At 35.1% G+C, this 72089-nt stretch overlaps 1 long non-coding RNA gene across 1 annotated transcript; it reads left to right on the plus strand.

The window, feature by feature from the left end:
- The first annotated feature begins 44646 nt into the window (after positions 1 to 44646).
- LOC128647797 (uncharacterized) lies at positions 44647 to 47860 on the plus strand. Its single transcript, XR_008400417.1, has 2 exons — positions 44647 to 44941; positions 47422 to 47860. It is a non-coding gene; the product is annotated as an uncharacterized LOC128647797 (long non-coding RNA).
- Positions 47861 to 72089: the final 24229 nt, after the last annotated feature.

Genomic DNA, 72089 nt, shown 5'->3' on the forward strand with positions numbered 1-72089 from the left:
GGTCTAAGAATATAGCCACTATGTATATATGCTTTTCTAAGTTAAGATTCAATCTTCCTATCTAAAGGATCCTTAAAGAAGTACTATCTTCCATAGGAATAGTAGTACATTTGGCCAAACTAGAAATATCCCCATCAACCTTAGGGACTTTTCCCCAAAACTCTAAATTAGCCACAGGTAAAGGATATAACTTTTTAAACTTTTTAAACCTAGAATACCTCAATACCCAAAATAAACAATACTGCCTTTAATAAAGAACGAATATATTGAATATTAAAAAGAAATGTTGATTTATCAATTTCAGACTCTGAAGTAGGATCCTCTGAGTCAGAGAAATCCTCATCAGCAGGTGATACTTCAGTATGCGGATGATAAATACAGGCTTCATCAGATTTATGAGAAGTAAGGAGAGACCTTTTACCTTTATTTGAAGGCGGAATAGCATAGCCCTCTCTATGGCTGCAGCAATATAATCTTTAATATCTACAGGAATATCATGTACATTAAACTCTAAAGGTTTAACAGTAGATGTATTTGTACTTATGGAAACATTATCAGCATGTAAAATAAATTCATAACAAGTGCCACATATTTGAGCTGAAGAAGAAAAATCAGCTAATTTACAACATACACACTTAGCTTTGGTAGAATTGTGTTCAGGCAGCTTAGTTCCTACAGTAACATCAGAGCCAGGATCAGTCTGAGACATCTTGGAAAATGTAACAAAAAAGAAAAAATATTATTTAAACAAAATATCCAATTTCCTCAAATAGCAGTTTCAGGAATGGGGAAAATGCTTATGATAAAATTTATATACAAAAGTAAAATCTAAAGCAAGCAACCTAGCCCTCTAAGATCAAATGAGAGCAGAGAGCAATAAGAGGGAGAGACTTATATAACAAATTTAAGGCGCCAAAAACAGCGCAAATGCAGAGGAATAAACATTTGGCGCCAAAGATAAATGACCCGACACGCGTCATAACAGGCGCGACTTCGTGCCAAAAAAACCTTGCGACAAGAAAGTTGCAAGAAATGACGTGACTCGCATCATGGCAGATGCTACTTCACACCAAAAATCTTTGCGCCAAATATGTCGCAATAAAAAGTAACATTCTGCGTCATCACGAGCCTAAGCCCGCAAAATTTTTAAAAAAAACAGACTTCAAGTATAATTAACTGAAACCTCAGGTAAGCCTAAAACTCCCATAAACATAATTCCCAAGCTGAAACTGTTTAGACTGCAAAGGGAAATACACAGACAGACCTGACTCATCGCAAATATATACAATATACATTTAAAACTTTATAACATAAAGTACCAAACATAGCAGAGAGTGTCTTAAAAAATGATTTATACTTACTGTGTAAGACACCCATCCACATAGAGCAGACAGCCAAACCAGTACTGAAACGTATCAGCAGAGGTAATGGTAGAGGAGTATAATGTCAATCTGTAAAGGGAGGCAGAGATGAATCCCTGCGACCGATTACAGAGAGCCTTAGAATTGATTTCCCATAGGTGAAAACATGACATCCGTTAGGCAATACTCCCTTCACATCCATCAGACAAACACTGTGCTTTGAAAAGGAACTGGGCTTCAATATGCTATGCCTATCACAGAAGAAAATCAAGCACAACTTGCTTCACCACCTCCACAAGGAGGCAAAGTTTGTAAAACTGGGGTATGAGTGAGGTGGGAGGTGTATTTGTAGGCATTTTGAGGTTTGGGAAGCTTTGCCCCCTCCTTGTAGGAATGTATATCCCATACGTCACTAGCTCATGGACTCTTGCCACTTACATGAAAGAAATTGTTTTGACTGAAGAGGGTTATGTAAAAACTGTTTAAAGAGAAACTAGTAGGGACTGCATGACTGCACGCAGCTAAATCCTGACAACCTTCTCTTCTCTGACAGGGATAACTCCAACAGAAAAATAGGTTTTTATGAAGAAAAGGAAAAACATTTGTAGGTGGAACAGATAACATTTTTGAGCAAAAATGTCATAAATCTGGTTACCTGGAATCTAATTTACAGATGCGTTAGACATAAAACTCAAAATATTTCTATTTTTATATGAAGTGGCTCCTTTTAAATGTGTTAAAATAGTTTGGTGCATGAAATGGGTTATGTTAAAGCTGGATATTTTTAAACTAACAAGGAAGGAATTCTTGTACACGTCTCTGGAACATGTTGCTCACTGGCTGATAGAGGCAATTCTTACTTTGATGGACAGTAGCACACCCACAAGCAGACAAACAAAAGTGCAGGAACATTTGCTTTTCAAAAAGCAAAAATAAACATGTAATGCCCTGTGTCCAATGCAACACAGAATAAATCATTTGAATAATCCTTATTAAAGTTGTAATTTTAATTTGCATGGTTCAGAAAAAGCATGTAATTCGAAGACACTTAAAATCACTTCCATTTTCAAATGTATGTTGCTCTCTCTTGAAAAAGAATATGTACATATACTACATTGCTGGAAGCCAGCTGGTGATTGGTGGCTATATACATTTGTCTCTTGTCATTGGCTCATCAGATGTGTTCAGCAATATCCTGATAGTGCCTTTCTGTTCCGGAGCTGACTTTAACTATGTAATATAACTCACAGTTATATACAAGTAATGGTGCAACAATAAAAAGCTCTGACATGTTTTATTTTTGTACTTTTTAAATCCATTTATATGAAAACCCCATACTATTTTAGCCTTTTCCTCTGTGACGCTGTGAAGTTACAAAATATTACAGGTTTACAAGCATTTTTAATGGGACCGAACCGACACATGCAATCATCAATAAATGCATTCACATAGGGGTCTGCCCTGTAAAAGACACCTTTATTGATGACATTTTGTTTGGAAACAATAAACTGAAGTTGGTCTCACTCAGCTGTTTGAATCTTGCTTTACATTGTTATTTGACTGTTTTCAGAACTGAGCTAACACTACCTGAGTTATAAAATAGCCGAGTTTGACTCATTTTAAGGGAGTCGTACAAATTGGAATCTAATTGTTTTGTTTGGGTTTTAAACCTACTTTTTCCTGAGTGCAAAGCCAGCACAAAGTAAGTTGTTTTAAAAAAAATAAAAAATCTGGTTTCATTTATCACCTTTTCCATTAGCAGCCAAAGGTTTCATTTTACGGCAGACCTATTACTGTTAAACAACAGTGAGTCTGCCTTAAAATTAACACTTTGGCTGCCAGTGGCATGAGTTATAAATATACCGTAAGATGTTTTTTTCTTCTAAAGCTTTTGCTTGTCATCTACTAACTTGCTATACCTGGCAACTAAAATTCTAATTTTACAGCAAGTCACAGGTGTAAAATGGTTAGAAACAGTTATTTGCCATAATTAGGTTAATACTACAATACAGTAGTATAATTATTAGGTGAATAGTACATGACTTGGCATTAAAGTCGGATGATTTGGAAAAATCACTTATTTATTGCCCATTTGTTCTATTTCAAAAAGGCAGTCTGCTTTTTGTTTAAGAAGTGTCCTGGACCAACTTGGTTTATGCAAATTGCTTTTGAAGAGCAAGACCCTCAACTGAATTGTATTTACAGAATAGCCATCTTGCATATTTATCTCCAAGTTGGCTATTTTTTAAATACAGTAGATTTGCACAATGAACAATTACATGATAACAAGACAATGCAATAGCACTTAGACAGAACTTCAAATAAAAAGTAGATTTTTTTTCTATCAAATTTCAAAGTTATATGTATTTCCACTCCCCCTGTATCATGTGATAGCCATCAGCCAATCACAAATACATATATGTATAATTTGTGAATTCCTGCACATGCTCAGTAGGAGCTGGTGACTCAAAATGTGTAACTATAAAAAGACTGAACACATTTTGTTAATGGAAGTACATTGGAAAGTTGTTTAAAATTGCTGCTCTGTCTGATTCATGAAAGTTTAATTTTGACTTGAGTGTCCCTTTAAAGGGATATGAAACAAATAGTTTCCTTGTTATTCTTTGTTGAAGAGATACCCAAGCAGGTGTTTGGGGCAGTGCATGGCAGGAAAAAGTGCTGCCATCTAGTGCTCTTGCAAAGGAATAACAAATTAATAACATTCTTGCAAAACTTCTGGCATATAGTGTTCCAGACACTACTATGCAACAAAAGATAAAAAGAGAATAAAGAAATTTTTATAATAGACGTAAATTAGAAAGTTGTTTAAAATGAGATGCTCTATCCGAATCATTAAAAATGTTGGGTTTCAAATCCCTTTAACTCAATTCATAGTTGTTGAATACTTGTAGCACAAAAAAATAGATTCTGTAATGTAAACTATATGAGCTGAAATTACACAAATGTTTTAATAATATAACTTCAACAATCTGTAACAAAAACTTAAAGGGACAGTCTACACTAACATTTTTATTGTTTAAAAAGATAGATAAAGCCTTTACTACCCATTCCCCAGCTTTGCACAACTAACATTGTTATATTAATATACTTTATAACATTTAAACCTCTAAATTTCTGCCTATTTCTAAGCTACTATAGAAAGCCTCTTAATCACATGCTTTTTTATTTGCTTTTTACAACAGGAGACTGCTAGTTCATGTGGGCCATATAGTAGTTATTTAAGATTTAGCACAACACAGTACTAAATGCAAGTCAATAGATAATAAACAAAATGTCATGTGATCAGGGGGCAGTCTGCAGATGCTTAGATACAAGGTAATCACAAAGGTAAAAAGCATATTAAAAGTATATTAATATAACTGTGTTGGTTGTGCAAAACTGGGGAATGGGTAATAAAGGGATTATCTATCTTTTAAAACTATAAAAATTATATTGTAGACTGTCCCTTTAAGAGAAACAATTTTAGTTGTCAGTACTCCTGTATTCTGAAACAAACATTTAAAACATCATTTAAATTCGTAATCTAAATTATTAAAAATAATTTGAAACAAACATTTAGTTTTTTTGTATCTTGACAAATGTATATGCTTCTATAAACAAGAACAAAATTACATGGGTCAGATATTTTTTTTCTTCTGTTTGCAAATATTTATTATAATTACTTTTTTATAGCACATTTCAATACTACATTTTACCTGTCACGTTACATCAATTTAATATATTTTATGCAACTTTATCAGTCACCTTTCACTGTGGCATTTTCCACAATGGTACACTTTCTCTTACTGTGGTATAATGATGACTGTATGCATCTTATATATAAACCGAGTGAATGCTACACTAGGATATGAACCATGTAGATTAGTCCTAAATATTCATGTTATAAGGGTAAATATACTGAATTTCATCAAAACACTGTCTGGTATTGTTTATGGACCAAAAGAAAATGCACCAACCTTTTAAGTTTATCTTGCTCCTGAGACAAGACTGTTTTTTTTTTAAATAGATCCATAGTTTAGATTAAAAAATTAAGCACTGAATTGCAAAAGATACATACAAAATATGCTGTATACACATGGCTAGATTATGAGTGGCGTGCTAACTGTTGCGCGCAAGCGAAAAGTGGTTTATTGTGGCTCTTTGCGCGTGTCGGAAGTAGCGTGCGTATTACAAGTTTAAAGTAAATGCGTCCACTTGAGCGCAAATTAATTTAACACTTGTTAAGATAGCACAGAGCTCTGCTTAACTGTTACGCGAGATTAAATATTTGCACAAAACATATCAAAATCATATTTAAAAGTACAGTTACACTCATAAAAAGACTATCTGATAAAATTATTTAAAAAGAATTGCAATAAAAAGTTATAAGCGTTCAAAGATTTGAGGTCTCAGGTGCTAGGAAAAGAGCTTTAACATAGAGATACATACATATATGTGTATATATAACAAGTTTTTATATTATGGGGATGTGAAAAGTGAGTTTAAAATCCTTAATATTTGTTAAATGTATTACATAAGTTATTTTCTTTAATATGTGTATATATATATATATATATGACAAGGTCTAGCGGAGTTAATGCACAAGCAGAGTGATAAATAGTTCTCCACTCATAATCTAGCAAAGAAACTGTTAGTTGGTGCATCATTTTGCAAAATAAGAAAAAAAAACTGAAAACCCAGGAAAGTAGATTTATTTAATCTAACCTGATTGTGACCAGATTGACTGTAAATAACTGTATTTACTGCTCTAAACAACCACTGGGTAGTGTGTAACCAGGTCAGGCAAAATGTAGCTTGCTTAAAGAGACAATTTAATTTACAAATAAAGAATGCTCTGTTTCATTAGCTCATATTATTTTCAAGCAAATTCCTTTCTTTTTATTATGTGTTTAATCACTGCAAAGGATTAAATGAAAAGTAAAAGTTGTGCTTTTGTGGCTCTACAGATGAAGATATAGCTGGTGAGTAAATAAGAAACAGGCATATACAGGGAGTGCAGAATTATTAGGCAAATGAGTATTATGACCACATCATCCTCTTTATGCATGTTGTCTTACTCCAAGCTGTATAGGCTCGAAAGCTACTACCAATTAAGCATATTAGGTGATGTGCATCTCTGTAATGAGAAGGGGTGTGGTCTAATGACATCAACACCCTATATCAGGGGCGCGATCCGATATCGATCGCAGTTTGCGGCGCAAGCGAGGGAACCGGCGTCGCCCGCAGTTTCAGCTCGCAACTCGAGCTATCCCATATAGGTCGCCGTCAGATGCTAACGTGCCGTAAGTCTCACAAACCAGCGATGTCCAGAAATCTGCGTAAGTACAAATTTCTGGCGTCGCCAGTGACTTGCGCCACGTTAGAAACTGCCGGCGCCTATAAAACCTGACTAAAGTCTAAAACACCCGCACTGTCTAACACGCCTCCCTAACATAGCCCGCACTGTCTAACCCTCTATCCGCTATCCCCCCTCACTAGCCTAACAATAAAAATGCTATTAACCCCTAAACCGCCGCTCCTTTACCCCGCCGCAACCTAATAAAATTATTAACCCCTAAACCGCCGCTCCCGTACCCCGCCGCCAGCTATATTATATCTATAACCCCCTAAAGTGAGCCCCTAACACCGCCGCCATCTCTATTAAAATGATTAACCCCTAATTTAATCTACCTACCCTGCCGCCAGCTATATTATCTATATTAACCCTAAGTATATTATAGTTAATATAGTTATTACATTATATATATTAACTATATTAACCCTAATTATATTAGGGTTAATATAGTTAATATAGTTACTATAGTATTTATATTAACTATATTAACTCTATCTAACCCTAACACCCCTAATTAAATTTATATTAAATTAATCTAATTAATTTATAAACTAAAATATTCCTATTTAAATCTAAATACTTACCTATAAAATAAACCCTAAGATAGCTACAATATAATTAATAATTACATTGTAGCTATGTTAGGGTTAATATTTATTTTACAGGTAAATAGTTAATTATTTTAACTAGGTATAATAGATATTAAATAGTTATTAACTATTTAATATCTACCTAGTTAAAATAATTACCCAATTACCTGTAAAATAAATCCTAACCTAAGTTACAAATATACCTACACTATCAATAAATGTAATAAACTACAAACATCTATCTAAAAATACAATTAAATTAACTAAACTAAATTACAAAAAAAAACAAACACTAAATTACAAAAAATAAAAAAAAGATTAAAAGATTTTTAAGCTAATTACACCTATTCTAAGCCCCCTAATAAAATAATAAACCCCCAAAATAACAAAAATTCCCTGCCCTATTCTAAATTAAACAAATTTCAAAGCTCTTTACCTTACCAGCCCTTAAAAGGGCCTTTTGTGGGGCATGCCCCAAAGAATTCAGCTCTTTTGCATTCAATAAATACAATCCCCCCCCCCCATTACAACCCACCACCCACATACCCCTATTCTAAACCCACCCAAACCCCCCTTAATAAATCCTAACACTACCCCCCTGAAGATCTCCCTACCTTGTCTTCACCACACCGGGCCGAACTCCTGATCCGATCCGGGCGATGTCGTCCTCCAAGCGGCAAAGAAGAAATCTTCCTCCGGCGACGTCTTCCTCCAAGCGGCAGCAAAGTCTTCAGTCTTCCGGCGGCATCTTCAATCTTCTTTCTTCGCTCCGCCGCCGCGGAGCATCCATCCCGGCCGATCGCTAAACTTGGAATGAGGTACCTTTAAATGACGTCATCCAAGATGGCGTCCGCCGAATTCCGATTGGCTGATAGGATTCTATCAGCCAATCGGAATTAAGTTACAAAAATCTGATTGGCTGATTGAATCAGCCAATCAGATTCAGGTTCAATCCGATTGGCTGATCCAATCAGCCAATCAGATTGAGCTCGCATTCTATTGGCTGATCGGAACAGCCAATAGAATGCGAGCTCAATCTGATTGGCTGATGGGATCAGCCAATCGGATTGAACCTGAATCTGATTGGCTGATTCAATCAGCCAATCCGATTTTTGTAACTTAATTCCGATTGGCTGATAGAATCCTATCAGCCACTCGGAATTCGGCGGACGCCATCTTGGATGACGTCATTTAAAGGTACCTCATTCCAAGTTTAGCGATCGGCCGGGATGGATGCTCCGCGGCGGCGGAGCGAAGAAAGAAGATTGAAGATGCCGCCGGAAGACTGAAGACTTTGCTGCCGCTTGGAGGAAGACGTCGCCGGAGGAAGATTTCTTCTTTGCCGCTTGGAGGACGACATCGCCCGGATCGGATCAGGAGTTCGGCCCGGTGTGGTGAAGACAAGGTAGGGAGATCTTCAGGGGGGTAGTGTTAGGATTTATTAAGGGGGGTTTGGGTGGGTTTAGAATAGGGGTATGTGGGTGGTGGGTTGTAATGGGGGGGGGATTGTATTTATTGAATGCAAAAGAGCTGAATTCTTTGGGGCATGCCCCACAAAAGGCCCTTTTAAGGGCTGGTAAGGTAAAGAGCTTTGAAATTTGTTTAATTTAGAATAGGGCAGGGAATTTTTGTTATTTTGGGGGTTTATTATTTTATTAGGGGGCTTAGAATAGGTGTAATTAGCTTAAAAATCTTTTAATCTTTTTTTTATTTTTTGTAATTTAGTGTTTGTTTTTTTTTGTAATTTAGTTTAGTTAATTTAATTGTATTTTTAGATAGATGTTTGTAGTTTATTACATTTATTGATAGTGTAGGTGTATTTATTTTACAGGTAATTGGGTAATTATTTTAACTAGGTAGATATTAAATAGTTAATAACTATTTAATATCTATTATACCTAGTTAAAATAATTAACTATTTACCTGTAAAATAAATATTAACCCTAACATAGCTACAATGTAATTATTAATTATATTGTAGCTATCTTAGGGTTTATTTTATAGGTAAGTATTTAGATTTAAATAGGAATATTTTAGTTTATAAATTAATTAGATTAATTTAATATAAATTTAGTTAGGGGTGTTAGGGTTAGATAGAGTTAATATAGTTAATATAAATACTATAGTAACTATATTAACCCTAATATAATTAGGGTTAATATAGTTAATATATATAATGTAATAACTATATTAACTATAATATACTTAGGGTTAATATAGATAACATAGCTGGCGGCGGGGTAGGTAGATTAAATTAGGGGTTAATCATTTTTATATAGGTGGCGGCGGTGTAAGGGGTCAGATTACGGGATAGATAAGGTAGATGGCGGCGGTTTTAGGGGCTCACAGTAGGGGGTTAGTTTATGTAGATGGCGGCGGGGTCGGGGAGCGGCGTTTTAGGGGGTAATAACTTTATTAGGGATTTCGGGGGGGGGGGGATCGCGGTTGACAGGGAGATAGACATTGCGCATGCGTTAGGTGTTAGGTTTATTTTAGCAGATCGCGGTTGACAGGGAGATAGACATTGCGCATGCGTTAGGTGTTAGGTTTATTTTAGCAGATCGCGGTTGACAGGGAGATAGACATTGCGCATGCGTTAGGTGTTAGGTTTATTTTAGCAGATCGCGGTTGACAGGGAGATAGACATTGCGCATGCGTTAGGTGTTAGGTTTATTTTAGTAGCTAGTTTAGGGAGTTACGGGGCTCCAATAGTCAGCGTAAGGCTTCTTACGGCTGCTTTTTGTGGCGAGGTGAAAATGGAGTAAGTTTTCTCCATTTTCGCCACGTAAGTCCTTACGCTGCATATTGGATACCAAATTGCGCGGGTTTGGTATACCTGCCTATGGCCCAAAAAACTGCGGGCGACGGCAGAAATATACGGGTGTAACTTCTAGCTTACGCCGTATATAGGATACCAAATCCGCGCAATTATTGGCGTCGCCGGCTTTTGCGGGCGACGCTTTATATCGGATCGACCCCCTGGTGTGCATAATTATTAGGCAACTTCCTTTCCTTTGGCAAAATGGGTCAAAAGAAGGACTTGACAGGCTCAGAAAAGTAAAAAATAGTGAGATATCTTGCAGAGGGATGCAGCACTCTTAAAATTGCAAAGCTTCTGAAGCGTGATCATCGAACAATCAAGCGTTTCATTCAAAATAGTCAACAGGGTCACAAGAAGCGTGTGGAAAAACCAAGGCGCAAAATATCTGCCCATGAACTGAGAAAAGTCAAGCGTGCAGCTGCCAAGATGCCACTTGCCACCAGTTTGGCCATATTTCAGAGCTGCAACATCACTGGAGTGCCCAAAAGCACAAGGTGTGCAATACTCAGAGACATGGCCAAGGTAAGAAAGGCTGAAAGACGACCACCACTGAACAAGACACACAAGCTGAAACGTCAAGACTGGGCCAAGAAATATCTCAAGACTGATTTTTCTAAGGTTTTATGGACTGATGAAATGAGAGTGAGTCTTGATGGGCCAGATGGATGGGCCCGTGGCTGGATTGGTAAAGGGCAGAGAGCTCCAGTCCGACTCAGACGCAGCAAGGTGGAGGTGGAGTACTGGTTTGGGCTGGTATCATCAAAGATGAGCTTGTGGGGCCTTTTCGGGTTGAGGATGGAGTCAAGCTCAACTCCCAGTCCTACTGCCAGTTTCTGGAAGACACCTTCTTCAAGCAGTGGTACAGGAAGAAGTCTGCATCCTTCAAGAAAAACATGATTTTCATGCAGGACAATGCTCCATCACACGCATCCAAGTACTCCACAGCGTGGCTGGCAAGAAAGGGTATAAAAGAAGAAAATCTAATGACATGGCCTCCTTGTTCACCTGATCTGAACCCCATTGAGAACCTGTGGTCCATCATCAAATGTGAGATTTACAAGGAGGGAAAACCGTACACCTCTCTGAACAGTGTCTGGGAGGCTGTGGTTGCTGATGCACGCAATGTTGATGGTGAACATATCAAAACACTGACAGAATCCATGGATGACAGGCTTTTGAGTGTCCTTGCAAAGAAAGGTGGCTATATTGGTCACTGATTTGTTTTTGTTTTGTTTTTGAATGTCAGAAATGTATATTTGTGAATGTTGAGATGTTATATTGGTTTCACTGGTAAAAATAAATAATTGAAATGGGTATATATTTGTTTTTTGTTAAGTTGCCTAATAATTATGCACAGTAATAGTCACCTGCACACACAGATATCCCCCTAAAATAGCTATAACTAAAAACAAACTAAAAACTACTTCCAAAACTATTCAGCTTTGATATTAATGAGTTTTTTGGGTTCATTGAGAACATGGTTGTTGTTCAATAATAAAATGAATCCTCAAAAATACAACTTGCCTAATAATTCTGCACTCCCTGTATGGATATGCTCCAATCTCTAGTCATATGCTGGTGATTGAGTTAAATACATAATAAAAGACTGGATTTGTTTAAACCTAAAATACTCTATTGAATGGAGCATTTAATCTTTGCAATTGAATATTTAAGTTAATTAAAGGGAAATCAAAGTAAACATAAAAAAACTAATTGTATTGAAAATCAGCAAACAGCTAACTTATTTTCTTACAAAATGAGCACTTAGAAAGTCTAGCCACTGCACGCAGGGAGATAAAGGAGAGGACATTACGGAACTTAAGTTCTACGGTCACTTGACTTTTACAGCAACAGTCCTCTACTAAACATAGGCAAGAAACTGACTAGAATTAGCATAGGAGTCTCATAGCAACCTCTTAAGAGGTTAAAGGGACAGTCAAGTAAAAAAAAAACTTTCATTATCCAAATAGGGCGTGTCATTTTAAACAACTTTTCAATTTACTTTTATCACCAATTTTGCTTTGCTCGCTTGGTATTCTTAGTTGAAAGCTAAACCTAGGAGGTTTATATGCTAATTTCTTAGCCCTTGAAGGCCGCCTCTAATATAAATGCATTTTGACAGTTTTTCGCCACTAGAGGGTGTTAGTTCATGTGTTTCATATAGATAACATTGAGCTCATGCACATGAATTTACCGAGGAGTGAGCACTAATTGGCTAAAATGCAAGTCTGTCAAAAGAACTGAAATAAGGGGGCAGTCTGCAGAGGCTTAGATACAAGGTAATCACAGAGGTAAAATGTGTATTCTTCTAACTGTGTTGGTTATGCAAAACTGGGGAATGGGTAATTAAGGGATTATCTATCTTTTAAAACAATAAAAATTCTGGTGTTGACTGTCCCTTTAAGCTACTCCTTTGCCTTCATGTAGAGCAACAACCCCCTTGTGGGCATGTGACAGGATGTACTGCACCAAGCACCAATGAAGTTAAAGAGACAGTAAATTCAAAATTAAACATGTATTGTTCAGATAAAGCATGACATTTTAAACAATTTTTTAAACAATTTCCCAACATACCTCTTTTGTCAAAATTTGCATTGTCCTCTAGGTATCATTTGTTGAAGAGTACACCTATAGAGGTTATTAGGATCTTAGCAGCGTGCATGTGTCTTTAGCAGTCTATGGCAGCAGTATTTGCAACAATGTATAACACGGCTATAAACATTGTTGCACACACTGCTGCCAAATGGCTAAAGACATTTGCACACTCAGGAGTTCAACTATAATTACTCTAACAAAGCAAAATTGATAATAGAAGTCAATTGGAAAGTTGTTTAAAATGTAATGTTCTATTTAATCAATTTAAGTTTAATTTTGACTTTACTGTTCCTTTAAAAAAAATTAAAAAAAGTTAAAATTATTTTAAAATGATGAATAATACTTAAGGCAGCTATATGTTTCCTTTTATTATGTCTTTTGAAGACATAGAGTAAAGCATTTAGACAAAAAAGAGGGGAAGTAAGGGCGCTAAAAAGCTTAAGATACCTCTTATAAGATGACAAATATTTTAAATAAAGATGACCAGGAACATTAGATAAAATGTATATACATATTTAATACAATGATAAATATTAAAATCAAACAAACATATCTCTAAAATTTGGGACGTCTCCCTATATATCTATTGAAAGTGCACTTGTATCTAAAGGACAATCTAAAAATATATTTCAACATGAAAAGTTCTGAATCCAAATGCCAGAGTTCAATAAAGTGGTAGATACTGTATAACAGAGAAAGTTCACTCCTTAGAATAATGCCGTTATAGGAATATACGTCTGTACCTTATCTCAGATGTCTGGTATATAATTTTACCGGTAGCCGGTTTGTGTCAGGTAGCCTTCGTGTGTGTTCCTCGAGGTTTCGGCGTCTGACGTCACTACTTCCGGCTCGGGGGCTCGTCTCTATTCAACCAACCAGAAACCACTGTGGATTCCTGTCAGTTACTCCGCTGTTGTCCGATTCAGCTCTCAGTAATCACAGTTACAGTTGGAGATTGCTCTTAGTGCTGTGCACGCAACCTCTTTCCTACTATCCGCCAGGGGATATAAAAGTCAAAATACAACCCGGGTTGATAAAGCTCTGAAAGGAGTGAAACGCGTTGAAACGAAACTAGTACCATATACTATACTCTGAGAATCAACCATCAGTATACAGAAGATTAATTATCAACCCGGGTTGTATTTTGACTTTTATATCCCCTGGCGGATAGTAGGAAAGAGGTTGCGTGCACAGCACTAAGAGCAATCTCCAACTGTAACTGTGATTACTGAGAGCTGAATTGGACAACAGCGGAGTAACTGACAGGAATCTACAGTGGTTTCTGGTTGGTTGGATAGAGACAAGCCCCCGAGCCGGAAGTAGTGACGTCAGACGCCGAAACCTCGAGGAACACACACGAAGGCTACCTGACACAGACCGGCTACCGGTAAAATTATATACCAGACATCTGAGATAAGGTACAGACGTATATTCCTATAACGGCATTATTCTAAGGAGTGAACTTTCTCTATTATACAGTATCTACCACTTTATTGAACTCTGGCATTTGGATTCAGAACTTTTCATGTTGAAATATATTTTTAGATTGTCCTTTTGATACAAGTGCACTTTCAATAGATATATAGGGAGACGTCCCAAATTTTAGAGATATGTTTGTTTGATTTTAATATTTATCATTGTATTAAATATGTATATACATTTTATCTAATGTTCCTGGTCATCTTTATTTAAAATATTTGTCAGCTTATAAGAGGTATCTTAAGCTTTTTAGCGCCCTTACTTCCCCTCTTTTTTGTCTAAACGTTTTTTATTTAACAGAACGAAGGATCTGTTATCTAGTAAGGTGTTTGATACCCTTCACTTAGCGCACTACAACCTCACACCGCCATAAAGTAAAGCATATTGTGTAAAGGTTTCATTTATTGGGCAATTTCTTATGTGCTAGAGTCTGAATTTTCTTTAATTTAATTAAATAAGCATTAGTTTCTGCCTTTAAATAAACTTTAGCAGCCTCCCAAAAATTGTAATATTATCCCTATATTCTTTATTGGAAGTACAATATTCTTTCCACTTTTCAACTAAAAAAAATGTTGACAGATAAATAAGAGGGGAAAAGAAGTTGTATTTAAATATTATCACTTCTTTCAACTGTAACAAAACAGGAGTGTGATCTGAGAGGGTGTATTCCAATATTTTACAATTTATAATTTTGGGAGCTAAATATTATGAGATGAGAAAAATATCTAATCTCGATAATGTATTATGGGTCTTGGAGAGGTACGTAAATTCCAAATTATTCAGAAGTCTCCAGATATCTAATATCTCCAATGAATAAGAAAGATTTAAAACAAATATGTTTTTTCGTAATTTAGTTGTGATTTTTTTTATAAGTTGTTCTCATTTTACTTAAATCCAATTTTTTTTACCCATGAAGGAATTAGGTTACATTAAAAAAAGGGAAAGAGAATATAACTTAAATCATAACACACCTAAGTATATCAATTAGATCAATATACATTTCATATCACTATTCAAGACAAGTGAATTTTATAGAATTTAAATTATTACCCTTAGATCCCTGCTTTCCCTCATCCAAACTCAGACCCTAAAATGATGAATAATACACATTGCAATCATTTCTATTAAGTATAACCCACTGCTTAGTGTTTTTTTTTACTACAACAAGAAAACAGACTGTTTAATTTCCATTCAATTAAATTTGTTGTGTTAAAAATAATGAACATTTGGATTTAATGTCCCTTTAATATGTGATATGCTAAGCAATACCTTTTCAGTGATGTGAAATTATGTAGGATCTCTTGGGAAATTACTGTAAAGACATTAATAGCTGAAATAGGATACTCAGTGTCTATGTATTGACATTTATTGACATGTTTATGAAATGTTAATGTTTAAACTTTTCAAAAGTTTAACTCACGCCTCACCATTATGCTGAAACAAATATCCTCCCCCTCACAGATGAAATGTACACTAGATAACTATCTGTAGAGACAAAAAACCCTACCTCACTAGGATAAATAATAAAAAAAGGGAAAGAAAAATAAGGATTTAAAATATATTGAAAAAAAAGTTCCATATGTTTTTTTTTTTTTACTTTTTCCCCAAACTATAAAAAAAAGTATATATATATAGTGCAACTTGAGTTAATTTTTTCACATAAACTTAAAATACTATGACATTTTTAAGTTTATATTAAGGATATGCCAAAACAATAAAGTAATACTGCATTACACACACACATATATATATATATATATATATATATATATATATATATATATATAGTATCATTTACACAATATGCTTTACTTTTAAGTCAGATTTATTGTAGAACATTATATTGTATTGTGAATTATAAGAATGTTTATAAACATATCAAATAAATGTGTAATGAAAGTAAGCAGACGTATACCTAACCTATATGTTAAATACATTTCCTTTCTTCAGTCTTTTTCTCATATGGTACTCAGTATCAGTTATAGGGGTTGCTATTCCCTTCATTTCATTACTGTAGCCCCTCAAACTCCAAGGTGCCAGCTGCTTAGAATTACCGAGGTAATTACTTTTTTACATGTCCATTGCTATTCGCAGAACAAGGAAAGAAGTAAAATAAGAACAGGGATTTAATAAAGATAGGAACAAAGATCATTCACTAATACAGCTGCACCAATTATATTGAGCTTTGTGCTCATCTTTTTGCTCCCTCAAATTTCATGAGCTAGAATTAACCCTGACTATACTGTACTTTTAAAGGAACAGTAAATACTTTCAGTTTGTTATATAAAATGTTTAATTAAAACAACTTTCATTATTTATTTTGGCCCCTTTTTATTATTGGAAATGCACCCTGCGCACTTTTTAAAGGGACAGGAAACCCCAAAATGTTCTTGATTTGGATAGAACATACAATATTAAACAACTTTCCAATTTACTTCCATTATCAAATTTGTTTCATTCTCTTTATATCCTTTGCTGAAGGAACAGCATTGCACTACTGGCAGCTAGCTGAACATATCTAGTCAGCCAATTACAAAAGACTAATGTGTGCAGGCACCAATTAGCAGCAGCTCCCACTAGTGTAGGCTATGTGTGTATTTTTTTTTCAACAAGGGATACCAAAAGAACAAAGCACATTTGAAAATAGAAGTGAATTTAAAAGGGCCTTAAAATGACATGCTCTATTGGAATAATGCAAGTTTAATTTTTACATTCCTATCACTTTAAGGATAACCCTGCTACATATATTTCTCTAATTAGCTTTGGCAGATAACAACTGAAAAACAATTATGCAAATAAGCCAAATGATGGGTGGAGGATCAAGGTGTTATTTTGTTTATAAAAGGCTGATATTTTATGTTGTAGTAAAACAATAGAAATGACATGTAACTAGGCATGTGTATTCAGATGCAACACATACATTTCTGGGCAATTCCAGATCTTAGTGTGTTGCACTTTCAGCCGCTGTCTTCTGCATTAACAGGCATCTGAAACCTCAGAATGCACATGCCTACTAGTATCTACAAGGTGTCTAGTGCTCCATAACCTGTCCGCCTGCTCTGAGGACGTGGACAGAATTCAACCCGATCGAATACAATCGAGTTGATTGACACCCCCTGCTAGCGGCCGATTGGTCGCGAATTTGCAGGGGGCGGTATTGCACCAGCATTTCACAAGAACTGCTGGTGGAATGATAAATGCCGACAGCATCCGCTGTCGTCATTTATTGATGTGCAGCAGACATGATACGCTACATCGTATCATGTCCGCTCGCACTATGGTAAATCTACCCCTAAGTGTTCATTCACAAAACTAAAATAATAACAATGATGCTGTAATCAAAATTAGATTCTCTGAAACTACCATAGGGTAGTACTAAAACAAAGTGCTTCAGTAGAAGCAGGCAAAAACATTAAAGTGTTTTTGAAACAATTGTTTGATGTAGGAGAGTGCATTTTAAAGTGTATTACATTTTCTGTAAAAAAGGAAATGTGTGTCCTGAGATTTTTTGTTTTATATTTGTGAGGAGTGGCACTGTCCACCAATAGAACATTGGGAAGTGGGAGTTCTGCTTATCAACCAATCAATCGTTAGACCCAGGTGTGAACAGACTTCCTTCTGCTTCAACACCAATATAAACAGCTCTAACGTAACCTTTTATTTTTTTTTTAAATGCCAACAATATTTTATATGTTTAAATAATACCATTCCATATTCATGATAGGTATTTTTATTTTAGCTTCATGCCTCTTTAACAAAAACATTACAAAAGTAATTTTAAATTTTGAAACAAACAACTAATATGTTATTTTTGTAATAACTTGTATGTATTGTAGCTTACTGTAATGAATGTCTCTTTAATATTCCATAGGGCAGTGATTCTCAAACAGGATTTTACACATAAATAGGGCTGAGGTTGAAAATATACCAAAATTGTTCATGCTATCTTTTGTTAGTGTAAACTTTCTAAATCTTGAAAATATTCAATGGTACTAATTGTATAATGTTGCCTTAATATACTACTCATAGTACAGTATCTTATTATTTATTTATTTTTGTCTAATTCATTGTATTACAATAATAGAGTCATCAGTGTGTAACTGGTTTTATAAAAAACAATGTAGGGATGGAAGATGAATTTTAAAAGCATATGGCAGGAGTGTTTTAAGGCAAAAGGTTGGGAAGCCATTGGTTTAGTATAGATCAACAGGGATTCTGTCATAGAATGTAACTTTGAATTACTAAAAAAACTAAACCTGCTATAAAGAGACTTTGACTAAAACATAGAAAATATATTTTACTCACATTATATCTTTCTACAAATGACCACTCATTTTGTAGTTTGTTTATATTTAGCAATCAAAACAGCAGAGTTAAGCAATAAAATGTTATTTTGATATTTATGTTTACAAAAGGGGTGGTTCTAGACCATAAATTGTGGGGTGTGTGCAGCCAAAAGTGACCACAAAGCTAGGGTGAATGACTCTAATACTGGTGCATACAATTTTTCTACTAATTACTACTCTCTCAGATAAAAAAAAAGTCTCCCTCCTTTAAAGGGACACTGAACGCAAATGTTTTCTTTCGCGATTCAGATAGAGCATGCAATTTTAAGAAACTTTCTAATTTATTCCTATTATCAATTTTTCTTCATTCTCTTGCTATCTTTATTTTAAAAAGAAGGCATCTAAGCTATTTTTTAGTTCAGACGCTGGACAACACTTGTTTATTGGTCGGTTAAATGAATTCAACAATCAGCAAGAACAACACAGGTTGTTCACCAAAAATGGGCCGGCATCTAAACTTACATTCTTGCATTTCAAATAAAGATACCAAGAGAATGAAGAAAATTTGATAATAGAAGTAAATTAGAAAGTTGCTTAAAACTGTTTGCTCTATCTGATTCGCGAAAGAAGAAATTTGGGTTGTGTCCCTTTAATGATCTCCTTGCCCTAGGTAGAGGTGTGAAAAATTGACTTCTCTGGCACAATCAATGTCCTAACATAAAGAATGTAGATGTTTACTACCCCTAGTACCCCACTAAATGGGCCATTAGTTACTTTAAACTGGTCAATCAAAGCTCAGTCAACTCCCTTCATACAATCAGAGCAGATTCCTACGATAAATAATTGCCTCTGAACTTCAGATCTGCACACAAATAATGCTGCTCACACTGTCCTTCAGCAAAACAAAATGATGACTCATTTGTGGAAAGAGCTACATATATGAGTCAGTCAAGTCTTATGTTCTTCCAGTCTTCTAATTACATATTCAAGTTGTACAAGATTCAACATTTAATAAGCAGCTAATCAATGTTTATTTCAGTGGCATTGTTAAATTATGCAAAGCACGTACCTTTCTAGAGAAATAAACAAAAACTTTTTTTTCTCTCCATTATTAAACCTTTGTTTCATAAGTATTAAAGCGATAGGAAAGTCAAAATGAAACTTGCACGATTCAGATAGAGCATGCAATTTTAAGACACTTTTAAATTCACTTCTATTTTCAAAAGTGCTTCGTTCTCTTAGTATCCCTTGTTAAAAATGAATACGCACATATCATACACCAGTGGGAGCTGCTGCTGATTGGTGCCTGCACACATTTGCCTCTTGTGATTGGATAACTAGATGTGTTCAGCTAGCTGCCAGTAGTGAAATGCTGTCCCTTCAGCAATGGATAACAAGAGAATGAAGCAAATTTGATAATAGAAGTAAATTGCAAATTTGTTTAAAATCGTATGTTCTATCTGAATCATAAAAGAACATTTTGTGGTTTACTATCCCTTTAAGTTTGAATGTAACTTGTATCTCCTATTTCCATATTTTCATGTGTTTTGTTATGCAAAGTAGATCTCAAAGTTCAATAAATTTTACAACTGTATTTTGGATTTCGCTTAAGTGTCATACAAGTGCAAAGAGTGCACTATTAGCGCACTTTTTTTGGAATCAAGTAAAAGTAAAGGGCACGCTAAAAGAGTTTTGGCTGTGTTAAGATGCTATGGTTAAAATATTTAATCATCCACTTGTGAGTTTTTCTTTTCTAGAGACTGAGCTCAAGAAAACTCACCCTGTGCTCCACTTGTAATCCATAGTGAGAAAAGAGAATTTGTTTAAAAATAAAATGATTTAATACAGCAGGTTTCTCTATGATTACATTATAATGTTCCTGCAAAATAATTTTTCAAATTTACAAATGCATAATTTTTTAAAACCCAATTTTTTTTCTCTTTTAGGTACATTGAAATGTTTGCATAAATTTCATGTTGATTTAACCTCTTTGCTGCCAGAGACTACCTTTAATTGGATTGAATATGGTAGCTAAAGGATTAACAAATATTGCAGTTTTGATAAGAAACCAAAAAAACAAAACAGTTATACTTGCTATGATATTGTTTCAAATAGAGTTGATAAAATAAAAACAAGATAGTAAATTCAATCTTAAAGGGACAGTCTACACCTTAGTCATCTTAACCCCTTAATGACCACAGCACTTTTCCATTTTCTGACCGTTTGGGACCAAGGCTATTTTTACATTTCTGCAGTGTTTGTGTTTAGATGTAATTTTCCTCTTACTCATTTACTGTACCCACACATATTATATACAGTTTTTCTCGCCATTAAATGGACTTTCTAAAGATACCATTATTTTCATCATATCTTATAATTTACTATAAAAAAAAAATATAAAATGAGGAAAAAATGGAAAAAAACATACTTTTTCTAACTTTGACCCCCAAAATCTGTTACACATCTACAACCACCAAAAAACACCCATGCTAAATAGTTTCCAAATTTTGTCCTGAGTTTAGAAATACCCAATGTTTACATGTTCTTTGCTTTTTTTGCAAGTTATAGGGCAATAAATACAAGTAGCACTTTGCTATTTCCAAACCACTTTTTTTCAAACTTAGCGCTAGTTACATTGGAACACTGATATCTTCCAGGAATCCCTGAATATCCCTTGACATGTATATATTTTTTTTTAGAAGACATCCCAAAGTATTGAACTAGGCCCATTTTGGTATATTTCATGCCACCATTTCACCACCAAATGCGATCAAATAAAAAAAATTGTTCACTTTTTCACACATTTTGTTACAAACTTTAGGTTTCTCACTGAATTTATTTACAAACAGCTTGTGCAATTATGGCACAAATGGTTGTAAATGCTTCTCTGTGATCCCCTTTTTTCATAAATAGCAGACATATATGGATTTGGTGTTGCTTTTTGGTAATTAGAAGGCCGCTAAATGCCACTGCGCACCACACGTGTATTATGCCCAGCAATGAAGGGGTTAACTAGGGAGCATGTAGGGAGCTTGTAGGGTTAATTTTAGCTTTATTGTAGTGTAGTAGACAACCCTAAGTATTGATCTAGGCCCATTTTGGTATATTTCATGCAACCATTTCACCGCCAAATGCGAATAATTAAAAAAAAAAGTTAAATTTTTCACAATTTTAGGTTTCTCACGGAAATCATTTACAAACAGCTTGTGCAATTATGGCACAAATGGTTGTAAATGCTTCTCTGGGATCCCCTTTCTTCAGAAATAGCAGACTTATATGGCTTTGGCGTTGCTTTTTGGTAATTAGAAGGCCGCTAAATGCCGCTGCGCATCACACGTGTATTATGGCTAGCAGTGAAGGGGTTAATTAGGTAGCATGTAGGGAGCTTGCAGGGTTAATTTTAGCTTTAGTGTAGAGATCAGCCTCCCACCTGACACATTACACCCCCTGATCCCTCCCAAACAGCTCTCTTCCCTCCCCCACCCCACAATTGTCCCTGCCATGTTAAGTACTGACAGAAAGTCTGCCAGTACTAAAAAAAAAAGCTATCCTTGATAAAAAAAATTTTTTAAAAGGCATATTTACATATGCTGCTCTGGAGGATCCCCCCTTAGCCCCCAACCTCCCTGATACCCCCCAGACAGCTCTTTAACCATCCCCTCTAACTTATTAGTAGCCATCTTTGGTACTGGCAGCTGTCTGCCAGTACCCAGTTTATAGTAAAATATTTGTTTTTTTTTATTTTTATAAATATTGTTCTGTAGTGTAGCTTGCCCCCCCCAAAAGACCAACCCCCCACCCCCAGATCTCTTAGATCGAAAATACTTTCGATCTTTTTGCCCCTCACTGCAACTTTTTTCACATACTTTTTCTGTAGTGTAGCGGTTCCCACCCGCTTCCTACGCGCGCGCACCCGGCGTTCCCGCCCACGATCCCGCCCCCCTCCACATCATACGGCCCATCGATGGCCGCCCACCCGCCTCCCAGACTGGCACCCACCAACGAAACCGGCCATCGATGTCCGGTGCAGAGAGGGCCACAGAGTGGCTCTCTCTGCATCGGATGGCCAAGGGGGGTTATTGCAGGATGCCTCGATGTTGAGGCATCACTGCAATAACCGGAAAGCAGCTGGAAGCGAGCAGGATCGCTTCCAGCTGCTTTCCAGACCGAGGACGTACGCCATACGTCCTCAGGCGTTAAGTGTATTTTTTTTGAGGACGTATGGCGTACATCCTTGGTCGTTAAGGGGTTAAAGTCTTGCCTTAAATTAAGCTGCAAATAGACTCCTGCACCCCTTTCTATATCATGCAGCAGGAACAGTCAAAAAGTTATTTTAATATGAACATTGTTTCTGGCGGCAAAACTCCGCCCACTGATGATATCACGATTTGGGCTGCATTAAAGGCTTCATTAGTTACAAAAGACTCACTAGTTCGATTCAACAGACTGTCAATGCTATTCAGCAGAGAGCAAAGATGCAGCCCAGATCGTGATGTCATCAGTGGGCAGAGCTTGGCAGTCATTTCAAAGTAGCCAGAAACAATATTCATTTTAAAATAATTTTGTACGGTTACTGCTGCATGACATTGCTGCATGACATAGAAAGGGTGCGGGAGGCTATTTGCAGCTTTAATCTAAGGTAAGACTTTAAATTGACTAAAGTGTAGACTGTTCCTTTAACCCCTTAATGACCATAGCACTTTTCCATTTTCTGTCCGTTTGGGACCAAGGCTACTTTTACATTTTTGCGGTGTTTGTGTTTAGCTGTAATTTTCCTCTTACTCATTTACTGTACCCACACATATTATATACCGTTTTTCTCGCCATTAAATGGACTTTCTAAAGATACCATTATTTTCATCATATCTTATAATTTACTATAAAAAAATTATAAAATATGAGGAAAAATTGAAAAAAACCCCACTTTTTCTAACTTTGACCCCCAAAATCTGTTACATATCTACAACCACCAAAAAACATCTATGCTAAATAGTTTCTAAATATTGTCTGAGTTTAGATATACCCAATGTTTACATGTTCTTTTCTTTTTTTGCAAGTTATAGGGCAATAAATACAAGTAGCACTTTGTTATTTCCAAACCATTTTTTTTTCAAAATTAGCGCTAGTTACATTAGAACACTGATATCTTTCAGGAATCTCTGAATATTCATTGACATGTATATATATTTTTTTAGTAGACAACCCAAAGTATTGATCTAGGCCCATTTTGGTATATTTCATGCCACCATTTCACCGCCAAATGCGATTAAATACAAAAAATCGTTCACTTTTTCACCATTTTTTTCACAAACTTTAGGTTTCTCACTGAAATTATTTACAAACAGCTTGTGCAATTATGGCACAAATGGTTGTAAATGCTTCTCTGGGATCCCCTTTGTTCAGAAATAGCAGACATATATGGCTTTGGCGTTGCTTTTTGGTATTTTGAAGGCCGCTAAATGCCGCTGCGCATCACACGTGTATTATGGCTAGCAGTGAAGGGGTTAATTAGGTAGCTTGTAGGGAGCTTGCAGGGTTAATATTAGATTTAGTGTAGAGCTCAGCCTCCCACCTGAAACATCAGACCCCCTGATGCCTCCCAAACAGCTCTCTTCCCTCCCCCACCCCACAATTGTCCCCGCCATCTTAAGTACTGGCAGAAAGTCCCCGGCGGTCCCGCCCCCGATCCCGCGCCCCCGGCGGGCCCGCCCCCGATCCCGCCCCCTCAACGTCACACGGCACACCGATGGCTGCCCACCCGCCTCCCAAGTCGGCTCCCACCCACCAACGATACCGGCCATCGATGTCCGGTGCAGAGAGGGCCACAGAGTGGCTCTCTCTGCATCGGATGGCCATGTAAGGTTATTGCAGGATGCCTCCATATCGAGGCATCACTGCAATAACCGGAAAGCAGCTGGAAGCGAGCAGGATCGCTTCCAGCTGCTTTCCACACCGAGGACGTGCAGGGTACGTCCTCAGGCGTTAACTGCCTTTTTTTTGAGGACGTACCCTGCACGTCCTCGGTCATTAAGGGGTTAAGGAGATATGGTATATGACAAGGGCAGGACTGTGTGTGTGTGCATATATATATATATGTGTGTATATATATATATATATATATATATATATGTGTGTGTGTGTGTGTGTGTGTGTGTATATATATATATATATATATATATATATATATATATATATATATATGTGTGTGTATATATATATATATATATATATATGTGTGTGTGTGTGTGTGTGTGAGAAGTATCTTATGCTTAGATTTCATTGAAATACTATAGCAAAGAAGTAAATAAGGAACGCCAGTTCTTGAGCAGATTTTTATGCTCCATTGGCCTAGAGTGTGAGTGTTATCTAACATTAATTATTTTACTGCATGCCCCCATAAAAATCTATTATGTGATGGATTTAATTCACCCAAACTATCTGCTAGTACACACAAGACTATCACTTTAGCTACAAAGAAAGAATAACCGTGGACATGTAATATGAGCTCAAAAAGTAGAAGCTGAATTGGTTGCATGTGAATCATATTAACGCACAGTAGTGCTAATATTTTTGCGCTCCACTTGTAATCTAGACCTGTGTTTAGTAACCCTTCAGGTATTGCCACTCGAGATAAGAACTTTTTTAAACTGACCCGTATAATGCAAGAAATGTACACTCCTCTGTTCCTAGACATGGAGCATTGTGAGTGAATTTGAATATTATTGTACTAAAACTAATCTGCTAATCAGATGCTATAAATAATTTCATATTCTCTTAATACACCTTTTTGGAGGGACAGTTCATTTTTTAGGAAAAAACATTAGTGTCTCTCCTAACCCCCCCATGTTTGTATTTTAAGTGACAATGAGAGACACTGAAGGTTTCTATGATCTACTATAGAGTATTAAAATGTATACAAATATAGTATTCAGCACTACCTGTAGAGCTATGCCATCTGGAGCAATAAGTGGCAAATTAGCATGAATTACACCTTGAACTCTTCCTATCGCAGCCAGGGGCATATTTAGGTTTTGTGCTGCCCTAGGCACTCAAAATTCTGCTAACCACCCCCCATCCCACCCCAGGTTTAAGGCCTTTTTTTAGACATAATATTTTTGGGGCAGGGTGTAAAAAATTTAAAAAATTATGTATTTTTAAGTAGATGTTCATCAGGGCTTGCATTCACTCTGGTCACACACACACACACACACACACACACACACATATATATATATATATAAAGACATTATTTTGCAAGTCAGATGATTAAAGTGTTTATATCAGAAAGAAATATCCTTCACTGTTTGATAGTTTGTCAGTAGGTAGTTGTTTAACCTTAAACATCTTCTTTGGTGATTGACAGTTATTTAAGCAAAATATCTTCTTGTATAAATATGTGATGAATATACAAACTGGCCTTTAAAAGTACTTAAAAAATACAACAGTAGTTATGATAGGTTTAGGAATTGTATCCTAGGGGATAAAGTCACATGATACAATCATAATAAAGTATATACTTGTATTGTTTCTGAATGTATTAAATGCATACAACATATTTTCAGTTGTGTTTTAAGTCACATAGTTGTATAGATTCAGCAATAAATATTTATTCTTTGCATGTATGACAGATAGACTAACAGTAAATGTACAAGTAAATAGTGACTAATCCGTTTAAGTATTTTAATGCCTAATGAAGATGTATTGAAGGGAGAAAGGCATATGCTGTTTCACAGTGGTCACGTTGTAGTGCACACTGCACTGTGTAGTCTGTGTGAGTCTCAATCACGCGGTGGAGCCAGGAAGAATACTGCATTCCCTCTCAGTCCAGGCGAGGCTGCGCAAGTGAGCTCCGCCTCCACTGTCACCACGTCATGCGCACCCACATACAATCCCATAGGATAGCAATAGCCAGGCCAGCCATTTAAGTCATTTGTAATTGGTTGATTTAGCCACCCGGCCCTGAGTTCAGTAGAGTGGCCCTAGGGACTCAAAATTCTGCTGCCCTAGGCACCGGCCTTGTTGGCCTATGCCTTAATACACCCCTGATCGCAGCACAAGTCAGGTGGCACAATCCTATTGTACAGTGGGTATTGAAAAGAATCACCCCTCTTGAAAATAATCACATTTTTGTTGCTTTGAAATAATGAAAGACAGACACAGTTTTTGTTTATCCAGTTGTAATTACTCAGTGCAACTTATAACATCCAAGTGAAAGATATAACACCAACATGTCAGGCAAAAATAAAGACAATTCAAAAACAGAATCACTGTGTTGGAAAAAGGATCATTCACCTCCTCCTAAAATTGCTTGTAAACACAATCAGGTTTAGCTAATCACCTTCTCAACAGCACACACAAAGCCATTTGACCTTCAACTGTGATCAGCTGTGGGCATATTGATTAGCTCAGCATGAAAAGAGCTTTTCTGAAGCATCTCAGTCCCTGGTAGTGCAACTGAAGCAAACAATCAACTAGGGGTGGCAAACCACTGTCAAAAGATATCCGGGATAATGTTGTGGACAGGCACAAGTCAGAAGATGGATACAAGAAAATATCAAAGGCTTTATCAATGCCTAGAAGCACAGTGAAGTCTATTATTAAGAAGTGGAAGGTATTTGGTACAACACAGACCCTCTATGGATCAGGATGTTGCTCTAAACTGGATGAAAGAGCCAGGAGGAAACTGGTCAAAGAGGCTACCAAGAGGCCCACAGCAACTCTGAAACAGTTGCAGGAATTTATGATAGAGTGGTCATTGTATGCACGTGACAACAATATCATGAATTCTCCACAAATGTGGCTTGTATGGGAAGGTTGCAAGAAAAAAATCCACTCCTCAAGAAAGGCCACATGCAGTCAAGACTGAACTTTGCCATAACACACCTAGGAGATTCTGAGGCCACGCAGAAAAAGGTGTTATGGTCAGATAAGACTAAAATTTAATTATTTGGCCTCAACAACAAACAATATACCTGGAGGAAATCCAATACAAATCACCATCAAAATAACACCATACCTACAGTAAAGCATGGAGGTGGTAATATCCTGTTATGGGGGTGTTTCTCTGCAGCAGGCACTGGAGCACTTGTCAGGATAGAAGGAATAATGAATGGGGCAAAATACCATCAAATTCTTGAGGAAAATCTGCTGCCCTCTGCCAGGAAGTTTTCAATGGAAAGAAGGCTTATGTTCCAACATGACAATGACCCAAAGCACACAGCAAAAATGACCAAACACTGTTTGAAGGAGAAAAAGGTGAATGTCCTTGCATGGCCTAGTCAGAGCCCAGACTTAAACCCCATTGAATATCTGTGGCATGACTTGAAGACTGCAGTCCACAAACAGTCACCATCAAATGTAACGGAACTGGAGCAGTTCTGTAAAGAAAAATTGGCAAATATTATACAGTCTAGATGTGCAAAGTTAGTAGAGAGATATCCCAACAGACTAAAGGCTGTATAGTTAAAGCAAAAGGTGGTTCAACAAAATACTGACACAAGGAGGTAATCCTTTTTCCAACTCAGTGATTCTGTTTTTGAATTGTCTTTATTTTTGCCTGACATGTTGGTGTTATATATTTCACTTGGATTTATAAGTAATTACAACTGGATAAACAAAAAATGTGTCTGTCTTTATTTCAGGCTGCAAAGCAACAAAATGTGATTATTTTCAAGGGGGGGGGGGTGATTATTTTCAATACCCACTGTAAATAGCTCTTCCTAGCAATGCATTGTACTGCTGTTTCCTAAAGCATGTGCTATCGCTTGTTTTTCCATTGGTAGATTGAGGACCAATACAACTACTTTTAAAATTGGATGAGTTGGAGGCTTCATTTTAAAAAAGTATTTTTTGTTATTTTTATTAACAAATGTAAGCGTATAAATGTTTTAAAATTAGGATTTAGAATTGAATAATTTAAATAAAATGTAAATATGTTGTTAAATATTAATAAAATAGTGCTAATGTAACTTTTAGAATTAATATAATGTGTTAAATAATTATTATAATATAAAAATATTGCAATTTTAATCCACCCAAAAATTGGGATTTATGGGGAAGAGAAACAGAAGAAGCAAAGATATTAAGATTAAAATGAGGGCAATTTGTTTTTTCCCTCCTTTTGCATATGCTGTTTGAACATATATTTTTTCATTTTTTTTAGTTTTTATTATTTCTCTTTTTGTTGTAAAAACTTTAATGCTATATGGATTCTCTAGAATTATTGTAATGCAATTGTATAAAAAATAATAAAGTAAAGAGGGGAAATATTTAATCTCCAACAAAATTAAAAAAAAAAGTAAAAAAAAAGTTTTATACTATTTGGACATTGTACATTTAAAGTCATATTTAGTTTTTTAATAGTAACAGATATAAATAAAAAACTTAACTTTAATTTATGCAATAAAAGCTTATCTGTATATCTTATAAGTGTCTAATAACATATTAGTCTTTTATTATATTAATAAGTGGTGAATACTGTATAATGTTTCAAAAGATTAATTAAATTAAAATTAATCAGACTAATAGCCTGATTACTTGCAATTGATCATTTGAAACCATATACGGCAGTTAGAGTTGTTAAGGTGATAATAGGCTCATTAGTTCAGACTGACCAATTTTAACCATATATGTTACTAGACTCTTGTAAAATATGCTTGGATTACATAAATTAGATATAATCAGGGTATTAAAATATAAATTAACTAATAAATAATAAATTAACTAATAATTACTGTACATTTGTCTCCTTAGTGAGGAAATGAATACCAAAAATGCCCACTGTAAATGCTGGTGGCAGCCATTTTTGACATTCATTTTCTCATGAATGAGACAGTCATATGCCTAATAAATACCATATTTGGCTTTGTTTTAACCTTTAAAAGTCTTTATTCCATTTGATTTAAAATTTATAGTAATACCGTATTTGTTTATATATAGTCAAGATTTAAACATTTATTCTCAAGTTAAAATATCCCTTAAAATGTATATTTTTAAATAAGTTTTTATTAGACATTTCTAGTGTTTATTTTTATTAATAATTTTGTTTTATTCAAATCTAATATTAATCCTTTGTCAGCATTTTGCTGACAAAAGATCATGTTTAATTCACTCCCCACAGGATTGACAATTTGTCTTTTTTTTTATGACAGAACTAATTTTTTTTTTATATAATGTAAATCTAAAAGCAGCAGTTAAGAATTATATATTTTTTCCTGTAATGAAAAAAGATTAAGCAAATTATGTTTGAATTCAAAGTGTAAGTGTGTGTGCAACTGATACCTAGATATATGTTATTCATTGGCTTATATGGACAACTAGCATATAAAATGTTGGTTTATTCATATTTCTTTAAAACTATAGTGTTTTGGATATTGTTGTGATGTGGGGGGAAACATCTTATGAAATCTAAGCTACTTTTACTTAAATGCAAGTAGTGATATCTCCCTTCTTCACCTATGAGTGTGGCACCCAGGGTAAAATGGATGCATTATCGTAAAAATGGAAGTGCATTATTAGAATAATATGTAAAAGGAGATATACTTAAAATTGATCAAATATAATACATTATGATAATGTAATAATAATGTATTAGAAATACAATAACAAATAATTAAGATCACTTGAAACCACAAATTTAAAATTATAGGTTGTATTTCATATTATTATTTAATGTAAAAAAAAAATTTCTTCTTATTATTATTATTATGATTTAATTAATGTATTTGGGGTTCAGCTGTGTGATGGTCACAAAACTTGTTTACAATTAGGTCTCAAATGACTTTGCAAAAGTTTAAATTTCTTTAAAATAGAGCAAATGTTCAACAGCCAATCAAAAAACAGTTAAGCAAGTCGAATGTAAAATCGTTTAAATGTGGTTCCTTTTTAACTATTACTATTACTGACTTTTCAGCTTCAGCTATCAATTTCCAAAACACTTGTCAGTAGGAAAGTCCCAATTTTGTGAACAGACCTTTAAATGACCAGTAAATACAATAGATTTGCATAATCAACACATGCATGATAAAAAGTTGATGCAATAGTACTTAGTTTAAACTTCAAATAAGTAGTAGATTTTTTTTTCTGACAAATTTTAAAGTTGTCTATTTCCACTCCTCCTGCATCATGTGACAGCCATCAGCCAATCATGAATGCACATACGTATGTTCTGTGAAGTCTTGCACATGCTCAGTAGAAGCTGGTGACTCAAAAAGTGTAAATATAAAAAGACTACACATTTTGTTAATGAAAGTAAATTGGAAAGTTATGTAAAATTGCATGCTCTATCTGAATCATTAAAGTTTGATTTAGACTTGAGTGTCCCTTTAAGTATCTAAGCCACTACTTGAATAACTCGGAAAACTCCCTTGCCCTCAAGGATAAACACTGGACAAACATTACCATACAGATATTGAATGTTTTAAGAGTGTTTAATTGGTAGCATGTAAAATAATATCAGCAACATTGAATATATAGCAGACTTTAAAAATAATAATTTTAAGGTAAAATGGACATTTCATTTTTATTTGTCTTTGTTCAATATAAAAGATGGAAACTATTTATGTTTTTTATGGGAAATTAATGTTCCTGTTCTTACAAATGACTGTTGCCCTTGCTTGTGGGATGTCCTTACTTGTTAGTTTTACATACATTTGCTTGATATTAGTTTAAAGGGACATTGAACTCACAATTTTTCAATCATGTTTATGAAAGAGCAGAAGTTAAATAAATCTTGTTTTTTTTTGGGGGGGGGGGGGGGTTTATGAAAAAACTGTTGAGTAAAAGCTGTTTAAAGGGATACTAAACCCAAATGTTTTCTTTCATGATTCAGATAGAGCATGCAATTTTAAGCAATTTTCTAATTTACTCCTATTATTACATTTTCTTCGTTCTCTGGCTATCTTTATTTGAAATACAGGAATGTAAGGTTAGGAGCCAGTCAATTTTTGGTTCAAGACACTGGTTAGCACTTGCTGTTTTGGTGGCTACATTTAGTATAGAAGGAACCAATCTAACTTTAATACTAAGATTTGGGATTTCAAGTTACCCGTCTCCTGCTGATTTGCTTTATTAAAGGTCCATTAAGCTCAAAATGTAACAATACATAAATGTAATTATTAAAAGTATAACTTTATTTCAATATATTTAGTAAATATTACTTTTGCTGCCTTTTGTTCTAAAATAATCTGAAAACTGTGCTTGTTTCACCTTATCCTAGTTAGGCTTGGGTTGATACTGTTATCTACTAGTGTTTCCCTCACATTTTCTCTCTAGTCATTTGCTCTTTTCTTAAAATGGATTAACAATAATGGTAGGAAAAGCATTCTTTTGCAATAGCAGTGGGCATAATAGGTAGTGTTTGTATCGTGTATATATATATATATATATATATATATATATATATGTATGTGTGTGTGTGTGTGTGTGTGTGTGTGTGTGTGTGTGTGTGTGTATAGTTAGCTATTAAATTAAGATTAGAAAGGAATATATGTTTGTTTTGTTTAAATACCTGTTTTATAAATTATCATTAACGACTCCTAAACCAACCTAATGGAAAACATGAGGGCACGGTTTACCAAATGTCTTTCTTTGAATGCACATGTGCAAATTGCAAATAGTGAGTCATATTCCAATCCTATATATGTGTATTAGTTCCTTTAAATGGACAGTAAACACCTTGGCATTTTTATATAAAATGTTTTGTTATGTGTAATAAAACAACTTTGCAATATATGTTTATTATTAATTTTGCCCCATTTTCATGTGATTTAACTCTAAGAACTTGGAATGCATCCTGCTGACTTCTCTAGGCAAAGTCTGCAACATGCATGTCCCTAATTGTTTTTATTGGATAACAACTGCAAGACAATTCACTTTATCCTAACTTTATGACAGTGGCTAGCCTTCTTGTCTTTGGACAGATTGGCTCCTCCAAATAAGGCAATTGTGGGTGGAGTTTAGCTATTAAAATAATTGCAGTAAAAATTAGGTATCTTTATTTAAAAAAATGTTAAGACTTTTATTGTCCCTTTAAGGCTAATTAAATCAAGTCTCAGGTGTAAGTCTACATTAGACACACCTGTCAGGCATTGATTATGGCAATTTACATAGATTTAATACAATTATTTAAAGGGACATTGTACACTAATTTTTCTTGCATAAATGTTTTGTAGATGATCCATTTATATAGCCCATCTGTGAGTGTTTTTGTAAAAATGTTTAGTTTTGCTTATTGTAAAATAACATTGTGCTCATTTTCAGACTCCTAACCAAGCCCCAACGTTTTAGATGTATACTGGTGTATACAGACTCCTGCTTGTTCCTGTTTGCATAATGGGTGTTTTCATATGCAGGGGAGTGGGGAAGGGTGAAGGGTCTGCTATCAGCCCCTTTCAATGGGTATCCCAGTCCAACCTAATCAACAGTGCTAAATTGTGAGCTTCTAAGTAAGTTTTTAAAAGGTTTTATACTATATTTTTAGATCAGTATCTGTGCATATTCTTCTTTATAGTAGTGTCTATTACATACAGTTATATGAAAATTGGTGTATACTGTCCCTCCTTTTATACCCTAATTTAAATATATTAATACTGACTAGAGATTCACAAATACAAATAGATATACATTTTAAACACACTTACCTTGAAATAATTATGTGTTAAGAAGTTTAAAAAATAAACCAGTCAGCCAGATTACGGTTTTAACCATGGGAGAATAGTTCTATGTAAATACAAGCACATGGGATAGAGCATGGCTGACATCTCTTGACTGTCTTTAACTGTCTTGTTAAGAAAAGTCAGCTGCACATTCAGAATTCATAAATAAACCCCTATAGTGACAAATATACCCATCAGTATGGAGAAACTTGTAAATCCAATACTAGTGGCAGATTCCTGTATAAAGTTGCACAATAGCGTAAAAGTATATAGCAGGTGCACAGACAAATCACCAAACGAGTAACTTTTGTCCCCTAGACTTTTTATCTATATAATCATGTTATTCTAGTTAGTAAGCATATGGATAATGTATAATAGATATAATATATATAGAAAATGTTTGGATTTTGGAATAGTTGTATATTTCCTTCTCTAAAGTGTGACAGCTTGAAGAGAGTAGCTTACATATGCTACCTTAAAGGGATGTGCTCCAGATGCCCACCTAGGCATCTCTTGAACAAAGAATACCATGGGAATGAAGCAAATTTGCCGATTGAAGTAAATTGGAAAAGTTTTTAAAATTGTATGCTCTATCTGAACCACAAAATATTTTGGGGGTTTCATATCCCTTAAAGGTAGTTTTATATAATTGTACTACGTTTGTATACAAAGTACTAGAATAAAGATAGTACAGTATTTCACTTGAGTTAGAGAATCAATGTTCATATGTTACTGAAAATGCATTATTGTCATTCTTTTGATATATTTTCTATACAGTTTGTGACAGTTTTGTTTCCCAGTATTGGAACTTGGAACATTGACCTGAAATCAACAGCAGTAATATCTTCCATGTCTATAAGAAAATGCACTTATGCAATAATTTAATAATCCTCTCCACAAAATCAGATAATATGATAAGGTTGTACAGCCAGAAAGTCCCAACTAATGCAGCAATAATATAATAAAGCAATGATATTTACATGAAAAAGAAGAAAGGGGACTATATGATTTTGATTCAACTGTGATTTTATCTATTTAAATAATTAAAATATAACTTTTCCTCTTTAAAATCAAAATAACAGCTTAATTAATTCATTTATAAATTCCCTTTCTTTCAAATGATCATGGAGAAGAACTAAATTCATGATGAAGTGGTTAAGTTACTTAAAAACATATAAAATACAAATTTTATATGTTTGTGTAATTTATCTTACAAAAAAACAATGAAAACTCTTAGGGGAATATAACTTATAGGAAAAGTGCATATATATATATATATATATATATATATATATATATATATATATATATATATACACATACATACATACATACATACACACAGTGTTTTTTTGTAATAAAAACAAAAAGTTACCGTCATTCATTGACTCATAGATTATTGATTGATATATTTTGCTCAAAAACTTTGAGAACAGCAAATGGACAAAGTTTTTTTTACAATGCTTTATATATTTGCAGTATCTGTTGTGAAAACTAGAGTATTTATAAGATGATTACAAATATTACCTGTTAGAAGATGGCAGAGGTGGTGGAACTCAGTACTGGTGAATAACCCCACAAAAAGATATATATATATGTTATCAGCTGTTCTGCTTACCTGAAAATATCAGTTTCAAATGGGATTGTTCACAAGGTGTATTAAAAGAAATCTAATTTCATAGTTGTTGAAAAAAAAGGCCTAATGAGAAAGTAAAAACTTGCATTGCATCTAATTCTGACGCATTTCAGCAAACTTCCTTTCTTTTTCAGAAAAGCAGTTTGTTGAAAGGAGGAATGTTAAAGATTTTTTTTTATTTTGCTTTATTTCAAAATTTGTTATTTTACCACATAGAAAAGTAATTTACCAAAGTACAGCAGCATGAGAAATATTTTCCTCTAATTAACATATTTTTTATTAATGCATCCAGATATATGACCATATAAATAAGGATGGTGATGATTACACCTGTAGCTTACACAGGATTGAAATAATGGCAAAATAAATCCCCAAAATGCATTGTTTGAATCTTAAATTAAGTATATGTATAATATACAGTGTTTTGAGCATTGAAGTTAGGCATATTTAGACTGTAATCTATCAAAATTAGCTACTTACATCTTTGTTCACCTTATATGCTGTCAACATGGCAAATCCAGAGGCACATTAAATGAAAAACATTTATATCATGTATTTGATACATGCAACTATTAAACAGGCTAAAAAATGCTAAAAAGTTAAAGTTAAATAATCAGGAAAACTAACAGGAAATGTATGTTTGTGCACAACTGATCATTAGGGATACATTGTACAATGACGTTAATGGGAACTATAAAGTATGAAAAAAGTACATTTATTTTGAGCAGAAACATCCATTTTTTTTCATTAACCACCCCACACACACACACACACATTATTATATGCAGCAGTTATCCATTTGCATTAATGTCCTTTTAAGAGATAACTTCATACTAAAGTAATGTAGTTACGGTAAAGTATAAAGAACAGTGTGTAAAAAAAATAAAAAAAATCTAAAATTACTTTATTATTCTGTTCCTCGGTACAGCCTATCACAATAACGGCAATATGTCTTTTGTATTGTTTGATATACAATACAATGAATGGTGAGAAAATTAAAATAACTTTCTTTTGAATACTTGAAAACTAATAGCTGAAATTATTGAAAACAAAAACTAAACACAAAGCTGAACACAATAGGTTTTATTTGTACTTAATCTTTAATATCTCACACCAAAATCTATGTAAAATGGAGCAAAATAAACACAAATTTATTGTAATACTTTGTTACAAATTCAAATCCAAACTGAAAGAGTTTGCAATAAAAACTATAAAAATCAATTTTATTTTACATCTCAAAACATATTTTGGTGTTGATTTTTTGTTGTTAATATCTTCAACAACAGCTTGTCTGGGAGATTAAATCCTCACTAAAGATGATTTAGGACTGCTATTTACTCTGTTAGGAAGTAATATAAACGAATATATCCAAAAGAGTGTGGGACATTTCTTTCTAATTAGCCTGGGATCCAGCAATTAGTGACAATGTCTTAAGCATTCAAACAGTGATCATTTTAATTTTTTTGTTGTCGAACTGACATGACATCCTTGAATATGTTAAAAGAAAATGCAATACTATAATCTGTTACTAAACCAACAACTAAAGCACTATAATTAGCTTTTTTATTGGACTAAGATTACATAATAAAGGACAAGCTTTCAAGAGATTATATATATATATATATATATATATATATATATATATATATATATATATATATATATATATATATATATATATATGTGTATATATATATATATATATATATATATGTATATATATATATATATATATATATATAAAATGGATGTTTTTTATTTCACTTGTCAGACTTCTTGATGATATACATAGACTGTTATAAACCCAAACCAGTTTGTTAAATTCCATCACAAAGACCTTCTGTCTCCCTGAGGCAGCCATTTTGTACTCATACCTTAGTATATATAGCTCTGATTGGCCAGTGCAATTGGTGATGTCACTTGAGTGTATCAAGCAATCATTTCTGGTTCTAGCCAATTTGTTACAGTGTATTCTAAAGTTTGAAAAAAGAGGACAATCTGGAAGTGATTACATATTTATTTCTAATGAAATTTGAAGGTATTTGCTTTTAGGAGAGTAGTGATATATTAATTAAATAAACAATCACAACAGATCTCTTTTGTAAAATGTGGAGCAAATTCGCCATATTTTCACCATAATTAGAAATACATTGGATAAATATAAGAAATTTAAATAAATGTGTAAGAAAGATTATTTAAAATATTGATAGAATAGTTATTATTTTAACTACATTACATTAAATAGCTGCCACAAATGTATTGCTACATAAAAGTATTGCAGGGGGGCAAGATGTAGATTATATTCAATAGAAGTTTATGAACATTTTTTTCTAAATTTTGGTTTTAATTTGCATTAAATTTAAAGTTTTTAACTTATCATATGTTTGAAGATGGAGTGTTTATTGGTTTAAACATATTTCCTTTACATATTATTGTTCTATTTAACATGATTGTGTGTAACAATGTTATTTTATTTGACAACAGTTGTTTCTAAAAGATTAAAATAACACAGATTATAATACTGTTTATCTGTTCATCAACTCTGATAGAAAATACACACATAACACATATTCAATAACACAAGATATACTTATTTACATTTAATACAAGTAAACAGAATAAAACCTATTTATACAGATAATTAAATTTGGAGTTTAAAACTTTGTTGATAGGACTATATAAATGTAGGCATAGTGTTTGCTACATTTATTTGATTTTCAGAAAACATTTGTAATATACATGAATTTAGCAAGAAAAATATAATATATGAAATAATTTGATGCATTTGTGAACTAGACATGTAAAATAGTAAATTTATAAGCTGATTTGTTTTAATTATAACTTTATGTGAACTTAGTTTTAAAGTCAGGTCTGGTATTTTTTAATTTTTAATTTTGTTTTACACTGGTGTAGAACCTATTTTGTTAGAAAAAAATGAAAGAAGATGAAATAAAGACAATATATGCAATTTAAAGACATATTAAAGATATCAGGTCATATTTTAACATAACACCATCATTTATTTTTATTTACTGTTTTAAAATTTAACCAATTTAAGGTGCTTGTAGATATAATTCCTATATTAACTTTTTGCAAGTTATGTGAAAATATATGGTATAAAATTTCAGTGCATACAATCACTTCACAAGTTGGTATGTAGACTTGTTTATATAGACATTATGATTGTTAAGTCACTTGTTCATTAAATCATTCAAGTTCTGATTGCATTTGACTATAAGAATTTTGTCTTTTTTATTAAACATATATAAACTAGTTGTACTGCCTTAGAGAAATACCAACTTGAAATAACTCACTAAAAAATATAAATTAAATCTGGAAACAAGATAAGAATAATTTGAACATGAAAAATAGATTACAGCTAATTGTAGCACACTGTCTTGTGTAAAAATACATTTAAATTCATTAAACTAAATTAGTTTATTGTTAAAATAAAGAAATTAATATATTTTGGATGATACTTTGGAGACTTTAAAACAGTTAATGTTAAATTAGAGGAAACTTTTTACCTTTTTTTTTATTCATTTAAGCATTGTCCCTTAATAACCCCTCCAAATATTTATTAAAGAATTTTTTAGAAAAGTTAAGGTGCATGATGAAACTTATTTGTTTTTTATTTAAATATAAAATTTCAGAATGTTTGAATACAAACACAAGGTAGCCTGTGGGTTAATTTACCAAATTGCAAACACTTTAGCAAAGGAAAGGGGATCATTCAGAAAAGAAAAAAGTTAGAAAATATTTTGCTCTTCCTTTAAGTTCTACTAACATAGCTTAAACATTAGTTTATTTCAAAGCAATAGATGTGATGCTGAGGGTTAACTCTTTGCATACAAATGTATAAAATGATAATGTAAGTAAAATGTACAAATTTAAATAGATAATGTGTATTAAAAATGAAATTATTAAATATTATTAAGTATTTTAATTACAGACTATCTGTTAAGGAATATATTGAAAGCACCATAGTGTTTTATTTTAAAATATTACTACAATTTCAAGTGCAGTAACTTGCCTGGGATTATAGAAATGTGAAAATATTTACAAACACATACACACAATATATATATATATATATATATATATATATATATATATATATATATATATATATATATATATATATATATATATAAAACGTATAATATATATATATATATATATATATATATACATATATATACATACAGACACACAATTTTTAATTTAAATGTACTTTCTCAGTTTGTTGAATCAATTTATTGAGAATAATCAATACTCATAAATGTGAAGATTAGTGTACCAATATGATTATCACTAATATGATTTCCATAACTATTTCAAATATACAGGTACACACATATTGATATTTAGAAAAAGTGACACAATATGTGTTTCCCCTTACAATGAAATCATTAAGACAACAGATGATACAAAAAAATGAAGATTTTGTAAAATCTCAAGAATTCTGTGCTAATGAAACAAATTGGTTTAGAGTTTATAGCAATATAAAGAAATTCGTCACTCTTAGTTCTTTATGCACTAATCTTATAAAACATGTAAGTCTAAGATTTTTTTAATTAGTTCAATAACTTTTTGAACTGGTTTACTGTGAAACAATGTTATGGTGTTATTAATATTTAAAATATAGGCACAGGAAAGGCAAAACAATATGAAGCACTCCAGGATTATATGCAAATTAAATATACTGGCTGACACTTTATTCTAATATTTACATATATCTATTTTAGTTCTGTATTTAGGTCTGTGACAGACAGTGTCAATTTGAGCTGTTTCATTAAGTAGTATTAATACTACTTAAAATTAAGTGGTGAAATGGTGTGGAAGAATATAGTTTTATTTCCTTAATACTTAATTATTAGAAAAAAATGTCCTGTTGATCTGTCCCAAACTTTACTAGATTTATTTTCAAAGAGCTAGGGTGACCTTAAATAACCTTGTAAATCATAGACTTAAAGACTTATAAACTGAAGTGGAAGGGAATTTAACTATTTAACTTTATCTTTTTAGAACAAAGCTGGTGACATCTGCTAAATATTAGCACACATAAATATGAATAAATATTAATATTAATAAATTGAAAATCACCTGCAACTATGGTGGGAACTATGATCATTCAAGAAAAGGGTTTCTATTTGTGCTGGTGATATAAATGACTTTAAATTAAATCAGCAATAAAGTTTTGACATAAAACTAATTAGTTTGTTGGTAACTGGAAGCCTGCAGAACAACACAAGCAACAATGTATCTGAACAGCTTTCAAACCACTTAACATTATATCTGTGGTAAATTCATTTAACTAGCTCCTCAGTTAGTGAACTAATAAGACACCCATTAAAATAACACAATGCTAAATGAAAATAATGGCTGTCACATTTGTTTTTATTTGTACCTTTAAAAAGCAGATGGTACTATACACAGGGAACATGTCTTTCTGTGTGTGTGTGTGTATATATATATATATATATATATATATATATATATATATATATATACACATATACATATAGTGTGTGTGTGTGTGAGTGAGTGTGTGCCCTATTGCTCTGTTGTTTCTTTATATTGGTCTCATTTTTTAGCACACTGACATGTCCTGTCTATTGATTTCTTTTTCGGAGACATGAAAGGGATTTTTTTACAGGCCTTCCCTGTGGAAAGCACCAGCATTAAAAGGTGATACCACCCACTCAGTAGGAATGGCATGCATGCAATTAGGAGCAAGCTCCCAGCTCGAGGGGGGTGGGGGTGGTAAGAATTCAAAGTAGAGGGAAAAAAAGCAGAGATCCCCCACCTCCCACAAACAACAAATCCATTTAGACTTCCAGAGCCATCAATATTGATCAGTGCTCTCACAGACTGATTAACCCCATCTACACTGGGAATTTAGGCAGACCTGGAAAATGTGAATTGGGGAATTTGCACAAATAAAATAATTTACAGAGTTTTTTTTTCTTTTGTATATATTCCAGGTTTTCACGGTGAGATAGATAGAGAGCAATCTGTAATCAATATTGTATTAGCAAATTGATCCTACTTTTATTTTGTTTTAGAATATTCTGTTTTTTGTTTAATATATGAGTCCTTAAAAGGAAATAAAATGGAATAATAAAACTTAATTTCAGTAACTCATCATGAGATCTTGGACAAAAACTTGAGGGAGATATAAAATGAGAAATCACAGCTATTACCAATCAACACAATTATCCTGATATGGAAAATGTCACTGTATGAGTCACTGTAAAATCTGAATTTTGTGGATATTTATATACTTACAATGTAGTTACATTGTGGGATTTTAATGTAATTCTCTGCCACAAGTAATAATTGTTATCTTTTGTATATTCAGATTTTCTATTTTGTACAGAAATTGTTGTTAAATTAGTAAGGGGGACACTAGCTTGTGCTTTTTTAGAATAAACTTGAAATAAAGTTTTTCTCAGAAAATATTTCAGACACACAAGCTGTGTTTGTATACAGACATTTTGACAGTCACATTGTTTTTTTTTATACAATTTTAGGCTGTACTTTGTTATAGGGCAGAATTATGTATATGCTATTAGTTATTGTAATTAAAATGTACTTCTTCCATGTACAAATTAAGTTAATATGAACAATAAAAGTATAGATACACTTTGTGGGCATTATAAAACTTTTTGAACAAATGTATATTTATTTACATTTTTTTATTTTGTTTTCTGGTTTATTTAACTTATTCTACAATTATTTTGGGCACATTTTAAAACCAATCACATGCTATTTTAACATATAACTATATTATACATTTAGAATAAAATAACACTAAAAGACTTTATCTTTGACTACAACAAACTAAAAATGTTGTTTCCTTCTTTTATAAATAAAATATGTAGCAATTTTGCTGGTGTGGTAATTAAGTGTAATTAAATATGCTTGAATCAGCATGTCATTATTTAACATTATAAAATATTGCTGCTATATTTAACTGTTTTTTTTAGTGTTTTAAATTGCAGCACATTATTTAGTGTATAATTAAATAAACCAGTGGTTTGCACACACAAAAAATGAACAAAATATCTCATTTAAATTTATTGCTACACTATTTTTATTACACTAAACATAAGCTAAATGTATTTCTACATAGAAACACTATCTGATGTAGGCATTAACCCCATCTCTCCCTGCTGAGTTCTGATCTATAGCTATAGAACAGTGGGGTGTTTACCCAAATAATAACACCATAAAGGCAGCTGGTTAGAGAACAATAAACACTCCCCTCAGTCTTATTTTACACCCATAAATATCACTTAAAGATCTTCATCTTCAAAACACCAATAATTATGTCAGCAGTATACAAAAAGTGCTTGTGAAACGTGCCCCCGGCTGCAAGGGGTTAAGGGGGCTCTAGGTGAAGGCCCTGTACTAGGGAGATATAGTTTAAGTAAAAACACTTTATGCCCCGCCCACTGACGTCACATGGACGGTTACATTGGAAAAAAACAAGATCTGGCCAAAGCAGTGTGATTTATCTAGCATGTTAGCCCCCAGAATATTGCAGGCACTCCCCACATTATCTGTGGTCCCCCACCTCCTCCACAAAATACACAGAAGCTAGGAAAACATAGAGAAAGCAGTAACTTTAGCTTGTAAAGAGATTCAACATAAGGGCTCTCCCTGTGGCACTTAACTCTCTTTGTGCTGGGAAGATTTGCTGACACATTGACCGTACAAGGGGTTAAACTAGCAGAGCTCTAAATCCTAGGTCATATTGGCCTGGTCCAGCTTCCCTAACAGCAGAAGAACTATGTTGCCTTCTCCCTAGGTAAGTTATTATACAAAATATTTCCAAGACATGTATTGCTCTGTATATTCTGATCTACTAAATGTATATGTATCACCAGTAATTAAAGTTATTAACTAATATGATTTTATGTTGAGTACTAAAACGAATTCTGATAATAATTGTGTGTGTATATATATATATACATATATATAATTGTGTGTATATATATATAATCCTCATGTGTGTCTAAAAATGAAAGAAAAAGATATCAAATTACTTTTAAAATATTACTAATTTTAATCTAACGCTATATAAGAAATACATGTTAGATATACTGAACGATTAATTAGATAAAATAAATATAAAATTGCATAATACAGGGGCTCACCTTGAACTCCAGGGACCCTTTTATTTCTTTTCATATACCTCTTTTTCCAGCAGCACAGAGCAAAACTCACATAAAGAGACATGCTATGCTTAGTAGCAGGACACTCTGCAAACAGTTTTACAGAGAACACTGCAGCTTTAAAAGGCTGCCATTTTGAAACCAGAATAACATATTCCAATAGCCAGAAGAAATCCCCCCTTTGAATCTCTCATGGCCTTTTTGAATTCACGCCCTGCCTTACATCAAACGCTTTTTTTGCTGATTAACTGCACAATCAGGTCCCTGTAGATGAAGGGGGGGATAGAGAAGAGAAAAGCAACCCCTTTTCTAAAGAACAATGCTCTAATCTCAGCTCCATTGGACAGGAATGTCTGATTTCACAGCCCACTGCTTCTCCCATCTCCCAAAAACACCCTGTCAAAGGTCCACCAAGGAGACATCCCCTCCCTCTGAATGAAAAATGGACAAGTTGAAAAAATTCAGTCTAATAATTTTGTTGTTAAAAAATAAATAGCAAAAATACACAAAGGTTTTTTGTTTTGTTTTTAAAATGTTAAAATGGAGAAAGCTGATAGTGTTATTTTCATAGGCAAAATAAAATATGTTGTTTTTAAAATGTTGAAGACAAATAATCATTTTGATATCTCTAAATGTGGCTGTAAGAAAACAATAAAAAAATAAATAAACATTGCTACAATTTATGCATCCACTGCAAATTCCTTTGAATTATTGCAGAGCAAAAGCAACAGTGTTTTCACAAAATAGTAGTTTTATTAATATTAATTTAATTGTTTAAATATTAAATTAATTTAAACAAAGTAACAACATTTCTATATATTTGAAAATAACAAAAACTGTGTGCAGACATGTAGTTCTATAATTATCGAATTATTTCATATGTCTAATAATTTTAAAGCACATCATTTAGGACATTATTTACATGATTATTTTTTATTATAACTATATTATAAAAATTGCATAACTTTTATAAAATGCCAAATGTATGCACATAATGTTTACTATATTCTCATAGTCAGTGGTTCTTCTCTATAATGGGATATTTGAAATAAATTAAAGCTTTTCATGTTCTACAAATGTGTTAAACATTGTGTGGCATGGAGATTGCATGATTTGTTTGAAAAGTATATTTATTTATACCAGAGTGATCTTCAAGATTATGAGCTCGTATTAAACAATGAAGGTATCTCGTGTTGTAGAGAATACACATTTCTGATATAACTTTACTCTATTAAGTGTAGGAAATGGGAGTGTAGTTTCATTTCCAGAATGTCGCCTGTCCTTCCCTTTTAAATTAAATGCCATGATGGGTCCGTGTCCCTCCAGATGTTGACAGGGGGGGTGAGGTGTAGAAGTAGTATTCTGAACACCAAATCCTCCCCCTGCCCTGGGTGAGTGCTGTGTGTTTCCCATGTGTGTGTGTCCTCCCTCATGGATGTGTTTACACCCCAGGACCCCTCTGTTGGGACCTAAATCAATGAAAATGTAGTTGGCAAGAAAAAAGGCGGGCAAACCCAAAAAATTTGTGAATGGAAGAATGTGTTTGTGCATTCATTGTTAAAATAAAGAACGTGTTGTGACGTGAGGCTCCTGGCATCCAATGAGGGCACAGATGATATTTTTAAATATCCTCAGGCTCCAGCCAATCGGAAATCTGGTGGCAAAGACTAGCGCAGGCGCTTACCAATCAGAGGATGGATATGCAAATGAGGATCTGTCCAAGCAGGAGCTGAATGTCAACTAGTCAAAGATGGAGGCTGGAGCTGGAAGGCCATGAGGTTTCTACCGGGGAGGAGAACCGCCTCTCTACCCCTCAGGAAGGCGCAGGGGCAAGGCAAGAGTCGAGGCTTGGGGCCCTATGGAAGGCTTCTAGTGGGCGAGTGGCAACCAAAGGCCCTTGCAGCCCCTTTATCCAACTTTTCCAGAAGGAGGTGCCTTTCTAGCCCAGATGCCATTCATGAATTTGGGGTCTTATTGCTGGTGAGTAGCATCCGGGAGGCTCTAGCGGAAATGGCGGGAGCTGGGGGTTAGTGCGGAATGTAGTGGCTGCTGTCAGGGGGTAGAATCTCCCTCTAGCGGTGCTGGCTGATGGAGGGAGACACCCAGGAGGGGCCCCGTGTCCAGCAAGCAGGGGATGTCATGAGAATACTGACAAAGGAGCTGGACCAGATGCATTTGTGTGGCTGCACGGAGCGTGACATAAGGGGTATTGCACGAGGTGCCTGGCACACTATGTGCCCCTCTACCCCCCAGCTGTAGGACCCCCCTGCTAGAGTCGCCGTGTCTCTCCTTTCTGGGACCCCTGTGAGTGATGGGGGAGAGCACAGGCTGCCAGCTCTTCGCACCCACGCCCATCCCAGCTAGAGCTAGGGGCTTCCTGGCACCCTCACTGTCAGGCGTCTTATCTGTAAAATGTCTTCATTATAGCGAGGCAGAAATACTCTCCCTATCCCGGGGCTGTGGGGTCCCCACCTGCGCAGCAGCAGAGCCCTAAGCCCATAGACTCAGTGACTGTCAGCCGGATGGAACTATAGCCCGAGAGAACCCGGCCGCACTGTCACAAAACTTCTCACTGGAGCGGTCTCCTGTCACTGAGGTGGGACATTCCGTCCGGGGAGCTGGATTCGTGGCTGGTTTTTGTTTTTTTAGGCGATTCTGCACTTCACTGGGCTCCTGAAATTATAGGCAACTCTAGCTGTGTAAAGTTCTCAGTGATTCGTAAGCTCCAACCGTATTCTATACGTCCTATCTATCTACCTTATCTATCTATATCTATCGGTATCTATTCACTGGGTATTACGTTTCCTCTGTGTTGCTTCTATGTGGAATATATATAACATTGTAAATTAAACTTTGTACTTGGGGTGTATTTTAGAAATCCCGATTTGACCATTTTATCCACATTTTATGGTTTATCTACAATAATATAGATGGAATTTAATTACGTCTGCTAAATATATTTTGTTCCCTTAGTTTACTTATCAGATGGCAAATCACTGAGATGTTGGGGAAAAGTGGGATTGTAACAAAATTAAATTGTACATTTTTTTTTTGGATTTTATTTACTGCTACAATGTCAAGGCTAGGGATATAATTGTAACTTTTTCTTGATATATTACACGATTGTAGATATTTTATGTCAATGTTTATTTGAATGACTTGCAGTGTTGTATGGTTTATTTTTGTGTAAATTGTTGTGGTGAGCTGACACCATACACCACAAGAGTTTCTCTGTGACAGGAGTGTTTGTTTATTTGGAAATACGTGGGACATGGCTGCTATCCGGGGCCCTTTTTCTGTTGTACTACTAGAGATTGTGATGAGCAGTGCAATATTAAAAGGGCATTGGCTGGCAGGATCTTGACCTCCTCAATTTCCTTTATATTTTGAGCCCTTTCCTGTGTAAAATAGTATTTATCTCTAATGCAAATTATCCCCCTGATTTTTATACAGAATTATGGTGCAACAAATACTATTTTTAAAATACATGATACATTTTGTTCTAATATGTATCAATACAATTCTTGAATGTTTTAGGACCTTTCAAGCAGATGTCATTTCTATATGCATTCGATGTACTTCGTTTAGACAATTTTGAAAATATATTTTGTTCTATGTTTAAGACATTTATATTTTTGACTTACAGTACTATAAAAGGATTAAAACATAAACTACCATTTGATTAAAGAAATCAGCAGTTGTAACGCCCCCATTTAGCAAATTATTGCTGGTTTGGTGCAATTCTCAAATTACAACAAAGATAAAATGTTATAAACATATAATTAATAATAATATTTATGTCAGGAATAGTTTATACTATATTTTATAATTGGAAAATAATTATATTGATATATTGATGGTATATTAATTTCTACAAATCCGTTCCAATAGGTATCTTACAGATCAGCCTATGCATAAGAAAGTATTAATACTTTATTTAGATGATTCTATACATACTTTGCATTACTGATGTGAGTATTTAACATTCTGCTGTGCTGATAAAACAGGGCGGACACTGAGCTGGTGTGAGATGCTCTGACAATGTTGCACTACTGTGTTTTCATATGAAGCAGTGCAATAGTATTGTCAAAGCATTTTATTCTAGCAGAACTCCAAAACATGTCATGTTGTAAAGTTATTGACTTTTAAGGATTGATACTTGCTATGAACAGATTTCTTTGCAACAGTTATGCATAACTTTGACGTAAAAATAGTATTTTTTCCTCTATGTATCTATAATCTCTCTCTTTTTTCCATTAAATCAGTCCTTAAACTGAAGTGTTATTTAAATAAATAAAATGTATCATATTATATGATTGGTAGCTATCTGATGATGTCAATAGTTTTTTTTTTCCTTTTTTTTCATGTTACTTTTTTTGTTGCTTATCCCATTTTTAGAAGTTCTTACATTTTTATTATTGATTAATCGAATGCTTTTAAATCTCTCTCTGTATGTAAAGGAGCCTGAATGCACACAGCTTGGGGAGTAAATTCACATCTGCATAAAAAGTTGCATTGCTTTCTGGAGATGGTGATGAGTGGAATACATATTTAACGTGACTATAGTTCCCAGGAAACACACTCAAAAAGTATTCATCATATTGTGTCAGTATTATATATATTTACATTTTAAATTATGCAGTTGATAGATTGTAAATTACAATTTTGCTTGTGAAGTTATTCTGCTTGGCAGGTATTGTGACATTAGCATTTTGCACCCCTAGAATCCTGTGTGTTGTTTACCCGGGGAGCTCAGGTGTAGGGAAAGAAAAACAGGGTGTTTTTGGTGCATATGCGGGATTTTAGCTGCTGAATGATTCATATATAATTATGTGTATGAATATATCTATCACTATTGTTATTCCTGATGAAGTTCACCTAAACTCTTGTCAATATGTATCACTTGTTGTGTGTTAATTATTCCACTGTGTCCATCGTATGAATTATGATTTGCTAGATTCATGTATTATTTAAAGGGTGTATAAGTAATACCTATGAAGTTGGTGCTATGTTTGTGTTGGGGCTGGATGAAGGGGCTGGCTCTCCCAAGTTCAGCCCTTGTATTATAACTTTATCCATAGCAAGATGGGGGAGCATGTGTTAAAAACCATATTATCCATTAGATGAACATGCAAGTTGTGTTTTGGTGTTTGCAAGGAGACAATGGTGATTATGGGATATACAAGGGAATACATGCAGGAGTAGAGGCCAATTAGGAGTACGTGATTGTGTAGATGTGTCACTAGATGTGTATGCAGTGTGTATACATGTGTGTGTGTGTGTGTGTGAGCGGATTCCAGGGCTGGGGGAGGGGAGGGCTGAGGAATGCAGTGAATCAGGTCGGGCTGTTGAGGGGGAGGGGAGAGCCTCGGGAGAGCTTTCATCCTGTCGTTGCATAAACTTGTTAAAAGAAGCCCTCATGTGTAGGAAGCGGTCTAGGATAGGGGACTCGCCCATACCCTTGCCCCCCGTTAGTCATTACTACCAGCCCTTAGTTAGGGGGCCTCCATATCCCTTGTACCCCGGGCTTCTGGCCTGGCCATATGTAACCTTTTCTCTGCTGGCCAGATACACTTGGCTCTTCTGTGTTCTACACTTGGTCCTCCTATAGGATAGCACTAATAGGAGTAGTTTTTTTTTTCTTTCTTACAATAAATTACGTTCTGATATATATTATTAGTATGAGGCATTATCATATGTCGCTCACTTGACATTAAGGTGAGAAAGTGACATTACTTACCAGTGCCCATGTGGTGAGTGAGGCCTGTCTAAGCATTAGTGCACCACGGGCAGCTTTCATGCTGGGTGGCGGGCAGATTTCACAAACCCAAGTGGGACAACCTCAAAAGCTAATTTAATAACTAAAAATTCGTTGAAATCCATAATTCTATCTCAAGAATAATACAAATGACAAGTAATTTCCCTACTATCCTATGTACACACCCCCATATACACTATAGTAGCTTACTGAGATTTGAATCCAACTAAACATCTAAAACATATTAAAAGTGCAGACTTCACAGGGCTAACCCTGCAACATTCTACGTTGTGATTGGCTGTTGTACTGGCTCGTTTATTTCTTACCTTAATTGGTCCCAGTAGAGAAGATAAGATTTTATAAAGGCGTGTGGAGGAACTTAGATCTATGCACGTGTTGGTAACAAAAATAGCAGTTAAATGCTTTTCAAACATTGACTTTGTATCCAGACCTTGCCAAATAAATAAATAAATGGCTGCATATGTATATCACAGTTTTATGACCCTTTAAGTGCTTGCCTCTCACAAATAGCACAAGAGAGGCATTGCGATAAGAGGCCATCAACTGTCTGCTCACCTGGGCAGGTTGGGTCCTGCAGGGGATAGGAATCCCCTGTATCAGTATAGATCTGTGCTAGCTTGCTGCATAGGGCGGAATGTTAGGAATTAATTAACCCTGTCATCATATCATGAGTTGGAGAGCATTCTTTAAATAACCCTTGCCTTTAAAAGAGATGGAAAAGGTGACTGGCAACCACAATTTCTCACATGGGCTATGAAACCTACAATATGTATTTTCTATCAGAATTTTGTTAATCATATTAATTTTTGTCACTGGCAATGTCAAAAATAACCGACTGTTTATATTTTATTTTTAAAATATAAATTCTTATTCTTAACTACAAATTTAGGCCCTAGTATTCTCAAATTCTAAGTACCAATTGCATAATTATTTAGGAACAACATGGTGCACTGATAAAATAGTAGTCCTGTATCATTTTAAATTTTATGTACAAATTTAACTCATTTTAGCAGCACTGCTATGTTAAGAAATGGCTGTGTGCACTTAAAAACTATTTAACGTTAAACAAATATATCTGTGATGTCATTCCTGCCCAACCATCAATAAAATAGTCCTGTGATATACAAAGCACAGAGCATATTCTTAGTTAAAGATCTATAACCAGACAAAGGCACATTTCTGAAATGTGATTAAGTCATGATGTCTTTCTAAACATGATCTGACTCCCCAGTATAAATAGCAGACTTTAGCTAATCTCTTGTTTTAAAGTTACTTAAAATAAGTGCTAACACATTCTTGGGATTGATGTCTTTATTAGGACACTGACTACTTTGCAATGTTGGGTACACGCTGTGTACATGCAAAACAAACCCAGCAGCTTTGTTGCATTGATCATGTATGTTCTTGTTGCACAATGTCATTTGCGTCAAGCAATACAGTTCCAGGCATCTTCAGCAAACAGCCACATACTTGATATAGGCGGGGGCTCCCAACCCCCTTTATGTGTGTGTGAGGCCTCTGTCTTTTAAGGGGACTCCCTGGCAGGCAGCTCTTGAAGATCTGGCATGTGCCACATGTATAGTTTGCTAGCCTTATTCTCGTATACGTCTCTAAACGTTCAGTCTCTCCTGACCAAAGGAAATAGTGTATTTTATTTATTGAAAAAAATATTAAATTTGCCCTTGAGTGTAAGCAAACTTAAATCAGATTTAAAAAAACAATTGGGTGGTGCTTAGTGCAGACTGTGAGAAATCAGGAGATGTGGCTTATGGAATATCCCTACTGTTTGTGATGTGTGGTTCACAAATACGGGCCCTCCTTACATGGTGATCCACAGAGTGGGGCTGGAAATGCTGAATGTGTGAGATTCTGTATACACTCTGGAGTGCACTAAACACTGAAACAGGATGCAGTGTGATGTGACTGATGGTTTGGACGGTCACCTCTAATGAATGCAAGTACAGGTTACAATACTTGGATTTCGAACATGTCTACATATTGAAATCATATTTATTAACCTATGTTTTCTTTACAGTATTATAACGCCACATGTAGCTAAATGGGAATCTAAACGCTTACAAACCATTTTCAGATTATCAGTTATATTTAGTGTCTTTCTGCTTCTGGGTTTTTTGTGTTTGGTAGCTATCTGACATCAAAGGAGATTGGGCCTGTCTCACACTGTTCTGTGGAACGTGAAGAATCTTTATGGCAATAGTAAGATCAATGTGGAATGCATACATTAGCCAGGAATCCATGAATTACAGGATTGTATCCCGTTTCCACTTTCATTTAATCCGCTGCAAAACCAGTCAGTGGAGGGAAGAGAAAAAAAAGGGAGGTGGGGGATCAAGTGTCAAAAAAAGAAAAAAAACGTGAATCGTTTTGGGGGTGGGTTGAGAAAGGGGGGAGGGTGGGGTAGTCTTAAAATGAGAAAACAAACCCCCTTCTCCCACCACTCCATTTCCTGAAAGGTTAAACAAGCAGGATCAATAAATGCTGCCATCAGCCAAGGCAAAACTTTGTAGAGAATGGTAAAGTAGAAATATGTATCTGTATTTGCTGCTGTGGGCTATGTTCTAATTGTAAGTAAAATGTTGATGCATAAGTAATGCCGTTTGTAAATTGTCAGTACTATCATGTAAAGTCTAGAACATTATTTTAAAGCGTTGATTTAATCAGTGACCGTTCTGTTACCAGTAAATTATGTGTCTATAATGTAGGGGTTGATCAGACTCCATCCACCCCTTGTGACAGTGCATGTGTTAGGCTCCAGTCCTGTTTGTTCCTGGTATATAAAGTTGATCCCACGTGTTGCCCACATTAGGCATTTTAACTTAATGTTTTTGCAGAGTCTGGAAAAAAATTCCAAAAATGTATTTCAGGGTTTTCTAAGGCCACGGGGCATTCCACACCAGAAGTTTACACCAATCCCCCTCAGGTCTCTGCATTTTTTTACGCAACACCGAATAGATTTAGTAATTATGGTCACTCAATACCGTACAATTACATTTAATTCTATTTAGTTTCTAAAGCTTAAACATCATTAAACACACACACACACATATATATATATATAGTATAGCATACATTACTGAAAGAAATGTTACATTTGTTTTTTTTAATTATTCTGATATAAACTTTGCTAAGGAATTTAATGCTAACATATTCTATGTAAAATTAACCTAATTTGTCTTGAGCCTGCAAACCTAATTCAATACATTTGTTTCCCAACAGATTCATGGTATGATACATCCCCCCTCTTGTGACAGTGATCCCGACCTCAAGGAAGAGACCCTATCAATATTGCCTCTGCTTTTTTGTCAGAGTAGTAGTGCAATATTGCTTATAGGGTCTTCTCTTTGAGACACTTCCCCTTGTGCAGCTTTACAAGAAGATGCATGGTGTGTGTACTCAAGCAAATAGTGTCTAACCTGCTCTGGCTTGCTCAGAAATATCTTATATGATTATGTGGATTGTCTACTGCTTATAAGCAGCTCTTGTGTTTGTCTGAATCTTGTTCTAAACTATGTGACAGGCAAACATGTTTTTTTATTAGTTTGGTTAAAGGTGTGTGTGTGAGGGGGGGGGGGTCAGCACTGCAGTAGAAAGCTGGTATATGATGTAGGGAGTGAAATAGTATTTATTCCACATATGTAGTTCCGTAAAAATAAGTATAAAAGTACCTCACGACCTGTGTTTATATCAAAGAATTGTACTTTTCATCTGCTACATATAATCACTTTCTCTTTGAGATATATAGCTGCATAGAAAGAGCCGATTATAAAGGTTTGGTGGGAGGTCTTGTTTACTGTACTAGTTTATGTTCTATCTATAACAGTCTTCACCTGAGGATAAACTTTGAAATAATGTAACTGTTTAAACGAGTCATAACATTCTCATATTTTTAAGTTTTCAAACGGATGGGTTAAAATGGATTTTATTTTTCACTTGAATGGCTCTTGTTTTTATTTATATATATATATATGCTGTTAACTGCAGAAAAAAATAGCTAAGGGGCGAATAATCAATTGTTTACCAAAATGGGTACCACAAATTTGCATGTTGACATAAAACCAAGAATTATACTTTGGGCTCCACGCATGGTAAGAATCAATGAGGTTTGAAATGTTCATTGTGTGTTGTGAATAAGAAGACGTAGATGAGTGGTAAACAATGAAAACTTGTAGAGCAGCATTGTGGCCCCTGGCCTCGGGTTAGACAATCCTTGTTCAGAGAGTTGTTTTTGAACTTGCAGAATAAAATGTAAATGATATTTTGTGCACAGGACACCTTTGAAACGTGTTAGAATAGTAGGTAATTTAAATTGCTGTGCTATTTGTATAGCCATAGTAAACGTTTGTAATGTTTTCTTGGTTCAGTTAGAAGCTAACAGGTTGCCTTTACAAAGTGTAATTCTTTGTAATTTGTTGTAACCCTCTCAATACCCACCGCAAGCCCCAGCAGTCGCCACCTGTGCCGCCTCCCGCAGCAGTTCTGCTAGGGACCGTGTACACGCGGGATCACGTGACGAGCTGGCTGGTATGCGATGAGAGGTTACACTCTGGGAAATGGTGGCTGGGGTACAGCGTTAGGACATGAGGCTGGTAGTATGAGCAGAGAGGAATAGTAGGAGGCGTAGAGGGAGGGGTGGCAGGGCGAGAGTGTGGGTGGCCTTTCCTGCTATTTTCAGGTGGTCTATGGCTATGGATCTCTTTTGGGACATGTGAGGCCCAGGAAAAGGGCTCCGAGGGTGTGGAGCAGGCACAATCAGCTCAAGTGAGAGGAGGTCTTATCGATTCTCCTGTAACAAGCTGGGCTTGGAGCCTCTCCCTGCAACGCCACCCAGGCCTTATGTGATAAACCCAGGGTCCTGCGCATTAAAACTTATCTAGTGTGGTTATCTACACCTCTTCATCAGGCTTGCAGTATATAACACGTGGTCGCTGCGTTTAGCCGTGTGTGATCATACAAATGTGTTTCTCCGTATAGCGCCGCCCATATCACATAGCTTATATGCAATTGTCCTCTCACCTCCATGTTGCTACATGTACAGTTTGTTTAGCACAGGCGGCCTGGTACTCTTTCCCTGTTGCACTACTGTGACGCTGAATAAGCAGTGCAATGATGAAAGGGCATCAGTCTGAACCTGGTTTCACACGGCTCTGCACAATCAAGGACAACCAGAAACCCACCCACGGCCTCCCGTACCCTGCTGACACCAACACCAGAAAGTGCACCATATGCTGTGGGATGATCACAGACATTACTGATATGTGCTTCATATTCCAGCATACGTTCAATAAACTATTCAGCTGTGATCATGTCTGTTTTCTTTATTTCAGGACATATATGTTGAATCATTTTATGATTTTTTCATGTGTTTTTTTTTTCAAGAAAATGTATATTTTCATTGTAACTGTCATAAATTTTATAATTTGTATTTGTTTAATTTTCATTAGCTTACACAACGTATTGGAGTCGCCTGGAAAGGTAACTAAATTGCAAACTCTTTGTATGTTGGTAAACCCACACATATCACGCCTGGAACTAGTTATCTCGGACCACCTGCAGATTCGGGACTAGTCTTGGGAAGCCATTTTAAAGTGACAGCAAGGGAAATGATTTCCCGAAACATTACGTGGCATAGCCCTTCATTGTGACCTCTCCTAGTTCATAGTGTGCTGCGGCGTGACACCTGATCATAGATATTTTCCTTGACTTTCTTTATCAGGAGAGACCGAGAAAAGGTCACGTTTCTCTTATATATGAGTTTCTACTCAGAAAATGGCTGCGGCTCCCTCCAGCACATGGGTAAAAGTGCTTTACCCGCTAGAGGCTGCTTAGTGCTTAATTAATATATGTTTACAATGTCCCTGGCATTACATATAGGCAGAAAATATTAATACTAAAATATATGCCAGGAATGACCTCTTATGGTGCATGAGAGCTGAGGGGCCTCATGTTTGGTTTCTCGCGGACCTTGGAGAGGCGGCTCTGGCCACATAGAGACATGGCAGCTGCTGCTTTGAACATTGCAGAGGTTATGACCCGGAGGGCCCTTCTGTCCCAGAACTGCTGAGTCAACCGGGTTGAAGGTGAGGGGGCAGGGAAGGAGTGGAGATAGATGAGGGGGAGGGTTGATATTCATGACTTGCCCTTTTCTTTAGTTTACATAATGTGAATGAAACCGGAAAGATCATGGATATCCAAGGAGGAACTAGCACTTCCAATAGTAAAAAAAAAATGCAGGATGCTGTGGGTGGGCATTGTGGCACCCATACAACGTCACTACTGCTAACTCTGCCATTAATCATATGGCTGCAAACAACTTCCTTGCAATAAACTTAGTGGTGGCCTAAAGAAAGGGAAATTATTTTTGTATGTTTTATGCCAATACACATAATCCTAAAATCCCCTCTTGGACAGCATAGAGCCTACAGTGCAATGGTACCATCTTAGTGTAAATAAAACACTAACCACAATGCAATATGTTTTACTGTTATGTTACATTTTAGTTGTTTCAATCTCATGTTTTGTATTGTTGTGTGGTCTTTATTACAGTTTTGCTTGCTTGTGGAACCTGTATATGTAGGGTGTCAATATGAGTGCTAAATATAAGGAAACATTTAACATAAATTTGTTTTTTATTAAATGTTATTTATATGATAAACACCCAAAGTTTTCGGAATAACTGTCATATTGACTGTCAATCCATTTCTTTCTACAATTGTGTCAAATCGGTCATTTCTAGAGAAAAAAAAAAATGTTTGTTTAAATATATTTTCCTCACTGTTAAGACTAGGGGTTTTCAAACCTGTCAGGCCTCCCTAACAGGACAGTTTTTCAGGATATCTATATGGAAGCACAGGTGAAATAGTCAGCTGATAAGTAAACGTGGTTATAAACCTTCTCTGATCCAAGTTAATCCTGAGAATCTGGCCTAGAGTTATTTAGAATCCTTATGTTAACTTGACACTTTCATGATACAGAAACAAATCCACAAATATGCAATCCCAAAATCCAAACTTTTTTAATTATTTAAAAAAAAAAAATCTTGAAAAATTACTATTTTCCCGCATGTAAGTCACTATCTTCTCTGCCTGTGTCTATGGCTTGGTCTTTGTGTTCTAAACTGCAAATAATAGTCTACATTTAAAGCAACAAATATTGCCTTTCTGATTACAGTGCTGTACTATGTATACAAAAGTATTACAAATGATAAACTACCTTTAAGTTGCATGTATAAGCTGTATTAGTAAATGTAAATATTGCCTAAATGACATGAGATTGTTGTTTACACTTGGTTCCATTCAATTTCCAAACTGTCCTATTTTACAGGTGCAAATATTTCAAAATCCAAACCTTTTTCGGTCTCAAGCAATTTGGATAAAGGGCTTTCTACCTGTAATATCGTTTTTATCTATTTATAAAACGCCAACATTTTATGCAGTCCTTTACAGGGGTACTTTACATATACTGAGCAGAAAATAATATCAATAAACTTAAAGGTGCATGAAACACTGAGATTCTAATATCATTTGTTTTGTTATGAATAGTAAAAACATTTCAATATATATTATACTGCTTGCTTTTACTGTACAACACCTTGTTTTGTTTTAAAGGGACAGTCTACTTTAACATTTTTTTTGTTTTTTTTTTTAAAGAGATTAATCCCTTTATTACCAACACTGTTATATTAATACACTTTTTACCTCTGATTACCTTGTATCTAAGCCTCTGCACACTGCCCCTTATCTCAGTGCTTTTTACAAACTTGCAGTTCAGTCAGTTAGTGTTGACTCACACAACTCCACAGGAGTGAGCACAATGTTATCTATATGGTACACAGGAACTAGCACTGTCAAGCTGTGAAAAGTTAATAAAATGCACTGAGATAAGAAGAGACAGTTTTCAAGGCTGAAATCAGAATATCAGCCTACCTAGGTTTAGCCTTCAACAAAGAATACAAAAAGAACAAAGCAAATTTGATGATATAAGTTAATTGGAAAGTTGTTTAAAATTGCATGCCCCTATCTGAATCATAAAATTTTAATTTTTTCTATACTGTCCCTTAAAAAATAAAAAGCAAATTCTGTAACCTAGGTTTTCTGCAAAATGTTACAGACTGCCTGAACCAGCTATATACTAGACATCATTTATTTAGAACAGGGTCCACACTCATTTACAGCTAGCCTTAAATGGCCACAATTAACAGGGTTAAGATAAACATACCAGACCTTTTTTTTTAAGTGTTTTGCAAATCATTAATACAGTAACCATTTTGTAAACTTTTATTTTATTTGTAGTTTGATTGCAAATCAGAAATTAAAGGGACAGTATACCCCCATTTTATTTAACTGCGTACAATAGACACAACTATAAAGAATAATATGCACAGATACGGATTTAAAAATCCAGTATAAAACGGTTTAAAAACTTACTTAGAAGCTCACAGTTTAGCTCTAATAAAAAGATTAGCTGGAGCACTCACTGCAAGTGGAAAATAGCAGACACTCCTCTCTTCCTCTGCATGTGAAAAGACTCTTTACACAAATAGGAGCAAGCTGGACTAGCTATATATCGGTATTCTCCTAAAACTTTGGGGCTTGGTTAGGAGTCTGAAAATCAGAGCAATGTTTTTTTTAAAAAAAATAAGCAAAACTTTACATAAAAAAACCTGTATGGGCTATATAAAACCTTTAATTGTTCATATAACATATTCATGCATAAAAAAATATCTTACTGTAATTTTAAATAAAAGGAAACAAATACCCTGCCTCTGAGCGCACACTGTAGCAGATGCATTCTTGGAATCAATGTACTTTGCCAAAAAGGTAAACATTTAAAATGCTATAGTTGGTGGGAGATTAAAGTATTTTTTTATTCTTTTTTTCCCATATAAAACTAGAGCATCAATTTTTGGAAAGAAAAATAACTAAGTATCATCTTTGTGTATACATAGAGAAATAATTAAAAAAAAAGATAGGCTTTAGGCTAGATTTATTAAAGCTGAGGCATACAGGGGCACGTATATGCGCCCCTGTATGCCTCAGCTCGCCTGTGGCGGGGCGAAAATACCCGCAGGCTTACGGCATTGCACACGAGCGCAATTTTGCGCTCGCGTGCAATCCTGCCCCCTGCCCGCGCACAGCCAATCACGCACGGGCAGAAGCTGTCAATCTCCTCGGTCTGACTAGACCGAGGAGATTGAATTTCGCCAGATTAGAGGTGGCGAAGAGGCTAAGGAAGCAGCGGTCTAGTGACCGCTGCTTGATAAATGACGGCGAGCAAGTTCTTGAGAGAACTTGCTGCCATAGGGGCTTAATAAATCTAGCCCTTTGTGTTTATAATATAAGGATGTGTATTCTTTCGGCAAGTTCAGCCTCTTTTGAATGGGTTGTGGTTTCTTTAATCAAATATATCAATTTGAAATGCAAAAATAAACCTAAAGGAGCAAGTTCCTAAATATTTTATGCACTGCAACTAATATAACAAATCATTGCGAACCCATTAGGGGAACCCAATTTTACAGTGCACTGTCTCTTTAATCTTAAAAGGGCAGTTTACTAAAAAATGTTCTCCCCGTTAATTTGTTCCCAATGATCCACTTTACCTGCTGTAGTGTATTACATTGTTTACAAGTAGCTCCTTTACCCTTATATTGGCATTTGAAATAGTTGATTTAGCCTATGGTATCCCCACCTATTCTGAAAGTTTGTGGCCACAGGTCCAAGCTATAGATAAGCTTTGTAAACACAGCCAGCAGAAGAAATTACACTCCCAGTGGGATATAGCACAGATAAGATAATAAAATGTTGATTTTCCTTTGTTTTCTCCAAGTACTGGTGATTGTTTTATGGACAGATATAAGATAAAGAAGCAGGTATATTTACACAATGTGATACAGTAATGAGATCTGATTATACCTACAAGCTCAACCCATTTTATTAGGTTGTGGCTTCAAAACACAAAATCAGAGCTTTAATATACACAAAAAACTAATAACTAATTTTCATACATGTTTTACTCTGCAGTTGGTAAAAAAAGCAATTGTTAACACATTAAGGGAAAAACTATTTTACAGTATACTGTCCCTTTAAGTAATAAGTTATGCATCTCCTAATATTATGTTAGTTTCAATAATGAACAGCCTTAAAGGGACATGAGAGTCAAAACTGAAGTGCATGCCAGTGCTTTGGAATTTCAGTTATAATGAATACATTCTTAATAGCTTTTACTAGAAACATTTTTGGAATCACTGTTTAAATCGGCATACAAATGAAAAAAGAAATTGCTCTGTTATTATTGCAATATTGTTTGAATATAGCAGCATTGCACTACTGTGGCCTAGATGAACACATCTGATGAACCAATCACTAGAGGCATATGCGTGTAGCCTACAATTACTGGCTAGCTCCTAGCAGTGCATTGCTGCTTCTGAAACAACCTAGATTTCCTTTTTAACAAAGGAAAATAAAGGAATGAAATACAATTGATAACAGAAGTAAACTGAAAAGTTTCTTAAAGGTTCACCATTCACTAAGTTTATTTTATGCACCTCCCTCTAACCATGGGCGCTGCCATTATGGAACTTAGGTTGCACTGCCGGTATCTGAAAGAGAGTTGGTGCTCATGTGCCAACACGTCAGCACTGGAATGTGGTGAAAGATACATTTCAGCATGGTGGCACCCATGACTAGAGGGACGCAGGGAATAACCTTAGTACTAAGCTTATAAATGTACTTAGGGCTCGATGATTGAAAGCTCTCTGGGCTGGCGAGATTATTAATGAACGCTCGCCAGTCCTTCTATTTCCCTGGTGGGATGATCTAAATCCATTTTTTTACCCTGAAAACAGGGGCGTATACTGCATTTTCATGTGAAATATGCACAACAAAATTCGTATTTATAACATACAAAACAAATATTTGAACAATTCACACAAAAATAAGCAGGGAAAAATTGTATTGTTAAGGTGCATCAAAAATCGTAACAAAATTCTTCACCAAACATCGTATGTTAACAAAAAAGTAAAATTAGTATGTAATTTACACAGGAATAAATCATATTAAATATGCACAGTGTAAATCGTAATTGTAGTACACTGGATGTGTAAAAATCACACAGAAATTTGAATTTATAAATATAAAATGCACAGCGTAATTGTTGTTTTTTCGTAAAATGGGCTGACCATGGGCGTATATAACAATGTCTCACTAATCCCAGCGTAATTCTATAAAGATTTTCGCACTGCAGATATTGTTTTTTTCTCGCCAACTAAAAGGTGGCAAGCTTTTCTCAAAACAATACAAACACTTATAACCCCAATAGAAAAAAAAGTGCATACTAAAATATAGGCGAATGTAAGATGCTATAAGCAGAAAGCAGCGTAATTAATGTTAGTTATATTGGCTGCAGGATTTTAATTTTAAAGTGCTCCCCCTGCTGCTCCCTGATAACTTAGCACTAAGAAGCGAAGTTTCCCTAACCAGCAAGCTCAAATACTTTTAATAGGAGCCATCTCGCAACTCGCAGGGACTGCCCCTTTTTTACGATCATTGCACCGGGGCAGCCCTGCGAGTGTCAGCGAGGAAAAAGAAGGTTTGAGCTGGCAAAAAATATATCATCGAGCCTTTAGTGTTCAATGTCCCTTTAAAATTATATGCCCTAACAGTCCAGATTTTCATGATAACTGAACTAAAGCACAGGTTAAATATTCAGCTTATCATTAACCATGGTTACTAACCTGCTCTCATTCATCAGCTGACCAGTGTTCTATTTAAGATATCATGAAAATCTGGCCTGTTAGGGGTACTTCAGAACTGCAGCTGAGAAACACTGCTCTACCTGAACCATGAAAGTTTTTAATGTTGACTTGTCTCATTAAGTGAGCTGTTACGCCTGCTCAGATCGCTGGCAAGTGATGTGTATTGGCTGTGATGGGATGCAAGTCACTTTAGGTTCTTCTCTGAGCAAGTGAAGCCTGTGAAATACTAGTGACCTGCAGTACAACAAAGGCTATCAGTGAAACAGTTTTACCTCTTTTGAGAAGTATTTTTGGTACTACAAGTACCGCTGCAAAAATGGTTCAAATTAAATTTATTTCAACAATGTCTTTTCCAAGTAATAATCTTTGCATCTAGAATGACATTTTAAAATATGATTTTTTTTTTTAAATTTATGTTTGTGTATTTTTAAATTTATGTTTCCCTGGTGGAAAAATGTTGTATGCTTGTGGAGAGTATTACTATCCACAGCAAAAAAAAACAACCTTACATTTATTCCAAAGTTCTCGGCATGCTTAGAGGAATTGTATCTTTCATTCTAAAGTAAGATTGTTTCATTTAAAGGACCAGTAAACACTGCAGATTTGCATAATCAACAAATGCAAGATAACAAGACAATACAATAGCATTTACTCTGAATTTCAAATGAGTAGTAGATTATTTTCTAACATATTTTAAAGTTATGTATATTTCCACTCCCCCTGTACCATGTGATAGCAATCAGCCAATCACAAATGCATATACGTATAGTCTGAGTTCTTGCACATGCTCAGTAGGAGCTGGTGACTCGAAAAAGTGTAAATATAAAAGACTGCACATTTTTTTAATGGAAGTAAATTGGAAAGTTGTTTAAAATTACATGTTGTATCTGAATCATGAAAATTTAATAAAACCTGAGTGTCCCTTTAACTATAAAAGGTTTTTTTTTGTTTTTTCTTGGGATTAGTTGAGTAAAATAATTTAAAAGGCTGTTACAAGTGCAAAAAAGAGCATTTTATTATTGTGTTATTGCTTATATATAACTGTGTTTAAAGGGATAGTCTAGTCTAAATTAAACATTCATTATTCAGATAGGGCATGCAATTTTAAATAACTATCCTATTTACTCTTATAATCAAATTTGCTTTGTTCTCTTGGTATTATTTATTAAAAGCTAAACCTAGGTAGACTCATATGCTAATTTCTAAGCCCTTGAAGGCTTATCAGTGCATTTTGACAGCTTTTCACAGCAAGACAGCGCTAGTTCATGTGTGTCATATAGATAATATTGTGCCAACTCCAGTGGAGTTATTTGAGTCAGTACTGACTGGCTAAAATGTCAAAAGAACTGAAATAAGGGGGCAGTCTGTAGAGGCTTATATACAATGTAATCACTGAGGTAAAAAGTGTACAAATATAACAGTTGGTTTATGTAACATTGGGGAAAAGGATTATCTATCTTTTTAAACAATAAACATTTTCAAGCAGACTGTCTTTTAAGCATGTGTGTCATATACATAGTTAACATCTTCTCCAAAGCAGCAATGCACTACTGGGACCTAGCTGAACACATCTGGTGAGCCAATGGCAAAAGGCATATGTGCATAGCCAACATTCACCAGCTAGCACCAAGTACTTCATTGCTGTTCCTGAGCCTATCTAGACATGTTCTTCATCAAATAATTCCAAGAGAAGGAAGTACATTTTGAGTATCCTTACAATAATTAGTGTTGAATATGAAATATTAGATATCAAGTGGTGTATATCAAATTAAAATAAAATCATTGGTTATACCTAATCACTAAATACATTTAACTTAAATTTATATTTACATTATTAAAAGAATTAGCTATCTATCTTTATTTGTTTGAGTATAGTGCAACGTATCTTACCATATGTTATTATTTTTTCTTATAATGTATCAGATACTGACAGCAACAGTCAACATTTCAACAATATAGGAAATGCCACCTTTTAGAATTTGGAGGTGTGCAATTGGCTATTAGGGATTGGTTTTATCCAATGATGTTAAGCCTAGGGATTTATAGGCTGACTTGTTGTTCAGGTCACTCACAGCTAAAAGTATGTCAAAAGCCGAAACGCATCAGCTGAGTGACCCTGCCATGTTGCATTGAGGTGGATTTGGATTTTATGTCACTTATTTGCATCAAATAAAAATTACGTTTTAAGGCCGGTGCTCCCTGTCGATTTGTTTTCATTACATTTTAATAAATGTCTATTACAATTACATGCTCTATCTGTACCATGAAAATGGTTATTTTTTTTCATGTCCCTTTATGTTTGATAATCCTTAAATCAAGCCTTTAGACACTAAAGTCAAAATTAAAGGGACAGTCTACAATAGAATGTTTATTGTTTTAAAAGATAGATAATCCCTTTATTACTCATTCCCCAGTTTTGCATAACCAACACTGTTATATTAATATACTTGTAATACCTCTGTGATAACCTTGTATCTAAGCATCTTCTGACAGCCCCAATCTATTATCTATGGACTTGAATTTAGTACTTTGTTGTGATGAATCTTAAATAACTCCACGGGCATTAGCACAATGTTATCTATATGGTTTACATGAACTTGCAGTCTCCTGTTGTGAAAAGCAAATAAAAAAGCAGGTGACGAGACTGTCTGTAGTGGCTTAGAAACATGCAGCAATTTAGAGGTTTAAATGTTATAAAGTATATTAATATAACAATGTTGGTTGTGCAAAGCTGGGGAATGGGTAGTAAAGGCGTTATCTATCTTTTTAAACAATAACAATTTTAGTGTAGACTGTCCCTTTAAACTTTCATGATTCAGATAGAGCATTTCATTTAAAAAAGTAAGAAAACAAAGCTTTTATATTAAACTTTCTGAGGCACCAGCTGCAATTGGACATCTGTAAGAGTTCCCCTTATGTAGGAAAAATAGAAGTAACTGGAAATTGTCGGAAAAAAATATACTGCTCATCTGAAATTCAGAAATTCTTTCTCTTACAGTATATATTTGTTAATTATGCAATTCTACTGTATTTAATGCTCTTTTTAAATCAAGAATTGTAATTAATTTTGTGCATTTTGGAAATTAAATCCATTATGTATACTTTCCCCCTTTTGAATTTCATCTTTTTTTAATACTTTATATATGAGAAATCAATTTGCTTGACCCTTTGACTTCAACATACTGCAACCAAAGAGTGATGGAGATTTGGATCATGAACTTTTTAAACTGCATGTAACAACCGGTGTACCATTCATATTTGTGCATTCATGTCTTTTTAGGTTTAGAACTTTTGAGATAATGTAGTTTGAACTGGGGATCTGTTCTGCTATCTTGAATCTTGAGCTTTATAAATCTAGAAACAAATTGCAAGTAACTAGCTTTTTTAAATCTGGACATTCAAAAAACTATACATTTTTGGCTAAAAGTTGTTATCAAAACTAGCCATCCATCAATGCTGACCACATATTTTTAGTTTCTAATTTACTACTGCTCCCTGAAGACTGTTCCATAATAGCGTTTATGTAAACTATGTCTTATGTTCCTCTTATGCATACATCTCGAAGATATACAGATTTTCTATTTTTGTTAACTCAGCACTAACCCTTTTGTCTTTTTATCATTAAAGGGACAGTCTAGTCAAAATTAAACTTTTATGAATCAGAGCATGCAATTTTAAGCAACTTTCCAATTTACTCCTAGAATCAATTTTTCTTGGTATAGTGATTACAAAAAGCTGGAATGTAAGCTCAGGAGCCGGCCCATTTTTGGTTCAGCACCTGGGTACAGGGATAGGCACAGACAAAGACTGTGGCAGACATTTTCCAAAGAACAGACCTTAGTGAAGGACACCAAGGTACATTTGAAATTAAAAACATTATTTTATAGTGCTTGGTGTTATTATACTGATGCAGATACCCCTGATCCTATAACCAGCCCTTCTCTGGCTATACCCATAAGCCAGTGTCACTACTGTGTCATTTTATAGTGCTTGGTGTTATTATACTGATGCAGATACCACTGATCCTATAACTAGCCCTCCTCTGGCTATACCCATGTTCTAGTGTCACTACTGTGCCTTTGTATAGAGCTTGGTGTTATTATACTGATGCAGATACCACTGATCCTATAACTAGCCCTCCTCTGGTTATACCCATGTGCCAGTGTCACTACTGTGTCATTATATAGTGCTGGGTGTTATTATACTGATGCAGATACCACTGATCCTATAACTAGCCCTCCTCTGGCTATACCCATGTGCCAGTGTCACTACTGTGTCATTATATAGTGCTGGATGTTATTATACTGATGCAGATACCACTGATCCTATAACCAGCCCTCTGGCTATACCCATGTGCCAGTGTCACTACTGTGTCATTATATAGTGCTGGGTGTTATTATACTGATGCAGATACCACTGATCCTATAACCAGCCCTTCTCTGGCTATACCCATGAGCCAGTGTCACTACTGTGTCATTTTATAGTGCTTGGTGTTATTATACTGATGCAGATACCACTGATCCTATAACCAGCCCTTGTCTGGCTATACGCATGTGCCAGTGTCAATACTGTGTCTTTGTATAGAGCTTGGTGTTATTATACTGATGCAGATACCACTGATCCTATAACCAGCCCTTCTCTGGCTATACCCATGTGTCAGTGTCACTACTGTGTCATTATATAGCGCTGGGTGTTATTATACTGATGCAGATACCACTGATCCTATAACCAGGCCTTCTCTGGCTATACCCATGAGCCAGTGTCACTACTGTGTCATTATATAGTGCTGGGTGTTATTATACTGATGCAGATACCACTGATCCTATAACCAGCCCTTCTCTGGCTATACCCATGTGCCAGTGTCACTACTGTGTCTTTGTATAGAGCTTGGTGTTATTATACTGATGCAGATACCACTGATTCTATAACCAGCCCTCCTCTGGTTATACCCATGTGCCAGTGTCACTACTGTGTCATTATATAGTGCTGGGTGTTATTATACTGATGCAGATACCACTGATCCTATAACCAGCCCTTCTCTGGCTATACCCATGAGCCAGTGTCACTACTGTGTCATTTTATAGTGCTGGGTGTTATTATACTGATGCAGATACCACTGATCCTATAACCAGCCCTCCTCTGGCTATACGCATGTGCCAGTGTCACTACTGTGTCATTATATAGTGCTGGTATTATTATACTGATGCAGATACCACTGATCCTATAACCAGCCCTCCTCTGGCTATACCCATGTGTCAGTGTCACTACTGTGTCATTATATAGTGCTGGTATTATTATACTGATGCAGATACCACTGATCCTATAACCAGCCCTCCTCTGGCTATACCCATGAGCCAGTGTCACTACTGTGTCATTATATAGTGCTGGTGTTATTATACTGATGCAGATACCACTGATCCTATAACCAGTCCTCCTCTGGCTATACCCATGAGCCCATGAGCCTTATTTATCAAAGGTCTTGCGGACCTGATCCGACAGTGCAGATCAGGTCCGCAAGACCTCGCTAAATGCGGAGAGCAATACGCTTTTAACATTGCACCAGCAGCTCACAAGAGCTGCTGGTGCAACGCCGCCCCCTGCAGACTCGCGGCCAGGGGGTGTCAATCAACCGGATCGTACTCGATCGGGTTGAATTGTTGCGATTCATGTCCGCCTGCTCAGAGCAGGCGGACAGGGTTATGGAGCAGCAGTCTTTGTGACCGCTGTTTCATAACTGCTGTCATTTTATAGTGCTAGGTGTTATTATAAGGATGCAGATACCCTTGATCCTATAACCAGCCCTCCTCTGGCTATACCCATGTGTCAGTGTCACTACTGTGTCATTATATAGCGCTGGGTGTTATTATACTGATGCAGATACCCTTGATCCTATAACCAGCCCTCCTCTGGCTATACCCATGTGCCAGTGTCACTACTGTGTCATTATATAGCGCTAGGTGTTATTATAAGGATGCAGATACCACTGATTCTATAACCAGCCCTCCTCTGGCTATACCCATGTGTCAGTGTCACTACTGTGTCATTATATAGCACTGGGTGTTATTATACTGATGCAGATACAACTGATTCTATAACCAGCCCTCCTCTGGCTATACCCATGTGTCAGTGTCACTACTGTGTCATTATATAGCGCTGGGTGTTATTATACTGATGCAGATACCCTTGATCCTATAACCAGCCCTCCTCTGGCTATACCCATGTGCCAGTGTCACTACTGTGTCATTATATAGCGCTGGGTGTTATTATACTGAATACAACAAAAGCACAATCCCCTTGGAGTAGAAATGCAGGCAGGGAGAGATATCAATGTTAAAAGTCAATTTATAATACTTGCATTAAAAATGTTAACAGCACAGATCACAGAGTCCACAGCTGACGCGTTTCCTGCCTTACTGGCAGTTCATCAGAGCTAAAGACTAAGCCTCCAGCAGCTGCTTTAATCAGAGGTAAGTTGCCGGTATAGCCAATCACAGGTAAAGCTACAGGTTAACTATTGGTTAGCCTAAATCGTAGCACATATGTTAAATACCACAATCTAACTCTGTCTAAAACATTGCTAAAAAAAGACATATTTAAAATAATTAATGAATTTCTACAAAGCTAGAACTGGCATACATATAATGTATCAATACTCATAATGGATATTTTAATTACAAAATGTGAGGAAGAAAGCACAATAAGACTTACAGTGAACAAAATAAAATAAAGCGCACAACATTATATATATAAGATAAATGCAAATAATAGCACACTTTATATCACTGTAAAGAACATATTTAGCCAAAACCTCATATTTCTAAAGGAAACATGGAAGCAAGCAATTTATATTATGATCTCAAGATATAAAATAACGACATGTTTAGATCGATACCAAGTGTGAGCTAGCTGAGCTATGTAAGATGAGACATATAGATGGCAATATGAAGTGTTGCAATTTGAAGGGTCAAGTACAGTGATACCTAAGGATAGCTAAAGCACCTATAATACTTATTATCTATCAATAAATAACTTTACATCACTTATTTTATTTATTCCTAATGGAAAGCCTGTTTTTAATGTATGTATCCAAAAAATGTCCTTCCTACTTAGGGCTTGATATCTATCACCTCCTCTCACTCCCAGGGATACTTGTTCTATACCCTGAAATTTAAAGTGATCTAATCTATTCTGATGTGTAAAAAAATGTTTTGCAACTGGGGTTTTAGGAATATCTGCCTCTATTGATAAGAGGTGCTCCCTAATTCTATCTTTTAGATTTCTGGAAGTGAGGCCTGTATATTGGAAATTACAAAAGGTACAAGTTATAAGATAGATAACAAAAATAGAATTGCAGTTTAAACATTCCTTAATTCTATAGGTTTTTCCAGTGTTGGTGGAGGTGAAACTATCACCTGTTAAAGCGTAATTACAGCATTTACAGGGTCTGCCCCCACATTTGTAAAAACCCGGATCCTTACTTAGCCAGTTCGGCTTTTTCAAATTTTTGGAAGTCACATTAGAGCTAAAATGTTTTCTAACTCTGTCTCCTATAGTATCAGATTTACGTGAGATGAAGTTACAGTTATTAGATATCGAAATTAAATCAACATCTCTTTCTAAGAGGGGCATTCTCCTTTTGATAATATTACAAATTTCATCATATTGCCTACTGTATTTTGTAATGAAATTAATACCTCTTTGTTGGCAATTCTGATTTGTTTGGTCTCTCCGGTTTTTATCCCTTAATAAATTGTCTCTTTCAAAGCTAGATACCAATAAAGATATTTCTTTTAATTCCTCCAGCTTGTAACCCCTATCTACTAATCTACAGGTTAGATCATTTGCATGTATCCAATAATCATGTAAACTAGTACAGTTTCGTCTAAGCCGAATATATTGGCCTTTGGGGATCCCTTTTTTAAGGTGCTTAGGATGTAACGAATCTGCTCTTCTAGTTGAAGTTGAAGTAGTTGTTGAACTAGTATCACTCAACCCTGGCCTTCTTGCAAATTTTGAGCTTATGAGAATCTTCAGTGATACTAATATTTTTCGAAATAATATCAAATTTTACACAAGGTATATTGATGACATTCTATTAATTTGGGGAGGTACTGTTGAAGAGCTAGGTGAATTTGTGAAAAGTTTGAATCACAATGAGGAAAATCTGAAATTCACATATAATACTTCATATAATAGTATACCATACCTTGATGTACTAATTAAACATTCTGGACAACAAGTAGTCACAGAGGTCTATAGGAAAGAAATCACTGGAAACACAATATTAAGAGCAGATTCGTTACATCCTAAGCACCTTAAAAGAGGGATCCCCAAAGGCCAATATATTCGGCTTAGACGAAACTGTACTAGTTTACATGATTATTGGATACATGCAAATGATCTAACCTGTAGATTAGTAGATAGGGGTTACAAGCTGGAGGAATTAAAAGAAATATCTTTATTGGTATCTAGCTTTGAAAGAGACAATTTATTAAGGGATAAAAACCGGAGAGACCAAACAAATCAGAATTGCCAACAAAGAGGTATTAATTTCATTACAAAATACAGTAGGCAATATGATGAAATGTGTAATATTATCAAAAGGAGAATGCCCCTCTTAGAAAGAGATGTTGATTTAATTTCGATATCTAATAACTGTAACTTCATCTCACGTAAATCTGATACTATAGGAGACAGAGTTAGAAAACATTTTAGCTCTAATGTGACTTCCAAAAATTTGAAAAAGCCGAACTGGCTAAGTAAGGATCCGGGTTTTTACAAATGTGGGGGCAGACCCTGTAAATGCTGTAATTACGCTTTAACAGGTGATAGTTTCACCTCCACCAACACTGGAAAAACCTATAGAATTAAGGAATGTTTAAACTGCAATTCTATTTTTGTTATCTATCTTATAACTTGTACCTTTTGTAATTTCCAATATACAGGCCTCACTTCCAGAAATCTAAAAGATAGAATTAGGGAGCACCTCTTATCAATAGAGGCAGATATTCCTAAAAGCCCAGTTGCAAAACATTTTTTTACACATCAGAATAGATTAGATCACTTTAAATTTCAGGGTATAGAACAAGTATCCCTGGGAGTGAGAGGAGGTGATAGATATCAAGCCCTAAGTAGGAAGGACATTTTTTGGATACATACATTAAAAACAGGCTTTCCATTAGGAATAAATAAAATAAGTGATGTAAAGTTATTTATTGATAGATAATAAGTATTATAGGTGCTTTAGCTATCCTTAGGTATCACTGTACTTGACCCTTCAAATTGCAACACTTCATATTGCCATCTATATGTCTCATCTTACATAGCTCAGCTAGCTCACACTTGGTATCGATCTAAACATGTCGTTATTTTATATCTTGAGATCATAATATAAATTGCTTGCTTCCATGTTTCCTTTAGAAATATGAGGTTTTGGCTAAATATGTTCTTTACAGTGACATAAAGTGTGCTATTATTTGCATTTATCTTATATATAATGTTGTGCGCTTTATTTTATTTTGTTCACTGTAAGTCTTATTGTGCTTTCTTCCTCACATTTTGTAATTAAAATATCCATTATGAGTATTGATACATTATATGTATGCCAGTTCTAGCTTTGTAGAAATTCATTAATTATTTTAAATATGTCTTTTTTTAGCAATGTTTTAGACAGAGTTAGATTGTGGTATTTAACATATGTGCTACGATTTAGGCTAACCAATAGTTAACCTGTAGCTTTACCTGTGATTGGCTATACCAGCAACTTACCTCTGATTAAAGCAGCTGCTGGAGGCTTAGTCTTTAGCTCTGATGAACTGCCAGTAAGGCAGGAAACGCGTCAGCTGTGGACTCTATGATCTGTGCTGTTAACATTTTTAATGCAAGTATTATAAATTGACTTTTAACATTGATATCTCTCCCTGTCTGCATTTCTACTCCAAGGGGATTGTGCTTTTGTTGTATTCTTTGCTATTTTGTTTGCCCAGTAAGGGTTTTTGGAGAGCCCCAGCAATCCCAGGAGGGAGACAGCCAACAGCTGAATACTTACCTGCTGTGAACAAGGAGGGCGTGTACCGCAAGTGCACTGAAATCAAATGGAACAGTGCTGTCTAGGTGAGCACAGTGTTTGAATCACTTATACCTATATATTATACTGACTGTTATGACTCAGGTGCTTTATCCTAAAGCGGCAAACCTTCCTTTATACTGATGAGTGGGGACACCTTTTGCTATTTGCATTTCCAACTTTGTGATATTCCGCTATTTGTGGGACCCTAGGACAGGGTAGTATCACTAACATCATACATCTTTTACATTCAGAAATTGGAAGCCACCAAGCAGTGTGTGAATTTGTTATTATACTGATGCATATACCACTGATCCTATAACCAACCCTTGTCTGGCTATAAACATGTGCTAGTGTCACTACTGTGTCATTATATAGTGCTGGGTGTTATTATACTGATGCAGATACCACTGATCCTATAACCAGCTCTCCTCTGGCTATACGCATGTGCCAGTGTCACTACTGTGTCATTATATAGTGCTGGGTGTTATTATACTGATGCAGATACCACTGATCCTATAACCAGCCCTTGTCTGGCTATAAACATGTGCTAGTGTCACTACTGTGTCATTATATAGTGCTGGGTGTTATTATATTAATGCAGATACCACTGATCCTATAACCAGCCCTTGTCTGGCTATAAACATGTGCCAGTGTCACTACTGTGTCTTTGTATAGCGCTGGGTGTTATAATACTGATGCAGATACCACTGGCGCTATAACTAGCCCTCCTCTGGCTGTACCCATGTGCCAGTGTCACTACTGTGTCATTATATAGTGCTGGGTGTTATTATACTGATTCAGATACCACTGATCCTATAACCAGCTCTCCTCTGGCTATACCCATGTGCTAGTGTCACTACTGTGTCATTATATAGTGCTGGGTGTTATTATACTGATTCAGATACCACTGATCCTCTAACCAGCTCTCCTCTGGCTATACCCATGTGCCAGTGTCACTACTGTGTCATTATATAGTGCTGGGTTTTATTATACTGATACAGATACGACTGACCCTATAACCAGGCCTTGATTGGCTATATTCATGTGCCAGTGTCACTACTGTGTCTTTGTATACAGCTGGGTGTTATTATACAGATCACACTACACATGTTTTTTGAATTCCTATTATTTAATCTGAAAGAAAATATATACTAAGGTTGTGGCGGACACTGCAAGGGCTAGTCACGGATACCAGGGTCCGTGTATGGACACCTTGCCTATCCCTGCCTGGGTAGTTCTTGCTTATTGGATGGCTAAATTTAGACACCAATCAGCAAGCGCTACCCTGGTGTGGAACAAAAAATGGGCCGGCTCCTATGCTTACATTCTGTTTTTTTTAAAATAAAGATACCAAGAGAATGAAGAAGAATTAATAGGAGTAAATTAGAAGGTTGCTTAAAATCGCATAGTCTATCTGAATCATGAAAGTTTAATTTTGACTTGACAATCCCTTTAATACATGTGGGCTATATTCTTTACCCACAGTCTACACCAGTGGTTGAGAAATTTG

Source organism: Bombina bombina, chromosome 2, assembly GCF_027579735.1.
Source record: "Bombina bombina isolate aBomBom1 chromosome 2, aBomBom1.pri, whole genome shotgun sequence".
Classification (NCBI taxonomy): domain Eukaryota; kingdom Metazoa; phylum Chordata; class Amphibia; order Anura; family Bombinatoridae; genus Bombina; species Bombina bombina.